Source organism: Ipomoea triloba, chromosome 15, assembly GCF_003576645.1.
Source record: "Ipomoea triloba cultivar NCNSP0323 chromosome 15, ASM357664v1".
Taxonomy (NCBI): domain Eukaryota; kingdom Viridiplantae; phylum Streptophyta; class Magnoliopsida; order Solanales; family Convolvulaceae; genus Ipomoea; species Ipomoea triloba.
Genome location: NC_044930.1, coordinates 21,713,063 through 21,785,151, shown reverse-complemented (window position 1 = coordinate 21,785,151; position 72,089 = coordinate 21,713,063). Strand labels below are relative to the sequence as shown.

General features: G+C 35.3%; 3 protein-coding genes and 1 long non-coding RNA gene across 4 annotated transcripts in view; 3 read left to right on the top strand and 1 right to left on the bottom strand.

Annotated features, from left to right (window-relative positions):
• Positions 1 to 3,077, bottom strand: part of LOC116005875 (putative late blight resistance protein homolog R1A-3) — a 3,666-nt gene extending 589 nt beyond the window's left edge. Inside the window, exons 1-4 of the mRNA XM_031246110.1 lie at positions 539 to 3,077; positions 372 to 439; positions 154 to 239; positions 1 to 67 (exon numbers count right to left, since the gene is read on the bottom strand). The exon at positions 1 to 67 is cut by the window's left edge and continues 589 nt beyond it. Coding sequence (XP_031101970.1) covers positions 1 to 67; positions 154 to 239; positions 372 to 439; positions 539 to 3,077 — 2,760 coding nt within the window. The remainder of the gene's footprint in view (positions 68 to 153; positions 240 to 371; positions 440 to 538) is intronic.
• Positions 3,078 to 19,339: 16,262 nt separating this feature from the next.
• LOC116005873 (TMV resistance protein N-like) lies at positions 19,340 to 31,110 on the top strand. Its single transcript, XM_031246109.1, has 12 exons — positions 19,340 to 19,857; positions 20,340 to 21,396; positions 21,523 to 21,780; positions 21,865 to 22,077; positions 22,352 to 22,522; positions 22,742 to 22,954; positions 23,199 to 23,411; positions 23,637 to 23,849; positions 24,084 to 24,296; positions 24,867 to 25,523; positions 25,739 to 25,951; positions 30,833 to 31,110. Exons 1-12 carry the CDS (start codon positions 19,340 to 19,342, stop codon positions 31,085 to 31,087), a joined length of 4,194 nt encoding a protein of 1,397 aa, XP_031101969.1. The 3' UTR covers positions 31,088 to 31,110.
• Positions 31,111 to 31,893: 783 nt separating this feature from the next.
• LOC116007438 lies at positions 31,894 to 33,592 on the top strand. Its single transcript, XR_004095254.1, has 2 exons — positions 31,894 to 32,099; positions 33,144 to 33,592. It is a non-coding gene; the product is annotated as an uncharacterized LOC116007438 (long non-coding RNA).
• A 17,820-nt stretch (positions 33,593 to 51,412) lies between these two features.
• Positions 51,413 to 54,723, top strand: LOC116007058 (vesicle-associated membrane protein 711-like). The gene is made up of 4 exons (XM_031247637.1): positions 51,413 to 51,862; positions 52,812 to 53,002; positions 53,352 to 53,515; positions 54,261 to 54,723. The coding sequence occupies exons 1-4, from the start codon at positions 51,646 to 51,648 to the stop codon at positions 54,352 to 54,354; spliced, it is 666 nt and encodes a 221-aa protein (XP_031103497.1). The 5' UTR covers positions 51,413 to 51,645; the 3' UTR covers positions 54,355 to 54,723.
• Positions 54,724 to 72,089: the final 17,366 nt, after the last annotated feature.

The following is a 72,089-nucleotide window of genomic DNA, read 5'->3' as shown; positions in this document are numbered from 1 at the left end:
GCACCCAACGTTAAAGTTTAATCTGATTTCGAACCAGCTAACTTTTTCAAGTTTCGCAACCTCACATCTGTACAAAATATAATTATATTAATCATCTCAGATAGAGCTAGCTAGGAACAATCCAATTCTTAAATTTTACCCATAAGTACATACCCAAATTCAGAGTCCCTTGTCCAAATCCAATACCTAGTATCATCACCCCATCCGATCCTTAGCCTCCTTGCTTCAAACCAAAGGCTCTGCACAAAACAAAATGGTTATAATTAATGTTGTTTACATGTGATCCAGATCTAATGAGGAAATTAATTTTTCACTATTACATACATTGATTCAAGGGGTACACAAGCTATGGAAGAGCCAACGAAACTTACAGTTAAACCATGGCGAACACATTCACCTTCATAGGTTTGTTCATTAGAATCTTCTTCTTCTTCTTCTTCTATAGCATGGTCCTCGTTTAGTATTTAATCATAAAAATCAATTTTCGTATGATAGAACATGTAGTAATTGAAGTTAAAAAATTAGTTGAGAGACAAACCTAGTCGAGTATTAGAGTCAATTATATCTAACATATCATTTCCGTAGTCAAGTTGCTCTTCTTTAATCATCTGAGCAGAACCCACAAGGGAAGCGTAGCAATACTCCAACTTAATTAACCGGAGTGTGATGGCACCTTCAATCCACTCTGGCATCTCTTTCAACTCAAAGCAATTTCTTAAGAGTAAGCGTTCGAGTTTTGGGAAAGGAGTGTCAACATCTGCTTTCCATTCCTTCAAATTTGTAATAGAAATGAGCAAAACTTTTAACTGTGGGAAGCCACCTTCTTCATTTAGTTCCCATTCTTGTCCCACGCAGGCAAAGTTTCTGAGTTTAAGTACCTCCAGATTGGGTAGCTTACTAATGCAATTCATGTGCTCCCATGGTATAAGAGTTCTCACAAATGTCAACTTCTTAAGAGTTTGTGGGTAAATAGTGGCCTGTGGACGCATGTGTAAAGGATGGTAAGAGCCCTGAACTTTTAGCTTCTCAAGATGACTTAAACAACACAGATTATTTAAGCCGTCCTGTGGCGAGGCGGCTTCGTCTCCTGCAATTATTCCCAACTCTTTAACATTCGGGATTCTCAGAAACACTTCCCTTGTACACTCTGAGGTAGACAACCAATAAAGTGTTTGCAAATCTTCTTGAATCACTTTTGGACGATCAATAGAAATCTGATGGTAGATTTCAAGATGTCTTAGCTGTGGCAAGTCCCAAATTCCAGGAGGCAGCCTAAGGGCACCGTTGTCATCTTCTGTGACAAGTAGGGTCTGTAGATTCCAATTCTTCCACAAAGGTATACAGTTTAGAACCTTACATGAGGCTATTGCTAGGTACCTTAGGAAAATAAGATCTGTAATATCTGCAGGCATACCTTTGTTGAACTTAATCTTGCTCAAGTCTAACACTCTTAACTTCTTAAAAGAGTCGGCCTTCAAATACCATTCACGATCACAGCTTACAGCCATATTAAAACATAAAATGGAACGACATTCCCCGGAGGCAATGACCAAATGAAAAGCTGGAATTGCTACATCAAGACTTAACCAACGGCTATCATCCAATTCAATTTCGCGATGATGGCTACTACCCGTATTTTCAAGATACAAAAGGTTCTCAAATTTACCTTTTTTTCTGCACAACTCATGTAACAGATCATGCATCTTACAAGTCTTGATATTTCCATCAGAGCTTCTCCTATGAACCATAATTAGACATCTATCAATAAGATCTTGCAAATAATCTCTACCTATTTCTTCTAGCCTCTTGCTATGACTCACGGTTCCTACAAATCCCTCTGCAATCCATAACCTAATAAGCTTTTTAATTGGAATCTCACAATCTTCATGAAAAACTCCCAAATACAAAAAACAACCCTTCAAATCGCTAGGCAAACTGTTGTAACTCAAATTGAGTATTCTTGAAAATTGTTCAGAGAGATTTAAAGTCAGCAATGAATTTATTTTACTTTCAACATTTTCCCATTCATCTACTGACTTGATAGTAGAGAGAAGCCCTGCTAACACCACAATTGTAAGTGGTAAACCCACACATTTCTGAACAATGTTCCTCCCTATCGTTTCAAATTCATTCTTCAGAAATTCTTTAGCCAAAAACTTCTGGTAAAATAAATCCCAACCTTCACATGAATTTAAGAAACGCATGTCATAAGAATACTCACCAGAATTTGCATACTGGACTATCTCTCTAACCCGAGTAGTCAACAATATTCGGCTACCATTATTGTCATCTGGAAAGCATCCCTGGATATCGTCCCAAGCTTCGGTAGTCCATATGTCGTCGACAACAATAAGGTACCTCTGGCCCAATAAACATTTGCGCAGTAGGTCTACTGGATCATCACCTCCTATTTTCTTCTTGCTCGTTACCAAGATGCAACGAATGAGGTCAGTAAGAGCTTGTAGTTTGTTATGCTCTTGGGACAAGGTTGTCCAAGCACAAATATCGAAATGAGAATTGCCCGGCGGATAGTCATTAAAAATTCTTTTAGCAAAAGTTGTCTTGCCGATGCCACCCATGCCAACTATGGCCATTACTTGGCGTTGTTTAAGTGACTTATCAATGAGCTGAGACTTCACCTTAATCAGTTCTTCTGAGTGTCCTACCATTGCATTATTATCCTCCACATTTGAGGTTGGTTGAGAGGGAGCTCCAAGTGTGAGATTGTTGACAAGGTGGTGTTTAGTGTTCCTTGTAGTCTGCATCAGCTCTTCAATGTCCTCAACAACACGCTGCAAAGCCTTATCCAGATCCTGATAATGATGAACATTCAATAGCTCTGCTTCAATGTCATCTTCAGCCTTCACACTCACTTTTCTAATTTTTTCTGTCAGCTCTTTCATCTCAGAGCGGTTGTTGCCTTTCTTCTCGTATTCCTCAAGAAAAGCTAGCAAATGCCCAAATTTTTCAACAAGAGACTTAATCTGCTCTTTGTTTGTAAGAATAACGCGTGGTTGGGGGTGTAGGAACTGGAGCTCTAACGTTCTCATAAGAGATGTTACAGCAAGAAAAGCCATATCTTGATAGCTGTTTGGTCTGATGAAATGCACTTGTGTTACGCTCAACTTCTATATATATATATAGCCTACGAGTTGAAATTTTGTCATAGTTAAAAGCTAAGTTCCTCCTTCCTCGAATGGACGTGACTGATGAGTGATGACCCATCAATAAGTTCGAATTTAATTCAGCAATTTATGATTCCCTGATAATGTCAGAAGCTTGTTTCCACCTAACTCAAGCAAGTGATGGTTCACAATAAATAGTTGCATGTGGTGGCATAATGCACTTGTACTTTTTTTTTTAATGCACTTGTACTTTATCGTTGAACTTTTGTATACAGCCAAAACTACTAGGTAGACTTTATATCAGCTCGAGTGATGGTTCCGTTCGTCATAAAATTTGCTGTAAAAATTAAGGGTTCATATCAGTTATTGTGAGTCTTTCAATAGAGGCAAATTTTACTGTGGTGCTGTGTGGAACATGGTCTAAAATGACGTCGTTTCTTTTAATGAACATCTATTCAGTATAATTAGTTATATTTGTATAACATATTCAGTTTCATTTTATATACATTGTAGTTTCATTTTATTTCAACTACAGTTTTATTTGACATTATGCATACAGTTGTCTTATTACGATGAGACCAATTATTGAATTTCATTTTATAAACAATGTAGTCTTATTATAACATCACTAAATTATAATTTTAATTCAAGTACGATTTTATTGGACAATATACACTTAAATATGTGAAACTGTTATTCAGTTTCATTTTCTATATACTGTAGTTTTATTACAAAGCAACTAAAGTATCATTTTGATATAACTACAATTTCATTTGATAATATATATCTACTATACTAATAAGAGCCAAAGAGAGTTAGGCCTAAAATGGGTAGAAAAAATGGCGGTCAAATTATTTAATTAAATGGATGGTTCAGATGAATTATTTAATCAAATAGATGGTTAAGATAATTCAGATTAATATTATTAATACATATTACCTAATTTAACCTTACTTTTATGATTATCCGTTAAGTTTTCCTTTAAATATTCTCTTCTCCATTAATATTCCGTTAACTTTTAACTTACCCATTAATTTCTATAAGAAAGGTCTTAGGTTCGAACCCTATTTCAATCAAATTTGACATAATTAAGTTTCTCACTCTATTTTACTCTTATTAAATTAAATAAATTAGTAGTTGAAAAGTATCATTTTCAACGTGTGGTATGGATGCGGTGAAGTGTGTATGGTGATGAGTGAAGGATGTCGTCCTCTAGGAAGGCATAAGGGAATTGGCAAGCAAGCGAATTAAGCACAAGGGCTAAAAGTGTTCGAAAGCTAGTCCGAAGCATTTGTATGAGTGAATCATGCTAAGAACAAAACAATTAATGCAAAAGAATAGGAAACAATTAAAGGGAAAGGGGATTCGAATCAACTTATCAAGCATGCTCACCCTCGATTTCCTATGGTCCTAGGACTTGACAACGCTCATTAGACACGATCGAGACAAGCTCACTAGTGCCAATGCCACTCTCGTGGACAATGGCCTCTCTCCCATGCCTTAGCCTTATTCTCATAATAACTAGGCTAGAAGAGACAATTCATCAAACACTTGGTGTGCCTCTTGCCTTCCAATCTCCCTTTTCTCAAAGGTGAGAAGGAAACGTGGATGGTAAGGGCTAGGTATACTCCCTACTCTCGTAAGTGAGTATTCCTATCCTAATCCTATATTACAAACCGGATCGTAGTTGCATAGAGTCAAGACAAACATCCCAATCCACAATCAATCATCAAACAAGCATTATCTAATCCTAGGTTTAAGAAATTAGAGCTCAAGGGAGATCATGCAAGACTAATTGATTCAAATCCTCAAAAGATCTAGCTACTCATAGTGAAAATTGAAATAAAAAAGCAATTGAATTAACAAAGCAATAGAATCAAATCAACAATTAAGAATTGAAATGCAAGAATAGAAAATGAAATTTAGCTTGCAATTGAAGTAGAAATCTTGAGTACTTTGTTCAATACAATCTTGAAATGTGAATTCCTCGCTGAATCTAGCTATGGAACATGATTTTGGAGTGCAATTGAGCTATGGAATGGAGAGAATTTGAGAGCTAAAACCTAGAGAGAGAAATATTCTAAAGTGGAGTGATGATCTATGATTAGAAGTGTAAAAGTCCCCTGGAAAATGGTTCCCTCATCCTTTTAAACAAGTGAATAACCGCTAAAATCCCGCGATGGACGCCATCTTGGACGCGCGTCCAATGGCGCGTCCAAGGCGTGCTCCTTTTCTGCTTTGAAAACTTCAGAGGGCCATTTTCTAGACGCCACCTTGGACGCGCGTCCAAGGGCGCGTCCAAGGCAGGCTTCTGCTCTTGTGTGCAAACTTCAGAGGGCCGATTTTTGGACGCAGGCCTGGACGCGCGTCCAAAGCAGACCTGCGTGCTGTCTTCAAAACTTCAGAGAGGTAATTATTGGACGCCGGCCTGGACGCGCGTCCATGGGCGCGTCCAAGGTTGGCCTCTGTTCTACTGTGGAAACTTCAGAGAGGGAAATCTTGGACGCCAGCCTGGACACGCGTCCATGGGCGCGTCCAAGGCTGGCGTCTGTTCTGTTTTCAAATCTTCAGAGGGTGAAAATCTGGATGCCAACCTGGACGCGCGTCCAACCCGTGTCCAAGGCCTATTTCGCCCTCCAACTTCGCCTTGTGAATTCTTCTCCAAAATATCGCCATTTCCTGTCTTTAAGCACTTCTTTTTACCTACAAAACGATTGGCAAAGTGTGGAACGGGGTCCGAAGACAACATAGAGCATTCTAATGCAATTTAGGACCAAATCAATCATAAAAGCCATGAATTGTGCACTAGATGATCCAAGAATAATTATGTGTCTACAATACCTTTATTTGAAAAAATTATTCATTATCAAAAAATTAAATTAAATAAGAGAAATAATTTCATTAGTTATATTGTCTTTATTTTCTCTCATGCAAAGATTCTTTAAATTCAAATTTATCAATTGATATTCATTACATTGTCCATTATCTTATTTTTACAATATCTTGTAACTAAATATCAAAGTTATAGTACAAAATAATGTTATATATTTATTTACCAAGTATTTTATTAATACTATGAAAACAAATTTAAATAATTTGAAGCTAATTATATTAACTACTTGGGGATTGATTGACAAAGAGAGTACTCAAATAACCCAACAAATTGAAGCGGAATCACTCTATTTTACTCTTATTGAATTAAATAAATTAGTAGTTACACCGAAAAATGATACCTATGTATTTCTTTAATACCATGAAAAAAATAAAAAAGAATAGTTTGAAACCAATCATATTAACTACTTGGGGGATTTGTTGACAATGAAAGTACTCAAATAACCCATTACCCAGCGGGATTAGCTTGAACCACATCCCAATCAAATTTGGCATAATTAAGTTCCTCACTCTATTTTACTTTTATTAAATTAAATAAATTAGTAGCTACACCAAAATGATACATATGTATTTCTTTAACATAGAATTATGTGTCTATAATGCCTTTTTTTTTTAAAAAAAATTATTCATTATCAATAAATTAAATTAAATAAGATAAATAATTTCATTAGTTATATTGTCTTTACTTCTCTCCAAATGCAAAGATTATATTCTTTACATTCAAATTCATCAATTGATATTCATTACATTGTCCATTATCTTCTTTTTACACTATCTTGTAATTAAATGTCAAAGTTATAATACAAAATAATGTTATATATTTATTTATCAAGTATTTTATTAATACCATGAAAAAAATAATTTGAAGCTAATTATATTAACTACTTGGGGATTGATTGACAAAGAGAGTACTCGAATAACCCATCAAATTGAAGCGGAATCACTCTATTTTACTCTTATTGAATTAAATAAATTAGTAGTTACACCGAAAAATGATACCTATGTATTTCTTTAATACCATGAAAAAAATAAAAAAGAATAGTTTGAAACCAATCATATTAACTACTTGGGGGATTTGTTGACAATGAAAGTACTCAAATAACCCATTACCCAGCAAATTGAAGCGAGAGACTACCTTTTAATATCTTTGGAATACATAATATTTTAAATTTTCAAATTTTTATTAATTTATTTAATCTTTTTTTCTTAAACTGGGGATTTTTTTTATCTACAATAACTCATTCAACAATAATGGTTGAACCAAATGAACCCCAAGTAGAACAACTAAAGGAAAGTCCATAGCTCCTATATCATAATCTTATTGCATGACATTGTCATCTATGCTACCAACAATAACCGAATTGCAAATAACACACTACCAACAAATAGGAAGAGAACAAATAGTAAAGATGAAGACAATGACAATGTTACTCAAAAGAGAATTAAGAACACTTAGAAAAATTCAAATAAAAAGTAGTATTTATTTAGACTATCATTTTTAGACCAAATATTTAGACTATCGATTTTATAAGGTTGCAAACATTTATTTAGTAATAATTATAATGAATTTTCTATATTATCTTGGATTCATATACTTTGAGTTAGATATTTAAATAAAAAATATTCGACATTCAATTACCCATGTATAAACTTCTCCTATATAATATTACATTGATATACTTTCAAATATTTATTTAAATATAAACATTGGGCATTAACACATTCGCGCAATGCACGTATAAAACTAGTATACTCAATATGTGAGAAATGTTATATATTTAGTTTCTTTTTATACATATTGTAGTTTCATTTCAACAAAACTAAAGTATCATTTCAATTCAACTACAGTTTTATTTGATAATATACACTCAATATGTGAGGCATACTATTTAGTTTCATTTTATACATACTGCAGTTTCATTTCAACACAACTAAAGCATCATTTCAATTTAATTACAGTTTCATTTGATAATATAAACACAATATGCGGGATAAATTATTCAGTTTCATTTTAGATACACTATAGTTTCATTTTATTCTGAACACACCAAAAATATGAGATCTATTAAAACTTAACAGTTGTCATTTCTTTACTTAAAGAAACTACGCCATTTTGATGTGAGCCAATGTAGTAAATTGAGTGGAAATTTTCGAAACAATTTGCGAGAGCTAGATCCTAGATGAAATCTGAGCTGATTTGGCTATAGCATTTTCTTGAGAATATTCCTAATGGCTATATATATATATATATATATATATATATATATATATATATAATCATTGATTTGGAATCATTAAGCATTGTTGATTGCCACTTTTGTAATTTATGTTTAAATTAACATTTGGAATCAATATGCTGAAATCGAATGAAATCAACAAACATATATGGACAGTACATTATACATTTATTGATTGGCGTGAAAGATATATGATCTGTTTGGTCTATATTTATTGTATCATGTATATGATTTGTGTTATATGATTTCACATTATCAATCATGTATTATATGTTATAAGAGAATGACATATAAATTAAGGCTTATTCACATAAATATCTTTGTGGAATCAAAATCAATTGAAACCAACAAATATATACACGTACTGTTTGATTATATATAAGTTGATTTGGTTGGTTTCTGGAATCGAATATTACGTATCTGTACTCCTATTGCTGGATTATTTGTATGAATGTTGGAATCAACTACTGCAATGGAATCAAACTTGGAGTCATGAACGACTATGGTGGCGTAGCTGGGTTCCCACGGTGGAGGGCATACGGTGGAGCTTCTCCGATTTCTAGCCGACTCCGTGGGGGGTATGAAGAGGAAAAGACGAAATGATGGATTATTTTGTTTGGCCAATTAATTTGAGCCTATTTGGGTTATTTAAAGTATTATGGACTTGCTTTAAATTCTAAGCTCATTTAATTTGGGTTTAAAAATCTAAGAGATTATATATAAATTTGGGCCCCTACGAACGCTACGGTTTGTTTAAAGTATTTGGACTAGCTTTAAATTCTAGGCTCATATGTATATATAAAGGATCAACTATATATGACTGGAGATTTGATCCACTCTTAATTTATATGTTATAATAGAACGACATATAAATTTAAGGTTTATTCACATAAATGATTTATTAGCATAAGGCGAGTGTGTTAGTCGTCAAAGCGGCTCACTCATGGTAATAGCTAAATAATAATTTATGTTTATGTTTACAACATAAATTAAGGTTTATTAACATAAATGAATTATTTAGCATAAGTCAAGTGTGTTAGTCACCAAAGTGGCCCACTCAAGGTAATAAACTAATAGCTAAATAATTATTTATGTTTACAAATGTTTATCGTACACATGGTAGTTTGCATAATTGAATGACACTAAGGATTGATAAACATTTGTGATCATTAACACATGGTTCTAACGGTTACCCAAAGGTGGATCAGACATGTGATTAATGACAATTCGGAGATTATGATTCTTGTTTTGTTAATATGTAGTGCATGTCCAAAGGTGGCCTATGTATTAAATTTAAACTTGATGAATAATCTCATTCAAGTATGTGTGAATGATGCATGTCGGTAAATTGCCATTGTATTTAAATTTGACCTAAAGGCGGATTTAAATACAAACTTAAGGTCTATATATCATAGTCTGAATAAAGGTTTGTTAACTCAAAGTAATTGATATGTGAGATAAAAGGTTGCAGTGAACAGTATCGTATCACGCTATAATGGTGACAGTTCTGATGTTAGTGATAATGGCAGCAAGTCTAAAAGTAAAAGAAGGGCAAGCATCCTATGAAGGTGCAAGATGTGTTGAGAAAGTGCATAAATGCTATTTCTGTAACAAACCTGTCACAAGAAGGCTGAATGCCGGAAGATGATAGCTTGGATGGAAAGGAGAAGTATACATTCAGTTTCAGTATGCTTTGAATCCAATCTTATTGAGGTTCCTTCTAATATTTGGTGTTTAGAAATTGGTGCTACAACACATGTTTCTAACATTATGCAAGGTTTTCTGATGTTTCAACCTCAAAGAGAAAATGAAAAGTTTCTTTTCATGTGAACAAGATGAAAGCTAGGATTGAAGGTATTAGAACTTACAGAATTAAGCTAGGTACAGGCTTTTGCCTTGATCTTGAGAATTGTCTGTATGTTCTAGAGTGTTCTAGAAATCTTTCTTCAGCATCTAGGTTAGGGCTGCAAACGAGCCGAGCCGAGCCGAGCTCGAGCTTGGGGTGGCTCGAGCTCGAGCTCGATTTTGAGCTCGATATCGAGCTCGAAATCAGGCTCGAGCTCGAAATTAGGCTTGAATTTTCAAAATCGAAATTATGCTTGAACTTCACCTGTTTCAAACTTAGTTTCAATTCATCATACACTCAATAATAAATAGTTAAATACTTTTTTATCCATAAATAAATAATAAAAATTTTAAAACATTCAAAAGTCTAAACTTCATTGTTTAAAGGCTTAAAAGCACTTAAAATAAGTTCACAACTCCACTTTAATATCAACTACAATTCAATAACAGGCTTAAACACTCAAAATAAGGAAGTTCACAACTCCACTTCAATATCAACTACAAGTCAATAACAGGCTTAAAGCACTCAAAATAAGTAAGTTCATAGATCCACTTCAATATCAATTCCAAAGCAACAACAGTACTCATCCTTGATTCCAAGAAAGATCTGTTCAATTTGTATATGCTAAATGTTTTTTTTTAAACAACAAAGAATAACTTACTTTCAAGAGTTGGATACCGGAAGAAAAATTTCTTGATATGATTTCTCTCTCTGAAAAAAAAAAAGACGAAGATAAAAAGTTTGTAATTAACCAAATGCTTTAAAAAGATAATCATATCATCATCATTTAATATAAAAGTGAACTTACTTTATTTTTGGTAACTCCTTGTATATGTCGAAGCCAATCGCCACCACAAACTAAAGTTTGTACTGTGTCCGGCACCAATGATGCACGATAAGAATCAATAACCCTTGTCCCAGCACTTAAGGTTGCTTCTGAAGCCACAGAGGTAACATGTATGGCTAAAATATCTGCTGCCATTCTTGACAATATTGGATATTGCATTCTATTCATCTTCCACCAGTCTAAACAAGAAAAATCACTAGGAATCTCATTTTTTTTAAGACGCCCTTTTTCTACATAGTCTACTAACTCTGATCTTGTAGGCTCTGAAGTCTCAACTTCTTCACAATATGCATCGAAATCATCCCAATAATATTGTCTTGTTTGCTTGATTGATTATTGGTATTGTCTTATGGGTGTGTTTGATCTTTGGAGAGCGTGTCATTGTTCACATTATCTAGGAAGAATGTTAATCATATGCCAAAAATAAAAAATTTTTATCTTTGAATATCCATGGGAAGTACCCCTTCTTTACCAAGCAATTGCTTAGACCAAATGAGTTTTAAATTCTTGTATGCTTGCATGATATTCACCTCTTATTTTGCTTAGACCTTAGTCAATGATCTCTCGAAGTGGGAGTGTGCACCTCTAAATTTTAGAAAGATAAGTGAAAGTGAAGCCCGGTATTGAACTAATCTTGGTAGGGCATGGGGCAAAAGGTGAACCTATAAGTGAGCTTAGAATCAAAAATCCCTTAATCCCAAGAAAAAGGCATGAGGGGTTGTATGGAGAAATGTAGAAAAGGCGAAAGGCCAATCCTAGAGATAAAAACTGAGGAAAGCCATCTCGCTGGGTTGTGTTCAACCATAGTCTTCAAAAAGCAGAAGCATATCTGGAGTCGGTTGTTCACATAAAATGCTCTTAGGAGATGAGAAAATAGAGAGGAGGTGAGCTGCTTCGCTAGGATTCAGGCACCCATTGCACTGTCTTCGAAAAAGCATGGGGCTCCATGTGAAGTCGGGTCGCCCGATGGCGTTATCCTAGAAAGTGAGAAGAAAGAGTGACCGCCCAAGCCATTGGCGGTGAGCGGTCCAAGTCCCTACCCTCACTTATTTTACACGTTGGGCTTTGGCGTCTGGTTGAAAAGTATTGGTTAAGGTGTGCACATCGTTCCCACTAGGGGGCTCGGCTTAAAGGCCTTTGTAAAATCTAAGGTGAATCTAACTTGGATTGCATGCTTGGTTGTATGAAGGGTGTGTGCGTTGAATTGTCCAAATGAGACCATAGGGGTTTTGCTTCGTTTGTATATTCTTAGAGTGTATGGTATGTGGTTGCCATTCTTTGTAAATAATGTGGGGGATTTCACCCACTCCGTTGGCTACACCCTAGAGTTGATAGACCGGTTGAGTAACACAGCTATTTTTGGCACTTAAATGATTACCGTTTGATTGTGAGTTGCTTGAGGACAAGCAAGATTAAAGTGTGGAAACTTTGATAAGTGTCAAAAGTAGCCGTGTTGAAGGGTAATTTAGGAGTGAAATATGTTATATTAGATGTCCGTTAGGCCTAAAAACTTGTTAGAATAGGACAATTTCATCGCATATAGGTCTAGGGACTAATTGTGTGTGTTTTAATATAATTTGCACGAAACTAAATTTTCGCAGGGCATTCCGGCGACATCTCAGTAAAACAGGCGTAACTGAAGCTAGGAATGTTCGAATGAGGCGAGGCAAGTTGCTATGGAACCGCATCGTCGAGGACTACAACTTGGAAGAAGACAACAGAAGCAAATTTTGGGTCCACATAGCCAACACGCGTGGATGCATGCTTGGACAGGTACTGGAAAGTGTCCACGCCGCCTCCACTCGTGTGGAGGCCGTGTGGACGAGACACAGCGCGGAAATGTTTTTAGGGCGAAATTTCGGAGGCTATTTAAGGAGGCTTGGTAGGATTTTTCAAGGAGAACTTCTAGAAATCATTTTCCCATTCTTAGATTAGGTTTAGAGTATGTAGGAATTTTAAAAAGAAGATTGAAGGAGATTACTTTCCCCAAATTGGTACATTCCTTTTACTTTGCTTGCATTTAATCTTCAATTTCATTTGGTTGAATCCTTTCTTTCTTTGATTTCATTTGCATTTTATATTGTTATTGTTGTTGAATATTGATCTTATGATGTTTGTAAAGCCCATGAGTGGCTAGATTTTAGGATAGGGCTAGGATTTTAGGAGCTTTGCACTCATGATTTGATATTCCCAAATGTGATTTGATTTACCTTTGATTTTGTTGAATTGTGTGTATGATTGTGTTGATCTTGTTGGATCGAGGTACCCGATCTCTCGAGAGTCTAAGATCACCCATTTGGCGAGATATCGCAAATGGGTGAGAGCTAGATGCTCACATCTCCCGCCCTCTATCCGAGAGGATGAGGCCTGGAGGGAACTCGTAGGCAATGTGTTTGATAAAATTTCCCAACCGACTGAGGATTGGGAGCTCGAGTGTAACGTCACTCGGGATTGTATAACGAGTCCCTTTAGCGAGATTAATAGGCATTTCCATCCCTACCATAGCCCGAGAGTGCAAGTTCTGATATATCCTAACCCCATCCGCTTTTCTTTAGTTATGTTTTGATAATGTTTAGTACCTTTTCCACCCTATGCATTGCTATCCTTTTGTTCTTAGCTAGTTCTTGTAACTCTTACATCTCAACATCCTAAATGCCAACGCTAATTCACTCCAATTTTTCATCCTAGAGAGACACGACACTCGGGGACTTTTCCTCGTTTTACCACCTACATCCACCACCACTAAAACTTACACCTTCAGACGTCGTAAGTGATATTATTATTATTTTTTAAATTACAACATACGACGTCTGTTTGTGCAAAAAACTGACGTCGTAAATAATATATTTTATTTTGTTTTATTTTATCGACTTATTATGTCGGTTACTAAAAAATCGACGTTAATTGGGTGACATAGTATCCGTTTTTTGTAGTAGTAGTGATCATAGGGTTCACAAACACATTTCACCCAAAAATTCCAAAGTTGATTTAGCCAATCATAGCTAGTATTGAATTTAAAGCAGAAATGTTAAAGAGTTTACAAAAACAAAGAAAGTAAAGGAAAAGAGGGAGAGATTCTCCCAAATGTTTCCTTCCAAGCTTTTCCTTCTTCTTCCCAAAGCTCTTGTAGCTCCTTGAGGTGACTATCTACTCCCAAAGTTGGTGGATCCCTCCTTGACTTCTTGAAGAGAAAACACCCTTCCACTCACTCCTTTTTGTCTCCAAAAAACGTAGCTTACACCTAGGGTTTTGGGAAAATGAACCATTTATAGTGGGACAAAATAGGGTAAAATAGGGAATTCTGTACAGCACAGGATTCTCGACGCGATGAGACAGGGGCTCGATGCGTCGAGCCTTGAATTTCTGAAAAACATCGTGTACTAGAAATTCTTGACGCGTCGAGCATAGGGCTCGCGCGTCGAGCCTTGATCTTGGCTCAAACGTTGCTCACTGGAATATTTCGACGCGTTGAGCCTTCAAAATCAGCATCCTTCATCCATTTGGGCTCCACACATGTCTTCAAATATTCCCTTGCTTTTAGATTTGATCTACAATGATTTCAAAACACTAACAAACACCATAAAAGCACTCAATTCAAGATTGAAACCATATCTACATGAGAAAACAAGGAAATATGCATTGAAGATGGCAATTTAATGCACTTAGGCTTAAAAGTAGATCCAAATTAAATCAGTTAGAAAAATATGCACAAATGAGATTATATCAATTGGATGAGGAGTTTTTTAGCTGACCAGACTGTGATGATTGACCTGGCTTTGAGTCTGCAATGTTAGATGTTGTGCCAACACTTTGTGAGAATTTTTTTTTATTTCTTCCAGTCTGTCATTGTCTTCGTCAACCAAATCTTTTTAGAATCTTTTTGAATTTTTTTGTAAGTAGAGCAAGGGTTTCTTCATCTACACCTTTAGTGTCTGAGTCAGTATCTGCGTCAGCAATGAAAGCAACTAACTTACCCTTCGGAGAAGCACCAGGGTTGTCCTCCGCCAGTACTTGTAACTCATAGGTATGTATCCCATAAGTCCTCCAATCGTTTTGTTTTCCCATCCTGCATTTTCCTGGATAGCAATCACCTTCATTAGAAATCTTTTAGGCAAAGAACGAAGGACTTTCTTACAACTCGAGGCTGAGTGAAGGGTTCACCAAGAGCAAATGTCCAGTTCATCAAATCTTGAACATGACTATGAAGATCAATAATCATCTCTTCCTCACTCATCTTCAGACCTTCAAATTAACATCATCAGTCCCTTCAAATTTGGTTTGAAGTATTTGCCAGGCTCTCTTTGCTTCACTAATTCCAACGACAAGAGTGAATACAAACCCATGTAGAGAGCCAACAATCGAGTTTAGAGCCTTGTTATTGTAATCTATCACAAATGACTCACACAACAGTTTGTGCACCAAAATAAATTAGAAACACACGAAAGTACAGAAAAACGACTCCTTTTCAGATCAAGTGACTATGTAGACTTAAAAGCTTTGATACTAATTGAAATATCTGTATTCGTGTTATATATTTTGTCTAGATTATATTTCAGTATAATTCTATTTGAGAAACTATCTTATCACTGGATTAATGTATGACTGCATCACTAGTAAGTGAACCAGTAATAAGACTAGATGCGAAATTTAAAACAATCAGAAGTAAACGACACAAAATATTGTTTACCCAGTTCGGTACAATAGTATCTACATATGGGGGCCCACTATCAGTGAGTTCAATCCACTATCTCAACCAGTCAATCATACAGATGGTAAAGAGATTGCAATCTCAACCCAATGTGTGCCTCACACGGTAGCAACCCAACCTGACGAAGCTTATAGAAGATTGTTGAGGCGGAGATCAAAGCAATCAGATGTCCAAAGATTCCTTAGTTTGGAGATCCACGCTGTCACTGTCCATCCCACTGACTCACTCACACTGCACCACAGTTGTATGGAATATGGTCCACAATTCAGCACAATGAAGTTTGTCTTCTTAATAAGGCAACTTAGCTCTAAACATGATGGTAACGATTCAAAGAATAAACTGTCAGTAGCACATGGAAGAGGAAACCTCTCAAGTGTAGAATACTCTCTCATGTGTAAAGTCTCAAGGTTGCAAACTCCTTCAAATAAATAATGGATCTCCAAATCTTAAATTGCAAGCAATCCTTTAGGGTTACCATTTAGAAGAACATCACTTGTCATACCTCATCTTAGGAAATTCTGACTTCTTAAACACAGATTTTTATATCATGAATATGGAAATCAGCTCCGCCGGTTCTGAAAGTAAGTCGGTGAAGATAGTCAACACGTTTCCAAATCTTCAATAGTGTAAGCTCTGGTCCATTAGTGACTTCTTAAGTAGTAGTAACCTACACTTATCTAGTTTGCCACAATATAGCCAGTAATACAAAAAGTGTTTACAAACATAAACACTAACAAACTTCCCTTTAGTTTTCTAAAATGACCACTTTACAATTAAATGTGATAAATTTTCAATAATGAAGCAAATCAAATCAATTTTGAACTCATTGAATATGTACAAAGTGTGTGCATTTTTTTAAATTTAACTTTTAAATTTGAATTTGAACAAATTGGTTCTTTGATGATTGAATATGTTTTATTTTTAATCCTTTGCAAGTCTACAACGACTAAAAATAGTACATTTTAAGACAATTAGATTGTCTTTGGTTTGCACATGAGAATCGAAATCATAATGAGAATCAAATACTTGGTAATGATAATGAGTTTTGGTAAAAGTATTTTGCATGTTTGGTAGTATGGTGGAATTAGAATGATTACCAATATTGATATTTGGTTATGCATGACCCTATAATGAGAATAAAATGTTTAAAAATATAAAATCAAAAAATCAAGGCAATTAATCCTAATATAACGACATCCAAAGCACTAATATGAAAAAAGAATCAAAACAAAAATTCAAGGGATATAGTGAGGAGGCAACAGATCAGAAGGTGACAAATGAGGACTTGAGGAGGGATAAAGATGTAATGATACTTGTTTTCAATTAGGGAATGTGGTTTTTAATTGAAGAGGTAATCAAATTTCATAGTTGTGTTTTAAAAAGTTGTCAACCAAACAATAACTATACTTCTGGTGTGTAAACACATGAACCAAACACACCCATGGTGTGATACATTTTCAATAGTTTGATATTAAATTTTGTAAATTTAAACTCAATGGAGAAAAAAAAAACAAATAGGCGAGGGATTAAACCTAGAATTGACTATATATCAATATAATATATACTTCAATAAATAAATTATTCCAAATGAGTTATTCTATTTTTGATTGTTTGATTATAATATCATTTTCACATTTTATATAATATTTGTCTTTGATTTTGTTTTTTTCCTTTTTAGTCCTAAATTTTAAATAACGTTCCATTATTGGCCCAAAATATCCAAAATGCCCTCTTATGCAATTTTCACAAAGTGAAGATATTTCAAATATTTTAAGTTAAATTAAAGAGTTAATACAATTTGGGGTCCTCCGAGTATAATGATTTTGTTACGTTTAGTCCTTAATTTTTAAATTTACTACCCGTACGTGGTCCTTCTAATTTGAAATTGTTACCATCCGTGATCCAAGTTAACCACCCATGAATTTTCAACTATCAAATTTTGACCACTCATAGTCCTTTCAAGAGAATCGCGGCTGGTTAAATTTTGAAAGTTGAAGGACCAAAAGTGGTTAACTCAGACCACGGATAGTAACAATTTGAAGTCGATAGACCACGGGTGGTAAATTTAAAAGTTTAGGACTAAGTGTAACAAAACCACTATATATACTCACAGGACTGCATATTGCATTAATTCTTAATTAGAATTTAAACATTACTAAAAGTCAAATGAAGACTCAACGTGTCTAAAATCAAATTCAATAATGTCCAAATGTGAAATAAACTTTATTTTGGATTCAAATTCTACATATTAACCATCATCAAAATATCTTCGCAAAAGATAAAGACTTATGTTCTAAAAATTAAAAATATAAACATTGTAATGTTCTAACCGTTCTTTTCTCATGTAGGTCTATATGATCGATGCTAAACACTTTTTGAATGAACCAATTGCTACGATTACACTGTCTTGTAGAGTGCTATCTGATTTTCATGGAGCTTTTATTACCCAAATTTTAATATAATGTAGCATTTATTCCAAACATTTCATCCCATGAATGAGGCCTGCCTCTATCATCATTGTACATTATTAATCAGTATATGTTGTTGTTGTTGTGTTCACAAGTGGCTACAAGCTGCTTTATTTTCTTAGTTAAGGTATTTCATTTCATCAAATCAAAATGGACTAATTTACACCTTAAAGTTAGACCAAGTTCTCATTTGGTCCTAGTTGTATGGGAGTGGCTTGGATTAAAATGAGAACAATCCCTTCCAATAAAAAGTAAGAATTGTTGTCAATCATCCATCAAGGTTTAATAGCGATTGATGGTTTTAATAAACGAAACATTGTGTCAAATTTATAATTATTACATATTTTTAAGTTTGTAATATTTATAAAACTAATTCTATCATTTTTCTTTATTGTTCAGCAATCTTCAACCATTGATCTACCTAAATCAATAGATGATATCAAGCTTTACTTTTTTAAATAGGAATCTCTTCTCACATGAACCCTCCCCTATGTGTGTGTATAGGCATGCTCAAGTGTGAACCAATGCACATGAGAAATTGAGAACCAATTCTATCTGTTGATTTGGGAAGATCCATGGTTCTTACTTCTTAAACAAGAAAAAAAAAACGCAATGAGAATGTAGGCTTTAATTTAAAGCCCGCACTTTTAACAAATGATGAATTGATTCCTAAAATATATTCATGAGGTTGGAAATAATTAAAAAGAGTTCAAAAAAAGTTTAGAAAAACATTTGCTCTACATTAAAAGATAATGTGAGTATAAACTAACTTTTATTTAGTGGTAGGCGTTTTAGGGGAAGTTTGCTAATATAAAAGATGCATTTGGGATTTCAATGGTTTGGAACAAAAACGTAGTTTTTGAGGTTTCGACCGCCGAAAATGGTGAATTTTAGCGGCCAATAAAAGCATAGACTTATACGTATGCGTAACATTTTTTTCTTTTTGACATTCCACACATGTAAAATTAAAGGTACAAACCTTGACCTATTATACAATAGCCATTATTATGATTTGGACAATTTTCAAAGTGGGCAAGATATGGACCCAATGCGATGACTTTTTGTTTTCATTAATAATGCACATGATCAGATTAAATTTCCAGTGTGAAGGGGTTGACTCAGCTGAGACTTGGTGTTTAATTGTGTGCTGATTTCAATTCATATATTTAATCCCCATTCCAATTAGTTTGCTGTATGGTCGATCGAGTTCCAAAATATGGCTTCTGCCTCTTCTCATACCCATTCACAATCATCATCAACTCAAAAGTTGACTTATGATGTTTTCTTGAGCTTTCGAGGTGAAGATACTCGCAAGAATTTCGTGGATCACCTTTACGATCGCTTGAATCAGAAAGGACTCCTCACCTTCAAAGATGACGAGCGGCTGGAGAAAGGACAGCATATTTCTCCCACTCTGCTACAAGCTATTCAACAATCAAGATTTGCTGTGGTAGTCTTCTCCAAAAATTACGCATCATCAACCTGGTGTCTAGACGAGCTTGCAAAAATCATGGAATGCAAAAAAAATCTCAGCCAGGTTGTGGTGCCAATTTTCTACGACATAGACCCTTCACATGTGCGCAAACAAACTGCAAGTTTTGAAGAAGCATTTGCCAAACATGAAGGGAATTTCAAAGATGATGAGGGCAAGGCGAAGGTTGAAAGGTGGAGGAAAGCTTTGACAGAGGCAGGTAGTATTGCAGGGCACGATTTGCAGGGTGATGAGTATAACGGGTTTGCTTTCAACATCCTGCTACCTTCTTTTCTTTTTCATTTTTATTGTTTTTTTATCTTATTAAATATTACAGAGTATTATTAATTATAAATATAAATTATTGTAGGTAATATATAGGCCCTATTTGGTAAATGGATGTTTGCAGTTAGCTAATTAGGTTAGAAGGTATAATTAATTGATAATATTAGCTTATTGTAAAAAAATATTTGGTAAATTAGCTGTTAGCTGATAGCTGTTTGATATAATTTCTTTTCTCAAAATGCTAATTGAAAAAGTTGTTTTGAGTAACCTTTTGAAATTTAGTATTTTAGAATTACAAAAAGGTTATTAACCAAACATTTATATTGATTATTTAACTAATTCACATAACTAATAATGGTCAAATAGGTCAAAATTAGCTAATATGCTAATTATTTATCAAACAGGGTCATAAAGTTTCTTGAAAAACTACCAACTACTAGTTAATTCCATGTCTTCTCAGGTATGAATTAAAGTGTATTAAAGCAGTCATTTCTGACATATCGAAAATGCCTCCATCTCCAAGTGTCCAAAAAGGTTTAGTGGGATTAGAGTCACGGCTGGAAGAAATAAGAATGAAGTTGAAAGTATGGGATGAAGATGTTAAGTTGGTATTAGGCCTTTGGGGTATGGGTGGTATTGGGAAAACAACCATTGCAAGAGCTGTTTTTGATCAATTTTTTAGTGAATTTGATGGTTCATGTTTTCTTGCTAATGTTAGAAAATATGGGCTGGAAGCCTTGCAAAAGAAACTCCTATTAAAAGTTCTGAACGAAAATTCATTTGATAAAGATGATGTGGATGAAGGAATTCAGATGATAAAGAAAAGGCTCAAATGCAAGAAAGTATTGATAGTTCTTGATGATGTAGATCATCGGAGTCAATTAGATATATTGGTTGGAGATGGTGAATGGCTTTGCAATGGTAGTAGAGTAATCATAACTACCAGAGACAAGCATTTATTCACTCAATTTAGAGTTGTTGTTGAACCTTATGAAGTAAAGAAATTGGAGAAAGAAAAATCTATAGAGCTATTTAGTTGGCATGCTTTTAAGAAAGAATCTCCCGAGAATGGCTTTGAAGATCTGTCTAAATCTTTTGTAGCTCAAGCTAGTGGTCTTCCATTAGCCCTTCAAGTTTGGGGTTCTTCTCTATGTGGACAAACAGATCGAAAAGTGTGGGAAAGAACACTAGAGAAGATTAAAGACATCCCAGATAGGGAAGTTATTGAAAAGTTTAGAATAAGTTATGATGGACTGGATGGGGAGTGCAAAAAGGTATTTTTGGATATAGTATACTTCTTTCGGGACGAACGTCGGGATGTTGTAGAAGAAGTACTTAATACTTGTAAATTACATCCTGTTACAAACATATCTGTGCTTATTGATAGATGTCTACTATTTGAATCATTCAAATCTGGTGAGCCCTATATTGATATGCATGATTTGATACATGAGATGGGGTTGAATATTGAAAGAGAAAAAAGGAACAGAAGATGGCGGCTTGACGACCTTGATGATGTAAGATACATTTATTGTGCCTTAATATCTTCGTAATAAACTAACATCAAGTGTTTTATTATTTTAAATAATGTTATTTTGCATTGAATTAAGATGATTAATGTAAATATTATTTTCTTGTTTTAGGAGCCTAAGGTGGTGGAAGGTCTTTTGCTTTCATTCTACTGTGATGAGAATATTAGCCCTTGTATTGACTCTTTCAAACAGATGACAAAATTGAAGATGCTAAGTGTTAAATATCGAGAACGTTATCACTGTAGCTCAGAATCTCATCTAAAAAGTATTGAAGCTTTAAAAGAGATAGGCATTATGAATTATCTACCTAGGGGTTTGGTGTTGCTTAAATTCCCATATTTTCCATGGTCAAAGCCGTTTTGCTCAATGGTATTTGATACTTACCTAACTCTGCACTTTATGTCAATCTTTTTTTTTTCGTTAACCTTTCTTTATTCTTAATTTCTCTTGCAGGAAATGACAAAACTTACCTATCTGGATCTTAGCTCATCCAACTCTTTGTTAGAAACCCCAAACTTTGCTATGATGCCAAATTTGGTGAATTTAAATCTTTCAGGCTGTGAGAAATTAAAAACAATCCATCCATTTGTTGGAAACCTTACAAAACTTGTTAAATTAAATTTAAGTGGATGCAAAAATCTTGCAAAGCTTTCCGGCTTCAATCAAGTAAGTTTCATGTCTCAAGTTTCTCAATGTTGACAATTGCACTAAGTTAGAGAATATTCAAGAAAAAAACGAAAGAATACCAAATCTAGAGAAGGTGGATTCATTATATGTTGGGATTATAGAATTTCTCTCACCCGGAAAAAAAAATGTGGCAATATATTTTAGCTATTTTTTAGAAGTTTTTTTTATTTTAAATTCAAATCAATTTGACTATTTTCATTCTTCTCATGCAGAAAATGAGAAACATTACCTGTTTGGATGTCACATCTTGTAGCTCTTTGTTAGAACTCCAAATTTTGCTATGATGCCGAATTTGGAGTATTTATACCTTTCAAAGTGTGAGAAATTGAAAGAGATCCACCCATCGATAGGAAATCTTATGCAATTGGAAATCTTGAATTTATCAGGATGTTATAACCTTGAGAAGCTTCCCAACTTTAACCAGGTATCATATCTCTAGAATCTCAAGCCTCAAAATTGCATAAAATTACAAAATATTTCAGAAAACCTATTAGATCAGAGTTGGATATATTATATTTTGGGATTGCAGTACGTACTTCCCTCATCGATCCATGCAACAACTGGGCAATGTTTTAGTTACTTTTTAAAAGTTTTTAATTGAAGAATTCAAATTAATTTGACAATTCTCATTTTTCTCATGCAGGAAATGAAGAATATTACCCTTTTGGATCTTAGACTTTGCAGCTCTTTGTTAGAAACTTTGAATTTTGCAATGATGCCGAATTTGAAGTATTTATACCTTTCATATTGTGGGAAATTGAAAGAGATCCACCCATCTATTGAAAATCTTACCAAACTTGATATCTTGAAATTGGATGGATGTAGTAACCTTGAGAAGCTTCCCAACTTTAACAAGGTTGTATCATATCTCCAAAATCTCGAGCTTCAAAATTGCATAAAATAACAAAACATTGCAGAAATCAAGTCAAGTACACCACATCTAGTGGAGTTGGATTTATTATTTTATTATATGTTGGGATTATAGAACTTCCCTAGCTCATTGACTCAACAACTTGGAAATATGTGCGAGTTATTATTTAAAAGTTTGTTAATTGAAGAGAGTTCAGTTCAATTTAACTATTCTCACTCTTCTCATGCAGGAAATGAAAAAAATTACCCGTTTGAATCTTAGATTTTGCAGCTCTTTGTTCGAAACTCCAAATTTTGCTATGGTGCCGAACTTGAAGTATTTATACCTTTCAAAGTGTGTGAAATTGAAAGAGATTCACCCATCAGTTGGAAATTTTACAGAACTTGTTGAATTTGATTTGTATGGATGTAGTAACATTGAGAAGCTTCCTAGCTTTAACCAGGTATCATATCTCTAAACCTCAGGTTTCAAAATTGCATAACATTATAAAACATTTCAAAAATCAAAGCAAGTACACCACAACTAATTGAGTTGGATTCATTATATATTGGATTATAGAACTTCGCCAATAGACACAATAACTCGGCAATAGGTGTTAGCTATTTTTTAAAAGCTTTTTAATTTAAGAGTTCAGATGATTTTGATAATTCTCATTCTTCTCATGCAGGAAATGAAGTATATTACGTGTTTGGAACTTAGGTTTTGCAGGTCTTTGTTAGAAACTCCAAATTTTGCTATGATGCCAAATTTGAAGTATTTATACCTTTCAAAGTGTGAGAAATTGAAAGAGATCCACCCATCAATAACAAATCTTACAGAACTTGTTGAATTTGATTTGAATGGATGTAGTAATCTTGAGAAGCTTCCTAGCTTTAACCAGGTATCATATCTCCAAAGTCTTGAGCTTCAAAATTGCATAAAATTTTAGAACATTACACAAATCAAGGCAAGTACACCACATCTAGTGGAGTTGAATTTATTATATATATTGGGATTATAAAACTTCCCCAATCAGCACAAAAAACTTGGCAATATGTGTTAGCTAGTTTATAGAAGGTTTTTTTTTTATTTAATAGTTCAGATCAATCTGACTATTCACATTCTTCTCATGCAGGAAATGAAGAACATTACCTGTTTGGAACTTAGGTGTTGCAGCTCTTTGTTAGAAACTCCAAATTTTGCTATGATGCCAAATTTGAAGTATTTATACCTTTCAAAGTGTGAGAAATTGAAAGAGATTCACCCATCTGTTGGAAATCTTACACAACTTGTTAAATTTGATTTGAATGGATGCTGTAACATTGAGAAGCTTCCCAGCTTTAACGAGGTATCATATCTACAGAATCTCAAGCTTCAAAATTGCATAAAATTATAAAACATTTCATAAATTAAGGCATGTACACAATTGAATGCCTAAGCTGATAGTTGAGCTGCACATTTACGTTTATATATTATATGCTCAACACGTAGACCATAGTCTTTTGTTCGGGTGGTGTGGAGATTCGCACATTTACGTTTATATATTATATGCTCAACATGTCCCCTCACGTGTGCGGGCCGATTGACTTTGATGGGCTCCAAGCAACACGTGGACCACAGTCTTTTTTTGGGTGGCGCGGAGATTCGAACCCATGACCTTTTACATGGCTCTGATACCAAATTGAATCATGTGCTCCATCCAACTAAAAGCCTAAGCTGATAGTTGAACTGCACATTTATGTTTATATATTATATGCTCAACATACACCACATCTAGTGGAGTTGGATTCATTATATATTGGGAATATAGAACTTCATGAATCAGCACAACAACTCCGCAATAGATTTTAGCTATTTTTGAAAATTTTTTAATTTCAGAATTTAGATCAATTTGACTATTCTTATTTTTATCATGCAGGAAATGAAGAACATGACCTATTTGGAACTTAAGTGTTGCAAGTCTTTGCTAGAAACTCCAAATTTTGCTATGATTCGAAATTTGAAGTATTTATACCTTTCAAAGTGTGAAAATTTAAAAGAGATCCATCCATCAGTTAAAAATCTTACGAGACTTGTTGAATTTGATCTGAATGGATGTAGTAACCTTGAGAAGCTTCCTAACTTTAACCAAGTATCATATCTCCAGAATGTCAAGTTTCAAAATTGCATAAAATTTCAAAATATTTCAGAAATCAAGGCAAGTACATACACTAAATATATTAGAGTTGGATATATTATATGTTGGGATTGTAGTACTTCCCTCATCGACGCAACAACTCGGCAATATGTGTTAGTTACTTATAAAAAGCTTTTTAATTTAAGAGTTCATATGATTTTGACTATTCTCATTCTTCTCATGCAGGAAATGAAGAACATTACGTGTTTGAAACTTAGGTGTTGCAGGTCTTTGTTAGAAACTCCAAATTTTGTTATGATGCCGAATTTGAAATGTTTATATCTTTCAAAATGTGAGAAATTGAAAGAGATCCACCCATCAGTTGGAAATCTTACGAAACTTGTTGAATTTTATTTGGATGGATGTAGTAACCTTGAAAAGCTTCCCAGCTTTAACCAGGTATCATATCTTTAGAATCTCAAGCGTCGAAATTGCATAAATTTACCAAACACTTCATAAATCAAGAAGCACCACATTTAGCGGAGATAGATTCATTTTATGTTCTGTATAGAATTTCCCTCATTGACTCAATGATATGTGTTAATTATTTTTTAAAAGAGTTTTTTAATTGAAGTGTTTATATGAATTTGACTATTCACATTCTTCTCATGCAGGAAATGAAGAACATTACGTGTTTGGAACTTAGTTCATGCAGGTCTTTGTTAGAAACTCCAAATTTTGATATGATGCCAAATTTGAAGTATCTAAACCTTTCAGAGTGTGAAAAATTGATAGAGATCCACCCATCTATTGGAAATCTTATGGAACTTGTTGTATTAGATTTGAAAAGATGTTATAAAGTTGAGAAGCTTCCAAACTTTAACCAGGTATCATATCTCTAAAATCTCAAGCTTCAAAATTGCTTTAAATTAGAAAATATATTAGAAATGAAGGCAAGTACACCACATCTAGTAGAGTTAGATTGATTATATGCTATAATTATAGAACTTCTTGCATCTACGCAACAACTTAATTGACAATATATGTTAGTTATTTTCTAAAAGTTTTTCAATTGAAGAGTTTAGATGATGAGGATTGAATAATCTGGAGTATATTATTAACCGTAGAAGTTCAGAACACAAATATAAAGCATAGAAGAAGAGTCCTAGTATACTACAAATACTAGACTCCCTAACACTCCCCCTCAAGCACAAGGTTGAGGAAGCACATTGAGCTTGGACCTAAGAAAAGCAAACCGCACCCCTACAAGAGGCTTGGTGAAGATATCAGACAGCTAGTCCTTAGTAGAAATAAAATGCACGAGCACTTCCTTCTTCGCCACCATATCCCGAACAAAGTGGTAATCAATTTCCACGTGCTTTGTGCGAGCATGAAAGACAGGATTAGCGCACAAATATGTAGCCCCCAAGTTGTCACACCAAAGTTTAGGAGGAGAAACCGGAGGCAAACCGAGCTCCTTGAGCAAAGACACCAACTACGTGACTTCAGCTGACACATCAGCTAAAGCCTTGTACTCCGTTTCTGTTGAAGAATGCACAACAGTCCGCTGTTTGCGACAAACCCATGAGACCAAGTTCCTGCCATAAAATACCGCAAAACCACTCGTCGACTTACGATCGTTTGGATTACCAGCCCAGTCAAAGTTTGAAAAACCGTGAATATCAGCAGAAGAAGATTGATTAATGTGCAAACCATAGTGCAAGGTACCCTTGACGTACCGGAGAACACGTTTAAGCATGCCCCAGTGTGCCACGGCGGGGGCGTGCATGAACTAACAAAGCTTATTAACGGTAAATGACAGATCAGGATGGGTCACCGTGAGATACTTCAAAGCACCCACGAGGCTACGATACTGAGTCGGATCAGCATAAGGAGTCATGTCCTCGGCAGGAGTTGTGTGAACCAAAGAGACCGGAGTAGCTAAAGGTTTGCAGTTAACCATACCGGCCCGCTTCAGAATATCACCCATATACCGTCGCTGCTGAGATAAAAGTAAGCCAGTCTCGGCTGGAATAGTCTCAATGCCAAGAAAGAAAGAGGGCGAGCCCATATCACGCACCTTAAATTCAGTCGCTATTTGCACAACAAGCCCCGAGACACGAGCTGAGTCAGAACCCATGACCAGGATGTCGTCGACATAGACTAATAAATACAGCTGCACGCTATCACGAGAATAAATGAACAACGACACGTCAATCTTGGACGAGCGAAACCCCACAGAAGTCAAACACGTGTGAAGACAAGTAAACCACGCCCGTGGAGCCTGCTTGAGCCCGTAGAGCGACCTTTGTGACAGGCACACATGTGTTGGATTAGCCTTGTCTTCATAGCCCGAGGACTGCCGCATGTAAACAATCTCAGCAAGAGTCCCATTAAGGAACGCATTGTGAATATCAAGCTGGCGAACCGCCCAACCACGGGAAGTAGCCAAGGACAACAAGAGCCGCACCGTAGTCGGCTTCACCACCGGGTTAAATGTCTCAAAAAAGTCCTACCCGGCAACCTAGTTAATCCCCTTGGAAACTAGGCGAGCCTTATATCGCTCGACTGAGCCGTCGGCCTTCCGTTTGGTGCGAAAGACCCATTTGCAGCCGACTACATTCATGCCCGATGCGACTGGTACCAACCGCCAAGTATTATTATGAAGGAGGGCGTTGAACTCAAGATCCATGGCTTCACCCCATTCCGAAGACAATGCAGCCTGCGAAAAACAAGTCGGCTCGGAACAGGTAACTTGTGACACCAAAGCTCGAGGCGATCGCGACTGACTACGCAAAACCATAGAGTGCGAGTGCGCTCGGCTAATACTGCGGCGAGTCCTCGCACCCCGAGGACGCCCTCTAGGCCTAGCAGCCCGGACTGGAGCATCATCCGCAACAAACTCACCAGCTGGAGCAGCGACAGTAGAAACAGCAGGTGAAGAGATGGGGTGACCGGTCGAGGGCGGAGCAACACCTGGTGAAAGACTTGAAGCACCCAACGGCATGGTTAAAGGCGCAGCAGGCTGTACAGCAGTAAGAGAGCCAACGGGAACACAGTTTCATCAAAACGCACATGGCGACAGACGAAAATTTTGTTAGTCGTTAAATTCAAACAACGATAGTCATGATAGGAGTCCGGGTAACCAAGCAATACACACGGCGCAGACCGAAACTGAAGCTTGTTTTTAGTGTATGGATGCAATAATGGGAAACATAAACACCCAAATACTCGCAAAAAAAATGAAGGAGGTGACGGATGAAGTCGATAATGGGGACTATCATTATCTAACATACAAGTGGGCATTTTGTTAATTAAGTATACCGAGGCCTCAAACGCGTAATCCCAATAACGAGAGGGAACGGATGCCTGAGCCATCAAAGATAGCCAAGTCTCAACAACATGCCGGTGCCTACGCTCCACCCGACCATTCTATTCGTGGGTTTAGGCACACGACTGTTTGTGCAAAATACCAAGGGAAGCAAGAGTTCGATTTTACGGGAAAATAACCGTTCAACTAGAAGACGAAAACGATTAAACACAGCATACAAATCAGTCTTAGCATAAAGAGGATAAAACCAAACAAACTGAGTGTAATCGTCAACGAACAAAACAAAGTACTTATAACCATTCGATGAAAGCAAAGGCGCAGGGCCCCAAATGTCCGTGTAAACCAGTTCCAAAACATGAGAACTATTATTTGACACACGTGGTAAGGGAAACAGAGAGGATTTCCCCAACTGACACGTCGAACAGAGTGTAGACAAATCACTAATACTAGAATCAAAAATAGAACACGACTTTAAAACTTGACGCATGACTCTAAGATGCGGGTGCCCAAGCCGATTATGCCACCCCGAATGAGACACACGAGCTGCAGCAAACGCAGTGGGAATAGACCGAACCGGCCATGAGTAGAGACCCCCCGAAGTGCGCCCTTTATAAAAGACCGCCTTGGTTGTAAGGTCCTTCACATAGAAACAACGAGGGTGGAATTCAAAAAACACATTATTATCACTAGAGAATTTTTGAACCGATAATAATGAAGCAGAAAGGCCAGGAACATCAGATAATCTAAATGATCTAGACATAGTGGCTAACGAAGCAGAACCAACGCGAACAATAGGCATACCTGTGTCGTTGCCTACACGGAGTGTATCCGAACCAACATAATCAGATGAAGTCGACAGCACAGAGGAGTCCGGCGTTGCATGGTTGGTGGCTCCTGTATCAGGAAACCACTGGTGCGGACCAGCAGACACAGAGTCATCAACGGAATACGCCATGTGCGCCTGAGGTCCGGGCGTCTCTGCATAGTGTCGGTAACAGGACAGTGCCGTGTGCCTAGCCGCATTGCAGATTTGACACCGAACTCAAGAGTCACGCGACCGGCCACGGCCATGCCTACGTCCGCGACGACCGCGACCGGACCCGTCGACACAACGTCGTCTGCACAGATGAAGTCCTGCGAGATTAAGAAATCAGAAAACTCAGCAAGGGTTACCGGTTATCCTTTCGTGAGAGTTGCAACAAGCGGGCGGTACTCCGGCCGCAGTCCTCGGAAGATATAAAGATTCTGATCATCCAATCCAACCGGACGACCAGCCAACGCGAGGTCTTCAATCAGAATTTGAGCGTGTCCTAAGTAGTCAGCAATCGACGAATCACCTTGGTGGAGGTCTTGCAGTTGTCCGAGAAGACGTAGTGTAAGCGCCTAGGTTGATGAACCAAGACTGCCCTCAAAGGTCAGCTAGAGCAGCCGGGACGTCGAGCGACCAATCGCCAGATGCATGACCTCCTCAGACATAGAGGAGATCAGCATCGAGAGGATGGCTTGGTCCTGTTGAAGCCAAGCATTCCGGGCAGTAATAACGGTTGACACAACCTCCGGAGCAGCAGCAGATTCTGACGGCGACGCCACAACAGGGACCACTGGACAAATAGAGGAACCATCAACGAACCCGAGCAGTTCCTGTCCTCGAAGAAACGATAGGAGTTGAGTTGGCCAAAATAGAAAATTCCGGGACGTGAGTTTAATCGACACAAAGTGATGTGCCGATGTAAGGGTGTTGCTAGCCACTATGGGAATAGACGAAATGGAGTCGGAAATAGTCCGCTCGGAGGAATCTCCGGCAGAGCTGTCCTGCAAAGCCGATACTGGAGCCGCCATAACAAAAAAAAAAAACCTAAGTCTATTGATACAAGATGAGGATTGAATAATCTGGAGTATATTATTAACCGTAGAAGTTCAGAACACAAATATAAAGCATAGAAGAAGAGTCCTAGTATACTACAAATACTAGATTCCCTAACATAGATCAGTGTGACTATTCTCGTCCTTCTCATGCAGGAAATGAAGAACATTACCCGTTTGTTTCTTAGCGTTTTATTAGAAACTCTAAATTTTGCTATGATGCCAAATTTGAATTATTTATACCTTTCAAAGTATGAGAAATTGAAAGAGATCTCCTCATCCATTGGAAATCTTAAGGAACTTGTTGAATTTAATTTGTATAGATGTAGTAACCTTGAGAAACTTCCCAGCTTTAAACGATTATCATATCTCCAAAACCTCAACTTCAAAATTAAACATTTAGAAATTAAGACAAGCACACCACATCTAATCGAGTTATTTGTTATATGTTGGGATTTTAGTACTTCTTTCATTGGCACAACTACTTTGCAATATATATGGGTTATTTATTTTTTAAAAGTTTTAAAATTTAAGATTACGGATCAATTTGACTATTCGCATTATTCTCATGCAGAAAATGAAGAACATTACCTATTTGGAACTTGGATCTTGCAGCTCTTTGTTAGAAACCCCAAATTTTACTATGATGCCGAATTTGAAATATTTAGACCTTTCAAAGTGTCTGAAACTGAAAGAGATCCACCCATCAGTTAGAAATCTTACGAAACTTAAAATTAATTTGGATGGATGTAGTACCTTGAAAAAACTTCGCAGGTTTAAGAGTTCACATAAATTTAAGTATTCTTATTATTCTCATGCAAAAAATTAAGAACATTACATGTTTAGAACTTAGATTTTGTATCTCTTTGTTAGAAACTCAAAATATGTCTATTATGCCTAAATTGAAGGGTTTAAACCTTTCAGAGTGTTAGTGAATGAAAGAAATTCACCCATATGTTGGAGATCTTATGGATTATGTTGGATTTTTTGGATTGATATAGTAAGAAAAGCTTAATTCACTACTTCAATCAAGGTCCATCTATCTAGAATCTCATAATTCAAAATTGCGTATAATTATATTCTGTAGTGCCTTTATGATATTAAGGCAACTAGGCAAGTGCAATACATCTAGCGGAGTTGATTTATATTCTGTGTTAGGATTATATAACTTCCCTCATAAACGCAACAAAATCAACAATATATGTTAGTTATTTTTTATTGAAGTTCTTCAAATTAATAGTTTAGATCAATTTGACTATTCTCACTCCTCTCGTGCGGGAGATAAAGAACATTACCTATTTAGGAACTTAGATCTTGTATTCTTGTAACCCATACCATATATATATATATATATATGTGTGTACATATATATATGTGTGTACATATATATATGTACGTACATATATATATATGTACATACATATACATATATATATATGTACATACATATACATATATATATATATATATATATATGGTAGACTTCATATGAGACAATATAGCTAGATGAGAAATAAGGCTTAATCCTGGCCATTGAAAAACATGTATGAATGGTTGAGATTTGATTTTAAGATTTCAATGTTTCACCTTTAAAATAGGCTGATTAATATTAATAATAAGCTTTTGAAGGGCAGTTTGGTCTTGCGGCTAATACAAAATCTTGGCATATCCCAACTTTCACTCTTCCATTCCCGTAGATGTCGTGCGAAGGATTCTGGAACCGCAGCGAAGAAGAAACACCAACGACAGCCGACTGCACCGCTACCGTCACAGAGCTATGGCTAGTTCGAGGCGATGCGGAAAACGACGACAAGGAACAAGGAATCAGTCAGAAAACAGAGGTATGTTGCTGAAAAATATAAAAATAATCTAGAGTGTGTTTGTCGGCGGGTACACCGCGACCCAGATTAGGGTTCATGTGATTGCGTTTCGGAATCTGTAGAGGATTTATCTGAAGGGGTTTCCGATCGGGAGTAATGCGGTGTGTGCATTATGAAACCCATTATTGGTTACGATTTTACAGGCGTACGGTAAGGATTGGGAAATTTGTTGGGTACAAAGAAATTGAGCGGGACAATGTGGGGTGGGTAGAGTTAATGTGATAGTGGCTGGGAATCGGGTGGATTATTTCTCCACCATAGTTTCTTCCATTTTTAAAAGAAATTTGACAGTGATGGAGGAAATTAAATATGAGAAATTGGGAATTGGGGAAAATAAGGTGCAGTAAATGGAATCTGCAGAAAGCTTGAGTCTAAAAAGCTCTTGTGCAAAAAGAAGATCCAACTTCTCCGGTCTCATTTAATTTCTCAGTTTTCTTATTGTTCAATTCTATTATCTTTGGTTTCCTATCTCTATGGTCTAGGCAAAACTTTCCAGTAGAGTGTCTAAGAATACAGTGCTTTAATTTGTGCTTATAAATGCATGTTTATTCCTTCCTCCATAGTATCTCTGGCAAAAGAGGAACCCACAAGTATTGCACACGAATTTTTGAAAAAATGCACACGGTTCACACATCCATAACACATGTAAGTGCACAGTGTAATTCTAAAAGGTGCACACGGGTTACTTTGTAGTTGCACACTCAAATATAGTGGTATGCACATGCTGTTCCACTGTTATGCACAAGTGCTTACCTAAGAATGCATATGGGCGTAGCCAAAAATGTTTTACTTTCCGGCGATGGCACAGACACAGTAAAAGGAACCAGTGTATGTGCACACATTATGCATTTAAAGCCAGTGGTGATTTTCATTGTGGGTTTATGAAGTTAGTTGGTTTTGATATTTTTGTGATAGGTAATCTAGCAAATTATTGTCTTTCTCATCGTTTTTTGCGTGAAGGAAGATTCACCATAGTCTAACATTTTTTTTTTTACTTACGTGTAGGTATCTTCGTGTTCCATAGCAACCTCACGACCAGCTAGATCGTGCCTCACCAACTGAGTTTTAACACTTTTGTGTGCACGGTAATAGGGGGATGAGACCAACATCTAACAATTTCAAAAACTTTAAGGGATTATGTTACCTGTTTTTTCTAAACCCAATAAGGAGTTTACTTTGTATAAGTCTTTCCTATCAGATGATGTGTGCCCTTCATTTTGTATATTGTGTGCACATTAGCAAAGTCCAGCATTTTATGTCATTATGAATATGTGTGCACTCGTTACCACTGGTGTGTGCATGGTACCACGTACGTGTGCATTTCATGGTGTCAAAATTGGACGATATGACATTTTTTGCTCTTAAGTACCACGTTGTGTGCACATAATAACACCTTTTTTTTTTTGCTTGGGCTATTTATTTATGGATTATTATTGGAACAATGTATTTTTGCACAAGTATTTTTGTAACACACTTATTTCTGTTGTTAACAAGCAGAATTCCCATGAAATGATACCTGTTAACCTTGTGTGCAATCCAAATAAGTATGTAAGGCACGTGGACCATATCTGGGGTGCACACACCAACAATCGTTACAGGACTCTAGAGTACACTGACATGCATATCGTAACATAAGTATGTGCACACACATTACCACAATGGGTTGCACACATCGGGACTTTCAGAGCACATTAGTGAACACTGACATGCACACCGTAATTCTAGTACATGCACACGCAAAGGCTGACAAGTAGATTAAAATATTCATATTAAACAAACTGGTATAATCCAAGTCTCATTACAAAATACAAAGTCCTAAAAACATGCACGACTACAAAAATAACATTACGCCATCAGCAAGCAATTACAGCTAACATGATGCACATAATTAATTATTGAGATTAAACCCAAAGAGTTAACCCAATTGCTTATCAATTTGTTAACTCGATAATGGGATAAAAAGTTATGCGCCGTGCACATCTAATGTGTCCAGATGGCACATGGTGTAATTCTTTTTGTGATCAGACCCACATGGTTTTCATCGCATGGGTGCACACTAACATGCACACACCGCTTAAAGTAGGTGCACACATTGTACCAATCATCTATATCATAAGACCAGTCATCTATATCGCAATATATGGGTGTAAAAAACTTCAAGCACAGATCAAGAACTAACCAATATTTAATACTTCAGAATATACAAATAATCCAACTCTCATCAAAATATACAAAGTCTTAAAAAAACCACAAGTAAAAAAGTGACACTACGCCTTTAGCGGGCAATTACTGCTATCATGTCTCTCATATTTATGACAAGTCTTGCACTCTCGTGTTGACTTTGACGCTTTATCTGCAGCAACTTCTTTTGACGACTTGAACTGCTTCCTAGAACCCTTATTCTTAGTAAGGGTTGAGGGTGGACAATAATACACGATTTACCAACAGACGTACCAAGATTGGTATTGGCATTGACAAAAGAGAGTTCGAGGTCCTTCAAAATCCGGGACAACTCCATAACACGATCTGCGCAATCTCCTACAAACACAACCAGTTAACAATAATGATACAAAAATCTCAAACACAGAGCAGCGATGTGAACTTTAATTAAAAACTATGTGCACATTAATAAAAAAAAAGAATTGAAACTAAGTCGTAGAAAAGCGGATAAGAATGCAATGAAATATGGTAAATAGAAGTATGCAATGGCCTCAAAATAACACAACAAATGACTCCACAACCCAGAATACCCTATAAACAATATACCAAAAAACCCCCCAAAACTAACGGACACCATGAATATAGAACACACATGCACACAGCCGAAAACAGATATGCACAGAGTGACGTGAAAAAAAATACTACAAAAATTAGAGAAAAATACTATAAGCATCGGACGAACGGTAACATTTACAACCAAAACATTCAAATCAACAACGGAACTCCCACCCTAAAAAGCAAAGAAAACAAACACGGACACTACAAACCCATGCACACACCAAAGAACCAAAAACATAATCAAACAAAAGGGAAAAAAGCTAAAAAATTAAAGAATGCATACCTTCATTAATACAATCCATCCTTGATGAAAGAAGATGAAGAACCAACGGCGTCTCTAGACCATAGAGAAAACACGCAAGTCCTAGAAGAACAATAGAAGAAAATGCAATCCTACCTAAATTAAAACACCTAAAATCAAGTATAATAAAGCAATAAAATTCTGGAGAAAAATAAAACACATGCAAAATTACTTTAAACACCGCAATAATTAATAATAACCATATAAAAGAAAAAGCAATGAAAAAATCTCAGCCATTAAACACCCCAAGATGGACGCCCAGATTTAGTTATTATTTCTCACCTAAATATGATGCTCATATGATTACAATTCTATGGTAGACTTCATACGAGACAAGCCATCTAGATGAGAAATAGGACATAATCTTGACCATATGATTTAATAAATTAAGGGTTGAGATTTAATTGAAAGTGTTTAAGTTGATTCCTTTAAAATAGGCATACTCTTTTAATAAAAAAGCAATCTAAGGGCAAAGATGTAATAGTGTGTCCACAGTTAGTTCTACGACTTAGGAATCCCCTAATTTAGCTCTGCCTCCTAATTTAGTGTGTCCAGGCGTTTCATCTACAGCGATGAAAATAATCAAACGGCCCTGTGCGAGCGTAACTCCGGTGAGGCATGGCTAGATCGAAAAGGAGAAACAATCGACGACGTGGGACGAGGTCATGAACAGAAAGCAGAGGTATGGGTTTTTTTTCAGAATTATTTTTTGTTGTATTTGAAGAGTGAAAAACGCAATGAAGGCTAGTGTTCTGGCGAGGGAGGAATTGCACACCCGGTATATGTGTCCGGAGGTTGAGGGTGGTTTGTTAGGGATTTTAGTCGGCGGGGGTGGTGTTCGAACGAGGTTAGGGTTAAATTGCATATATATGGCAGTTTGGGTATAACAGAGAAGCGGTGTGTTGAATTTAGGGTGGGTGGCCGACTTTGGGGGGGGGGTGGTGGTGGTTATAGATGGGTAGATAGCGAGCAGTAGGAAGCTTTGAATTTTTTTTAAAATGGCTATATAGAACGAACGTGAGAGATTGTTTCTGATTGGAGTCATAGTGGTTACTTATGTGCATAAAGGAACAAATCCGTGGGAGCAAAAACATGAACAAATTTAAACTTCTGAAAAGGGTGGAACTTTGTTTTCCATGACAGTTTAAATGGTTTTGTCGACTTTGGGTGCCACATGTAGATTACAAAACCTTTCAAAATGTCATGGCAGTGATGGGTGGTAGTCCGCTGGTCCCGGGTGTTAAATGTCAGGAAAAAGCCATGCTTGAAAAGATATGTATTGTGAATGTGTGTGCATTCATTAATAACGATTGAAATGTTTGTTTATGTGAATTGTTATTTGCATTTGTGTTGAAATTAATGTTAATAATGATTGGAAGGTTTGTTTATTTGGTTAGTGTGCATGGTGATTGGAATCTCTTATAAGATGTAAAAATGTAGCACAAATCACAGGAGCCTTTATGGTACTGGATTCTGTCTTCAGTGCACACATACACTAGGTAGAATGCACACGACCTAATATGACATTTGGTTTCTTTATGGCGTGTACACACCATGAAAGTAAGATGCATACTGGTACAATACTGTATGCACAATAACTATTTTAAAAAATGAATTCACAGGTAGACCAGCCCTCCTTCGTATTTTATCTAGCATGGCTGCACACACCAATTTGCTATGATGCACATGGGTTTTGTTTAGCGTGTATAATATGTATCCCAACTGATGTGTAGGTTATGTTCTTGATACTCCAAAGTGGCTACTACTACATAATCAGAATGGACATGGCAAAGATGAAGATTGAGATCACTGATAACTCATAGACACACATGCACACCAAAAGACAAGAAGTATAGAACCATCCTAGAGGACTTGGTAAGCAAAAAACAATATATTGTACTCGTCACTATCAACTTTTCCAACTTTGTTACTAAGTTGAACGGTTTTGTATTTCCATTAATGTGAGTAGAAGGACCTTCCAACATCAAGCGTGCAGTTGAACTCCAAAATGCTTTATTCCGTAGTTATCTGACATAAATGAACTGTCAAAGAGGTGTTGTTGTGACCATGGTGAACACTGTTTCTTCCTGCTGCCGCATGAACTATTTTTTTTTTTAACTTGAGGAAGACATTTTATGTTGCACACTTTTTGCTTAGGCTACTTATTTATGAATTATTTTGGGAAAAAATGTGTTTTTGCGCAAGCATTTTTGTAACACACTCTTATTTTCTGTGGTTAACAAGTAGAATTCCCATGAAATGATATTCCGTTAACCTTGCATGCACCCCAAATAAGTATATAATTAAGGTACGCATCATATCTGGGGTGCACACACCAACAATCGTTGCAGGACTCTATAGTGCATTGACATGCACACTGTAACACAAGTACATGCACAGACATTACCATAATGGGGTGCACACATCGAGACTTTCACAGCACATTAGTGAACACTGACATGCACACCCTAATTCTAGTACGTACACATGCAAAGGCTGACAACCAGATTAAAATATTTAAATTAAACAAACTGATATAATCCAAGTCTCATCACAGAATACAAAGTCCCTAAAATATGCAAAACTAAAAAAAGTAACACTACGCCTTCAGCGGGAAATTACAACTTTTAATTATCCATATTAAACCTACAGAGTTAACCCAATTGTTGATCAACGCGTTACCAGATAATGGGATAAAAATTTACACGTTATGCACCTCTAATGTGTCCAGACGGCACACGGTGTAATTCTTTAGTGCACACACTCACGTGTAATTCTTTAGTGCACACAACCACGTGGTTTTCAGCACATGGGTGCATACTGACATGCACACACCGCTTAAAGTAGGTGGACACACATGACCAATCATCTATATCGCAACTGCGTACAGTATTATGTGGGTATAAAAAAACTTTAAGCACAGACTAAGAGCCAATATTTAATACTTCAAATTAAACCCATACAGATAATCCAACTCTCTTCAAAAAACACAAGGTCTTAAAAAAATCACAAGTAAAAAAGTGACACTACGCCTTTAGCGGGTAATTACGACTATCATGACCCTCATATTTGTGACAAGTCTTGTATTCTCGTGTTGACTTTAACGCTTTCTTTGCAGCAACCTCTTTTGATGATTTGAACCGCTTTCCAGAACCAACGGACGTACCAAAACTAGTATTGGCATTGGTAAAAGAGAGTTTGAGGTCCTTCAAAACCTGGGACAACTCCATAACACGATCCGCGCTATCTCCTGCAAACACGACCAATCAACAATAATGATACAAAAATCCCAAACACAGAGCAGTTGTGTGCACTTTAATTAAAACTATGTGCACATCAATGAAAAAAACATAATTGAAACTAAGTGGTGGAAAAACGGACAAAAATATAGGAAAATCTGGTAAATAGAAGTATGCAATCTCAAAATGACACAACAAATGACTCTACAACCCAGAATACCCTACAACAATATATAAAAAGCCCAAAACTAACATATAGCATAAATATAGAACACACATGCACACAGCCGAATACAGATATGCACACAGTGAAGTGACACAATTAAATGCTTACTATGAAAATGAGCAGTTGTGTGCACTATAGTCAACTACTATGTGCACATAAAAAACCCATAATAAAAATAATGCTGAAGAAAAACACACAAGAATGGTAGAAAATCTAGTAAAAAGAAGTACACAACCTTGAAATGCCACACTAAATGATTCCACAAACCAAATTACCCCACAAACAGTATACTAAAGAAAAATTACAAAACTAACAAACACCATGATGAGAGAACACACATGCACACAACCTAAAACAGATATGCACACAGTGACGTGAAAAAAACATTATATTACTAAAAAAACGAGAGAGAACAACAATGTAAGCACCAGACGAACAACAAAATTAACCACCAAAACATTCAAATCAACAACCACACTCCCACCCTAAAAAATGAATAAAACAAACACTGACACTACAAACCCATGCTCACACCAATAAAACAAAAGCACAATCAAACAACAAGAAAAGAAAAGCTAAAAATTTAAGGAATACATACCTTCATTAACGCTGACCATGCTTGAGGAAAGAGGATGAAGAATCGGCGTTTCTAGATCACAGAGGAAACACGCAAGTCTTTGAAGAAAAGAAGAAAATGCAATCCTACCCAAATTAAAACACCTAAAATCAAGCATAATAAAGTAATAGAATTCCGGACAAATAAAACACATGTAAAATTACATTAAACACCCCAATAATTAATAATAACCATATAAAGGAAAAAGCAAGGAAAAAATCTCAGCCATCAAACACCCCAAGATGGACGCCCAGAATTAATTCTTATTTCTCACTTAAATATGTTGTCTCATATGATTGTAATTCTATATATATATATATATATATATATATATATAGAAAATTAATCAAATGCGGCCTTGCTATTAGGTGCGGTCATGTGGCCTAACGTGCGTCATTGGATTGTAATTGGGGTTTTATGGTAATTGTAAGTGGGAAGGTAATGTTAGAGTAAAGAATGCACCAACAAACGTATTATTAAAACACACCATTCAACGTACTAAAATGCACCAGTTCTTAGATTAAAACACACCACTTAACAACCACACACCAAATGCAACTACTCTCGTAAAATTCACCACCATGTGTATTAAAACACACCATTCTACGTTATAAAATGCACCGCTGGACAAATTAAAACACACCATTCCCACCATACCGAAATACACCACTCAATTTAAATGCACCAACAAAATTAAAACACACCATTCAACGTACGAAAATACACCAGTTCTCAAATTAAAACACACCACTTAACCACCACACACCAAATGCAAATACTCTCGTAAATTCACCACCATGTGTATTAAAACACACCATTCTACATTATAAAATGCACCGCTGGACAAATTAAAACACACCATTCCCCACCATACAAAAATACTCAAATTCAAATGCACCAACAAAATTAAAACACACCATTACACGTTATAAAATGCACCAGTTCTCAGATTAAAACACACCACTTAACCACCACACACCAAATACACATGTTATTGCGAATTTCACCAATATTATCTCAAATATGAACCAGATTAATGTTGATAATGCACAGACTATTGCGAATTACTCCATTCTCGTTCCGCTGTTGGAGTCGACATATGCGTTTTGTTCGGAACGGATCGCTCGTTGCTGGTGATGGAGTCCCTTCTACGCTCGTCAGGTGTTTGTTGCTCAGTGCTCGTCGACTTCAAGACTGATCTCCGTCGTCGTCTAATCTGGTTTTGAAATTGTAGTGAATTGTCAACATTATCCTTCTCGTTCGCGTAGCTAAAGATGAAGTGCCTGTATTGTTTGGATTAATATGAAGCCTTAGATTATGGGATCTAATGGTGTAGATCAGGCCACACAGCCGCACGTGGAAGACAGGCCGCATCTGATGGGGCCTCTATATATATATATATATATATATATATATATATATATATATATATTGTGCTGCGAATTTGAATAAGATCTGTGTACCATATGCATAAGATTTGTGGCTACGAATTTGCATAAGATTTGTGTGTTGTATGCGTGGTAGAATTAGTCATATTCAACATAACTAGTCTTTAACACAAAGAATAAAATAAAACAAAATTGAATTGACAACATTAAAACTCAAATTAATACAGAATATTTATAGTAAGTAATTCATGTTCCCGGGCAAATTATTAAACTAGCAGTGCATCATCTTGAAATTTGCAGCAATCGGTTCATACAACATCAGTTTTCAAAGGACTATCATACAGTAAATTGATTAACAATAAATAATACTCATAAATTAATTTCCTTATTTAAACATACTTATCTAATGGTACTTATGATTGCAGCAAACCAAGAAAAGGAAAAAGAAGTAAAAGAATTGCCTATGCCAAAATGTTGTAGAATGAATTCATTGTTGCTAACAAAGGAATTAAGTTGTCGTGCTTACTGCTGCGCCAAACGATTTTCTGAAGCCGCTGACCAGAATTGAAGTTGCCAACCCAGAAATTTCCACGCCACCACTGGAACTCGTTGTACATGTGAACGCCAGCCAGAAATTGAAATTGCCAAAACAAAATTGACGCGGCAAGGAAGAAGCTGCTGCTACGCCAGAAGAAATCAGTTCGGCGCAACAAATTAATTCACTCAGGAGAACTTAGTGAAGAGATTGAACTCGGCGCAACGAATTACTATGGCTTCACTCACTCCGTTGTAGCATACCGGACAACTATAGAATAACATTATTTAAAAACATATGTAGTAGTAGTAATAATAATACATTTTTTGTATAGAGGTATTTATGTCTTTTAAACACATATTCCATTTCTATTTCTTAAACCAATCAAACACCTGAAATAACATTCCTACTCTATTCCTTCAGCGAACTAAACAATAGAATACAATTCATATTCTATTCATTGCCTATTTCATTCCCTATGAAATACTATTCTTATTCTCTTAAAATTCATTCCGTGAATCAAACATGTTGTTAAAGTTTATTAATTTGAGATGATCTAAGCTAAAGGGGGTTGGATAATGAAATTGATGTTTTCACCTTTATCTAAAATGGCGTTTGACAAAAAAATCCATCATGACATATATACATAAAGTGTCCTTAAATCAATGTTGAGTGACTAAATTAGTCGATTTTAAAATTGATGATCAAAAGTGCCACTATGTCAAAAGCTATATCTAACCGTCATTATACCGTAGACTGCGGTCACTGATACTACAGTTTATCTCAAAAGATACTGCCTTTACATTTGTTTTTATATTATCGAATGAAACTGTAGTTATATCGAAATGTAACTGTAGTTGTGTTGAAATGTAACTGCAGTGTATATGAACTGATACTGAATAACAGTTTCACATTGCGTTTTATATTATCGAATGAAACTGTAGTTATATCGAAATGTAACTGTAGTTGTGTTCAAATATAACTGTAGTGTATATGAACTGATACTGAATAACATTTCACATTTGTGTTTTTATATTATCGAATGAAACTGTAGTTATATCGAAATGTAACTGCAGTTGTATTGAAATGTAACTGCAGTGTATATGAACTGAACGTGAGTGGCGCGGAACGGATGTCGTTTCATCTTCTGTCTGTTTTCATTAATCAAAACGATGTCGTTTTGATGCGCGGTCCACAATCCATTGTGGACCGCGGTCCACGATATAATTTTAGCGACTACAAAATCTTATTTTCTTATATATACTTGTGTAATAGTCAACTCCACGTTTCAATGACTTGATGCTAGACTCGACCTTCTAAGCTGTCGTTCAAAAGATAAAAATTGTATTAACTCATTTTATAAATACATTTAACATTATCCATTTATATATATATATATATATATATATATATATATGGTAGGGTTCCAGTGAGACCACTTGCTTAGGTAAGATCATGAGATCACATCTTGTGCATCCATGTAATACTTTTCAATGGTCTAGATTGATTGACACACACACTTTGTTCGCACACATTTAATCACCGTTCGCACACACTTCAACTTGGAATCTTAATCAATCTACACCATTAAAAAATTTTGAGATCAAATCTTGTACATCAATCACCGTTCGCACACATTTAATCACCGTTTGCACACATTTAATCATCGTCCGCACATCTTAATCACCATTCGCATACATTTTATTACCGTTCGCACACACTTCAACTTAGCATCTTAAATCAATCTAGACCATTAAATTATTAAATGGATGCACAAGATCTTATCTCACGATCTTACCTAAACAAGTGATCTCATATGATCCTAAGTATATATATATATATATATATATATATATATATATATATATATATATATATATATATATATATACACACAAGAGTAATATACTCCTGTTGATGTGGCCGGTTTTAATTTGTATAGAAAAAAATAGAGTATTGTCTTTATTTCTTCTTTTTTTTTTTTCACTCAATAAAATTTAAATGTCTGAAGAGAATTATATGTTGATTTGAGATTACATTTATCATTTTTCAATAATATAATAAGTATGGACGACCTTGGTGTATGGTAGTTGGTGTGATGGACCATCTGGAGTGGGATTCGTGATCTATATATGATGCTCCTTATTTTTACTCTCTTAAATTATGATGTGGAGCACGGTCCAAAATGACGTCGTTTTAATATTAAAATAATAATTTTTACTTCGCACGCGTGTTAGAATAATAAACATTCTGGAGTAGTATAATGTATTTTATGAATTAGAATAATGTATTTTATGCGTTAAAATAATGTATTTTATATGTGTTAGAATAATAAAATTTCTAAGGTAAGATAATGTACTTTATTAGTTACAATAATTTATTTTATGAGTTAGAATAATGTAATAATGTACTTTGTTTTAGAATAATGAAATTGAGTAATATAATTTTATATGTTAGAATAATGTATTTATGTGTAAAAATAATATATTTTATGAGTTAGAGTAATATACTCTATATATTTTTGGATCGTGGTCAACAAGTCTAGGCAATAATGATTCCGCAAATATAAAGTGAAATATAAGAAAGGCAACCACTCTTGAAGTCTTGAATTTAAAACATTATCTAGTTATAGCTATACTAGATCTTGTCAACCACATGTAATGACATGCATTAATTAGCAATGCCATATATCACTCAACCTACAATTAAAATACACGTAACCTCTAGATTTATTATACTAGCATTTAAAGATAGGCAGATAGCCATAATATATATTTGGATAATATGGTAGAGCCGTAGGCATTAGGCAATTTTTCATTTGTTGAATATTTGTTGGGAAAAATGGTATAGATGAGTGTTTTTACAAATGTACTCCTTTTTGTCTATCTAAAAGTTATAAGATAAAGGTAAACCATAGGGATATGCCTTTTTTTTTTTTTTTTTTTGGTGAACGGGAGGAGCCCCAGGCTCCGGGAGGTTAGCGACGCCTGCTAGAGGCAACGCCCGATAAATCACGTCGAAGAAGATCATTTAACCCTTCCGAAGGGTGATCCAACACGGTCGTACCCCAAGACAAACTTTGCCTCATATTGGCTAAGAAGTCGGGACACTAATTGCCTTTAGGAAAGATGTGCACAATCTTGGAGGTACGTACGAAACTGGCCCATGAGAGTCTTGCAGTCTGTAACTAAGGTATTAAAGTCAGACGAGGTTCCGTCTTCTCTGCACATAACATTGACCATGGCTTTAAAGTCCGTTTCGATCAGCTATAATTTTGGAGAATAGGGATCTGCTTATTAGTAAGCCTTTGAATTGACTTGCACTATACGAGACGGCAAATTACGGTCCACACAGCTGTGTAGGCCACGGTTCAAAACGACGTTATTGAATTTTATGAGTTAGAATAATGCATTTTATGAGCTAGAATAATGCACTTTATGTGTTAGAATAATGCACTTTATGTGTTATAATGAAACTTCTGGGTAAGATAATGTCTTTAATTTTATGAGTTAGAATAATGTACATTATGAGGGTTGCTATTCCTACCACCTATGGTGCAAATAACACTGAAATTCACAAAAGCTTGCAAATTTCAATAACTTTATAGGTGGTATAAATAGCAATAAGGTATAAATATGGCTATTTACACCACCATTGTCAACTGTATTAATTACACAAAGAAAAAAGGTGTTGAAATTATTATTTAAAAAAAAGGTGTTGGAATTATAGTTTTTAAAAAAAAAGGTATTGGTATTCCATATTATTTAAACAAAATTAAATTGAATAACAATTTAAAATTTTAAAAACTATATATATATATATATATATATATATATATATATATATATATATATATATATATATATATAAAACAGAGCAAGGGGTTGCTCCGTTTTTGTTTTGTTTTTTTTTTGTTTTTTTTTTGTTTTTTGCTTTGTTTTTTTTTTTTTTGTTTTTTTTTAAATTTTTAAATAGATATTTAATTTAATTTAATTTAATTTAATAATATTTCTAATTTCAATACCTTTTATATTATAATAAGGTAAAATAATGCATACAAAAAATTTGAGTTATAAAGAATATCATGAAAGTTTATTAAACATTAGATACTACAAAAAATAATTAAAAATTATTATACACAAAATTATTATACTATCACAATTTGAAATAATAAAAATAAATATTTTAAATATTTAATTACAAAATATTATAGAAAAAATTATTATTCTATCACAATTAAAAATATAAATAAATAAATAAATAATAAATATTTTAAATAGAAAACATAATGTTGACCAACTTTAATGAAGGTGGTGTAAATAGCAAATTCTATTTACACAATTACACCACCTATAAAGCTATCAAACCTATTAAATGGTGGTGTAAATAGAATTTTAGGTGGTACAAATAGAATCACCCTTATAAAAATGTATATGCAGCGGGTCGCGTGTAAAAGAATTTGCGTGAGATGACGTCTTTTTTGGACCGTGGACTGACGCAATAACTGTTGATACAAGACATGTTTTCACTTAGAATGGTGTTAAATGGTTTCTCATATGTATAGAGATGCAAATCAGCGTGTGAATTCAATGGTGAGTATTTAGGCAACCATTCTTCCCTTCCTCTTTACGGCCTAAAACCCTTAATTACTTTTTGTTGATCTTATTAGCACACAAAATTTAAAAAGTATGATGCATACTATGAGGGAGTTATATAAATATAAAAATATATGGTTATGTTTGTAAATATCTTTTTCTTGAATATTACTAATAAATATTACTTGGTAACTAATTTCTTAATTACATGTAATATACTATAATGTATATACACTGGCCCTGTTTGATAATATAGTTAGTTTATCAATTAATTTTGATTTAATTATTTGATCATTGTTAGTTGTTTGACTTGGTTAAACACCAATTTAAGTGTTTGATTAATTAGCTTTTTGTAATAGCATATTGCTCCAAAATGTTAAAATTTTAAAAAATTGTTTTGCTTTTTTGATTAGTTTTTTGAGAAAATCATTTTATATGCAATCAACTATCAACTAACAGCTAATTTAAACAGCCCACTATTAAAAAAAAGAAAAAAAAAAAAAAGAGGTCAGGTTTGATTCAGCTATAGAAATCCGTGCTCCTTTTAACCATTTTAAATAGATCTATTTCTTTTTTAAGATAAAAAAAAATCAATGATCTAATTTTGTTATTTTATCTTTTAAAAAAATAAAATAAAATAATTAGATCATTGAGATGAGCAAGAAAACGCATCAATTTAATCGAGGAAACACATTATACAACTTTTTCTAATTATGAAAATTGTTAGTGAAACATTTCAAAAATGTTTTCAATACAAAATTTGTCGAAAACACAAATATATACTGTTTCTTAAAACTTTTAGCATATCCTAACATAAAGCTACATTGAGCTAACATTTAGATGTATATGTACTTAGCAATATAAGGTTGTTATTATCCCATCACTACTCTATCATCTTCAAAAATTTCACATCACCAAATTTATAATTCCTTTGCTATTTTTTTTACATCCCTGCAATACTCTCCTACTTTTAAAAATAGTTACATTCCACTTTCGCGTTACATAAAAGAAAATAAATAAAAAAATAAAAAACAAAAAAAATAAAAATTGCAAAAGGTTGCCGCAGCAACAACAACGTTTTGTCAAGTTTAGCAAACTTGCTGCAATAGAAAGTTTGCTAACCATGTCATCATAAAAAAAATTTTGATTTTCAATATGCTACATCATCTAGCAAGAGAAAGATTAGATGGGATAAGGACAGCCTAATATACACACTGTTAAAATACAAAACAAATATTAATAAGTGTAAATATAATTGTGAGATTAGTCCAACGACCAATTAGATCAGCTGGCCTAATAGTGAATGAGCAGGTATTAGAATTATTAGGACTCTACATAATAGAGTCATACTATAAGTCTCAGTCCTAGTTTACTTATGATTCTCAGTCCTAATTTACTTATGATTCTCAGTCCTAGTTTACTTATGATTCTCTTGTATATATACTCTTGTATTCCTACAGTTATATTTTGTGAACTCTAATACAAACATAATTGTTCTCATCAGAATATTAGATGGATAAGTTGATTGCACTTTTGTACGATCATAATTCATATGCAAACTAAACAAACGATACAAACAAACGACTCTCGCTCCTTCCTTTAATTTGTTGTTTTCACATGAATGGACACTTCCTCTTGTCTTTATATTACGGAGTACTTATTAAGTAGTTAACTTTTTTTTTTTCTCAATAATGTATAGTTTATTATGACTAATTAACAAATCAATAACTTTTACAATATAAAAAAATTATATTATTATACCTTTAATTTTATAGAGGAATGCAGGCACAAGATGAGTTGTTAATGGGAGGTTCACATTATACATTTATCGTGAGAGAAAAAAAAAAGTAATGAATTTTTTTTTTTGAGAAGCAATTCAAAAAAATCTTGAAGTTTGAATTTCTAATCATACTTCTGTTCTGATTAAGTGCATCTTAGTATTAAGTAAAAACTGAGCGGTGATATTTTTTATTTTTTATTTTGGTAAATAATCATCATTTTATTAACAAATATGTCAAAATATCTTTTTCTTTTCTTTTTAATAATGGTATGTGGACATTATACCTTTTACGGCATTGTAAAATTTTTCAAATATAAAATATAGAACAATTAATAATAATAATTGAAATTCAACATATAACTTACGATAGTTTTTGGATGCCCAGTCTAGCAGTCGTTATACCGTGGACTATGGTCATGGTTGATACTGCAATTGTGTTGAACTGATACTTCAGTTGTATTGAAAGGGAACTGTAGTTGCGCGAAACAGAGGCCGTTCCATCCGTTTGAAACTGTAATTGTGTTGAACTGATACTGCAGTTGTGTTGAACGGATGAACAGCGTCTGTTCCGCGCAACTGTAGTTTCCTTACTTTCAACACAATTGCAGTATCAGTCATGATCATAGTCCACAATGCATTGTGGACCCTGCTCCACAGTATAATTTGCGACAGTATAGAGATTAGAACTATGGCTTCAAATAAAAATGAGTTAATTCTATTTTTTGTCCTAGAGTTGACAGTCCATTTTTAGTCATTTTTTATCAAAACATTCACATTTGGTCCTAGTATTATTGTGGCATGACCATTTTTTGTCCTCTATCAACAAAATAGTTTTAACACCGTTAAATATAAAGGCGTTTCGATCTTCAATTATAGGTTTTTCCAAAAAAATAAACATAAAAGTATAGTGGGGTTAACTCACTTTGTATAATAATGATCAAAATGTCTTTGTATTTAATGACATTTTAACGATTTTGTTGAGGAGGACCTAAAATGATCATGCCACAATAATATTATGACCAAATGTGGATGTTCTGATAAAAAAGGACTAAAAGTTGACTGTAACCTATAAATCTAGGACTAAAAATAGAATTAACTCAATAAAAATCATAAAATGCTATAAGTTTAACTGTCTATTTACATTCTATCATATGTATAAAAACAAAAAAAAAAAAAAAATTTATTATGACTAATTAACAAATCAATAACTTTTACAATATAAAAAAATTATTATTATACAGTCCTGTTTACTTATGATTTAGTAGTTACTTATGATTCTCTTGTTATATACTCTTGTATTCCTACAGTTATATTGTGAACTCTAATACAAACATAATTGTTCTCATCAGAATATTAGATGGATAAGTTGATTGCACTTTTGTACGATCATAATTCATATGCAAACTAAACAAACGATACAAACAAACGACTCTCGCTCCTTCCTTTAATTTGTTGTTTTCACATGAATGGACACTTCCTCTTGTCTTTATATTACGGAGTACTTATTAAGTAGTTAACTTTTTTTTTCTCAATAATGTATAGTTTATTATGACTAATTAACAAATCAATAACTTTTACAATATAAAAAAATTATATATATACCTTTAATTTTATAGAGGAATGCAGGCACAAGATGAGTTGTTAATGGGAGGTTCACATTATACATTTATCGTGAGAGAAAAAAAAAAGTAATGAATTTTTTTTTTTGAGAAGCAATTCAAAAAAATCTTGAAGTTTGAATTTCTAATCATACTTCTGTTCTGATTAAGTGCATCTTAGTATTAAGTAAAAACTGAGCGGTGATATTTTTTATTTTTTATTTTGGTAAATAATCATCATTTTATTAACAAATATGTCAAAATATCTTTTTCTTTTCTTTTTAATAATGGTATGTGGACATTATACCTTTTACGGCATTGTAAAATTTTTCAAATATAAAATATAGAACAATTAATAATAATAATTGAAATTCAACATATAACTTACGATAGTTTTTGGATGCCCAGTCTAGCAGTCGTTATACCGTGGACTATGGTCATGGTTGATACTGCAATTGTGTTGAACTGATACTTCAGTTGTATTGAAAGGGAACTGTAGTTGCGCGAAACAGAGGCCGTTCCATCCGTTTGAAACTGTAATTGTGTTGAACTGATACTGCAGTTGTGTTGAACGGATGAACAGCGTCTGTTCCGCGCAACTGTAGTTTCCTTACTTTCAACACAATTGCAGTATCAGTCATGATCATAGTCCACAATGCATTGTGGACCCTGCTCCACAGTATAATTTGCGACAGTATAGAGATTAGAACTATGGCTTCAAATAAAAATGAGTTAATTCTATTTTTTGTCCTAGAGTTGACAGTCCATTTTTAGTCATTTTTTATCAAAACATTCACATTTGGTCCTAGTATTATTGTGGCATGACCATTTTTTGTCCTCTATCAACAAAATAGTTTTAACACCGTTAAATATAAAGGCGTTTCGATCTTCAATTATAGGTTTTTCCAAAAAAATAAACATAAAAGTATAGTGGGGTTAACTCACTTTGTATAATAATGATCAAAATGTCTTTGTATTTAATGACATTTTAACGATTTTGTTGAGGAGGACCTAAAATGATCATGCCACAATAATATTATGACCAAATGTGGATGTTCTGATAAAAAAGGACTAAAAGTTGACTGTAACCTATAAATCTAGGACTAAAAATAGAATTAACTCAATAAAAATCATAAAATGCTATAAGTTTAACTGTCTATTTACATTCTATCATATGTAAAAAAAAAAAAAAAAAAAAAAAACAAAAAAAAAACAAAAAAAAAAACAAAAAATTCATCACATAAAATTATTAGATCTACCTCTTGACCTACAAAGCTACTTGAAATCAAAAGTGTTAATTATCAACTTGACAAAACTTGTTTATTTGTATGAGTTCTTAGTCTAATAAACACATATTTGAAAATTTTCACATTTAATTTCACTATTATAATGATGTTTATATTAATTGAGACTAACTTGGTTTTTTTTTTTTTGAAAGCAGACTAACTTGGTTAATTTTATAAAATCAAAAAATAAAAGGAAAAAAATTAATAAGTTAGAACTAGATGTTAAAATATAATTTTTTTCATATAAGACAATTTACACCATGGATTAGGATCTATATTGCATTGTAATCTAAATTAACATTCAAATTATGTGTCTATAGATAACATTCTATGCGATTGTAGTATCAGTAAATAAATTGAATAAACATAATATGCCAATTACATGCATATAATAAGTTAATTACAGGTTGGAATCTGATTGTGCCAGTGCCGTAGCAGCTCTATCCCATAGAAGTAAGGACCTTTCACATGTAAGATATACTCTCAAACATTGTGTTAGCATCATTTCTAATTTTGAGCACTTTTTTTGTTATTGTATGATTAAGAGATCATCAAATCTAATTGTTAATGCGTTAGCTAGGGTAGTAGGCTCTCTGTTAGAGTGTATCCAAACACTTCTGATTTTCTCAGACCAATATATGCTAAGTTCTTGGTTTTCAAAAAAAAATGTTAAGTATAACGTTTATAAACACAATTTATTAACTAAAACATATTAAATCAAACCTATGACCTCTTACTTGAGAGAGTCATAGTTATGCGACCACAAGGTCACAAGGTCTGTGGCAAAACATATAATATGTTAATACTTACCTATTTGAATTAGTGTGACAGAGCAAGATTAAACCTTCGTTATAACAATTGGAAATGTGACGATAAACCAACCCGCGTTCAGCTTTCCTTGTTCATTTCAAAACTCAAGACAGTAATTCTTCATCTTCTTCTCTGTAAATTTCACCATTTCAACTCACCTGTAAGCTGTAAATCCCGTTAATTTCTATAATAAACTACATATACATGCTATACACGTTATCTTACGTGTGTGTATATATATATAATATATATATATTCTCAAATCTTCAACTATAGGGCGACGGACATCAATATAATATAGTACGGAGTATATACATACATATATATCTGATTTAGAGAGCAGGGGGTGGGGGATATGGCGATCCTTTATGCGTTGGTTGGGCGGGGATCAGTGGTGTTAGCAGAGCACAGCGCGGCGTCGACGAACGCCAGTGCGATTGCGAAGCAGATACTGGACAATATCCCCGGGAACGACGACACAAACGTGTCTTACTCTCAGGATCGCTACATTTTCCATGTCAAACGCACCGATGGACTCACCGTCCTCTGTATGGCCGACGACGTCGCCGGAAGTAAGTTGAACCGTAAATTTAAGTAAAATAAGAAGTTGCTTGAATTCTCAGCTTTTGATCCTGTAGATTTAAAATTTCTTTTACTTAAACCTTCACTGGAACTCTAAAAGGGAAAAGCCACTCGTGGATTTGATTTTGCGTTTTACTGCAATTTTGTGTCAGCACTAGGCTTAAAAATGGAAAATTGTAAACAAAAATTGTCTCTAACTTTTATAATTTTAATTTCTTTTAGTGAATTTGACTGGAGTTTTGAAGGAAAGACGGATTTTTTTTATTTGACTTTGAGTTTCGTTGCAATTTTTCATTTGAATTGCTTTGAGGGCCTAGATCTTTCGTATAAATTATGCCTTAAATATAGAGTAGTAATACTGAAATTGAGAACTACATTAGCCCAAAACGAAAAAGAATTGCCATTGAGTAACTATTGAGTTTGAATTGCTATTTTCATTTGTATGAATGAATAAAAATAAAACCGAAGCACGAGTCTGTTGATCCTTTTGTTTGATAAATTTGAAAATGGTCCTGGCTATTATTCAATTGTTCTTTGGTTAACTAGGGAAAGTAATATGCAATACTATTAAGAGTTCCACATTGAAAATATTAGAGAGGACATATAAGTTTATAAGAGCATGAGTTAGACTAGTTAATTAATTGGATTTAATTTTTTTAGTATGGTTTGACTGATGTGCATTATAGCCCAATTAAATGACCATGGTATCAGACCTTGTAACGTAGGAAGGATACACATTGAAATAAGCTTAAGTGGCTTCAAGATGATGTTCTGAAAAATCACCTTTTTGGCTATTCTTAGTACTATTTTGACTGCTGTATCACTGCTTTTAAGTTTCTGCATATTTGGATTTGCAAACATCTACTAGTTGTTCTACTTTCAAGGCATGTGCTTGTCATCTTTTGTGTATATAGTTCATGGTGGCTCACTGCTTTGCAGGGAGAATTCCCTTTGCTTTCCTTGAGGACATTCATCAAAGATTTGTTAAAACCTATGGAAGAGCAGTTCTCTCTGCACAAGCTTATGCCATGAATAATGAATTCTCAAGAGTCCTCAACCAACAAATGGAATATTACTCAAATGATCCAAATGCAGACAGAATAAACAGGATTAAAGGCGAAATGAGTCAGGTAAATCCTGATATATCTGAAATACCTACATGATACAATACTGCATTAAAAAGTCTCCTTTCTTATTTAGTAACTCTAGGCTTTTAAAAACAAAAAATAATTTGGTAACTCTTGCTTTATTCTACACATTCATGTGTGTGAGCTACCTCCATTCTGAATGTATATAATGCTTGAATGCAATCCAGTTTTATGTGCGTCATTATTTTTGTAAATAAGTCACTTGGTTCTAAAGTTCTGTTTATCTGACCTAAACTGTATTATTTTTTTTATGTTCTCCTAGACATTCTTTTCTTTAATTATTTATGGGACATTATCATAGAAGTTTGAAGATGTCTATGTACTGTGACAGGTGCGCAATGTCATGATTGAGAACATTGATAAAGTTTTAGAGAGAGGGGATCGTTTGGAGTTGCTGGTTGATAAAACTGAAACTATGCAAGGAAATACCTTTCGCTTTAGGAAGCAGGCTCGGCAGTTTAGAAGCACTGTATGGTGGAGAAACGTGAAGCTTATGTATGCCACTTAAACTAACAATTACTTTTAATTTTTTCCTGTTTTCTATGCATAAAGATGGATTCTTTGAATTTTCCTACATTTTCATCTAAGCTCTTGGACTTAGCTTCTGTCACTTCTATTCTCACCGCTTTGTTCGAATGCAATCCATTTTTTCCCATAGCATTGTAATGGGAAATGTTAATGTTAGGCTAATCAGGTTGGTCTGCACATGATTTTCTTTAAATGCCATATCTGCCCTGCCCTTTGGCTGCATGTTTTGTTGTAAGCCATGGTTATCTTCTGATCCTATTCGGAAATGGTCTTTGAATCAAGTTATTATGTTGTGAACTTCTTCTAGTCAATAAGTCAATTGAATGTTGTATTTGATTTCTCTGTTTATGGCCTTGATATTCTTATTCACACCTTGGTGGCATAGTCACACGCTTGTCTGGCTGACAAATTTTTGATAAACACGTCACATCATACTGATGCAAATTTTCGTATTTTCTGTCAGTGATTTCATTTTTGTTCTCTATCTTTTACATATGGGTATTCTCTTTAGCTGTATATGTGTTCCGGTACTAAACCTCGTGCTGCAGAAGTCAGTTATTCAGAATATGGGCATTTATCACGTTATAGTTCAATCTAGTGATTACTGTTCATTTGTTTGATTTAAGGTTTGTCATTCGTATACTGACCACCTCAGATCCTTGCAAGCATAATCTACCTCAATGAACATTAAACCGTGTGAATTTTTTTGCAGAGTTGCAGTGATAGTCATCCTGTTGGTGATAGCTTATGCGGTTTTGGCCTTCATTTGTCATGGTATTACTCTTCCATCATGCCGGGGGAAGTGAGAATCGTGGTTCAGAGTATGGTCCTAAGTTGTCATCTCGACATGTGATTCTTTGCACCGTTTCCTCAGGTAAAGTGCAAATTTGTTTCTTCTTCTTTTTCTTCTTTGAGGGCAGCATGGCAGAGCCAATTCTATAAACTTCCATGCTTGTATGTTTTAAAGTTTTATGAAAAAAAAATGAAAAATACTACCACATGACTGTGATTTGATGAGATTATATGTTGTTAATACCCTATATATGAGGTGTAAGTTGCTTGTGATCATTCCAGTTTTCCAGTATTGTCAAGCTCTGTTGAGGAACATAGTAACTCTGACTCCAGTAAGAGTTTATGATGTAAATGCTTAGCTATATTTCTGGATTTTATCTTTATTGCTTTCATTATTTGGTTAGCAGTTAAGTTCATCCATCTTAGAACTAAATGCTCAGAAATATTATTAATTCACATCCAAATACTCCGTATCTAATAGTCAAATATGTTACTGGTGAATGCTTGATTGCATGATTAGGTAGATACCAAATGTGTAGCTAACTCCTAGACTATATATATTATTTTAATATAACTTACTCTTTTTTTCTTCTTTTTTTTTTTTTTTGTTTTTGTTGAGGAAAATATAACTTACTTTATTATATTGTTGTATCCGTTCATCTCTGTTGAAGTACAAAGAGTCATCGCCCCCACTGAGACTCGATCTCATGACTTCTCATATGGGAGGGTTACTACATGTCATCTGAGCACAAGGTGCTTGACTCTACACTATATTTTTAGTTGAGATGAAATAGATATTTTATTTTGTTTTTCTTTTTTTTTTTTTGAAATTGTATCTTTCTTATTTATTATAAAAAAAGGAGGTCCGGTTGAAATACATAGTTCCATATATTATAGTGTTTTGGTCAATTTAGTCTATGTACATTACAAAGTGGTACAATTAAAGACAATAGTTAACGGTGTTAATATTATTGTTAACTTAGCTTATGTGGCGTTGATATAATTACTGTCACATCATGATATTTATATTCGAACTCATATATTACTTTATAAATATTTAAAATTAATTATTTTTACCACCAATATATTAAATTAATAAGTCCAAAATAAATAATTACAACCATGCTCCCAATGAGATTTGAACACTTGATGTCAACATGCTTATAATTATTTATTTTCGACATATTAATGTAATATATTGGTGGTAGAATTAATTTATTAAAAATATTTTTAATATAATATATGAGTTGGAATATAAATATCATGATGCGACAATGATGACATCAGTGCCGCGTAAGTTAACGATATTATTAACACCGTTAACTATTATCATTAATTGCACAACTTTTTACAGTATAGGGACTAAATTAAACAAAATAAAGATACAATGATTAAATTAAACAAAATAAAGATACAATGACTAAATTGAACAAAACACTATATTATAGAGGATATATAATATTATTGGCAAAAGTAAAACTCATAACTTTTATATAGAAAAGTTATTTTATATCCACTCCTTCATCCTTTTTTGGGCATCCATGAGTAGTTATTGGGTAGATTTTCATGGTGTTCAAAAAATAGAATTTATTGATAAATTCACATTCATTGGTAATTCAGTATTATTTATGTAATGTGATAGAAATGTGCATATATTTAAAATAAAGATGTATTTATAAATATTTTTCTTAAATATGTATAAATATTCATTCTATTAATTTCGTAATTAAAATTAATATACTAAACTATTTATAAATAGTTAAAAAGAATTAATACCTCCAATGGTCTTCCGAGTATTAGCGATATACCAGTAGTGGTCCCTCGTCTTTAAAACGACCAGGATTCGTCCTCTATCTTTTTCAAAATAATCACCCGTGATCCTCTCGTAGAAACGGTGTTAAACTGACGTTAAAAATGAGGGAAAACTGGTCATTTCCATGTATTTGATGTTTAAGCTCAAATTTTCCAGTTGGGCGTCATTTCATGTATTTGATGCTTGGCCCAAGACTATATTTTTAGTTGAGATGAAATAAATAATTTTTTTTTTGAAATTGTATCTTTCTTATTTATTATAAAGAAAAAAAAAGGTCTGGTCAAAATACATAGTTCCATATATTATAGTGTTTTGTTCAATTTAGTCTCTGTACATTACAAAGTTGTACAATTAAGGACAATAGTTAACGGTGTTAATATTATTGTTAACTTAGCTTATGTGGCGCTGATATCATTACTGTCACATCATGATATTAAAATTCCAACTCATATATTACTTTATAACTATTTAAAATTAATTATTTTTACCCCCAATATATTAAATTAATAAGTCCAAAATAAATAATTACAACCATGCTCCCAATGAGATTTAATTTGAACACTTGATGTCAACATGCTTATAATTATTTATTTTGGAAATAATAATGTAATATATTGGTGGTAGAATTAATTAATTAAAAATATTTTTAATATAATATATGAGTTGGAATATAAATATCATGATGCGACAATGATGACATCAGCGATGCGCAAGTTAACGGTATTATTAACACCGTTAACTATTATCATTAATTGCACAACTTTTTACAGTATAGGGACTAAATTAAACAAAATAAAGATACAATGACTAAATTAAACAAAATAAAGATACAAGGACTAAATTGAACAAAACACTATAGTATACTAGTATAGAGGATGCATAATTTTATTGGCAAAAGTTAAATTCATAACTTTTAGATAAAAAAGTTATTTTATATCCACTCGTTCATCCTTTTTGGGGCCTCCGTGAGTAGGATGAGAACTGAATATTGTATTGATTCAATTGAACAATTACAATGATGAGGAATAGGAGATATATATACTAGGGGAGTCTCAGGTAGAGTAGGATAGCTAGTCCTAACGTGACTCAAACTCAAAGAGTCCTAATACTCCCCCTCAAGCGCAAGGTAAACTACTAACCTGAAGCTTGTCCCTAAGAAAAGAAAATCTAGGACTGGGCAAAGCTTTTGTAAAGATATCAGCTAATTGATCTTTTGTGGAAATAAAGTTAACCTGAATATCTCCATTGGCAACCCTATCTCTAACAAAGTGGTAGTCAATCTCCACGTGCTTAGTTCTTGCATGAAAAATTGGATTCGCACACATATAAGTAGCACCAAGATTGTCACACCATAATTTGGGAGTAAGGATGCCATCAATTTTGATCTCACGCAGCAAGGACATGATCCATATGACCTCAGCACAAACATCAACCAAGGCTTTATACTCAGCTTCCGTGGATGATCTTGCAACTGTCTTCTGTTTCTTGCACACCCAAGAGATAAGATTGGTGCCAAGAAACACTGCATACCCACTAGTAGATTTACGGTCCTCAGGACAACCAGCCCAGTCAGAATCAGAGAAAGCATGAAGCTCTCTAGAATTTGACTGAGTTACACGCAAGCCGAATGAGAGGGTGCCTTTGACATACCTGAGCACTCGTTTTAGCTGCTCCCAGTGAGACAATGTTGGAGCATGCATATGTTGACACAATTGATTGACCGCAAAGGATAAGTCTGGCCGTGTAATTGTGAGATACTGGAGAGCACCAGCCAAACTCCTGTATTTCGTTGGATCTTCATATGAATCTGAATTAAGCAATGGAGTTTTCGATGTAGAAATAGGAGTGGCGAGAGGTTTACAATCAGTCATTCCAGCCCGTTTCAAGATGTCTGACATGTACCGCTGCTGAGAAAGAATAACACCATTGCTAGTTTTGACTAGCTCAATTCCAAGAAAGAAACCAGGTTCACCAAGATCTCTAATTTTGAAAGCATTAGACAGTTTAGAGAGTAAATCAGACATTAGTAGCTCATCAGTCCCCATTACCAAAATGTCATCAACATATACTAAAAGATACACACATGCAGAACCACGAGAGTAATAGAATAATGACACATCAGTCTTTGAAGCTATAAACCCAACAGAGAGTAAAAAAGTATGCAGCCGATTAAACCAAGCTCGTGGAGCTTGCTTTAAGCCATATAAGGAACGCCTCAACAGACAAACGTGATCAGGCAATTGAGCATCAGCATACCCGGGTGGTTGACGCATATAAACAGTCTCAGCCAAATCACCATTCAAAAATGCATTGTGTACGTCAAGCTGCCTAACCACCCAACCTGAGGAAATAGCCAAACTCAAAAGCAATCTGACTGTAGTGGGTTTCACAACCGGACTAAAGGTGTCAAAAAAGTCCTGACCAAGAACTTGATTAAACCCTTTCGCCACAAGTCTCGCCTTATGCCTCTCTATTGAACCATCAGCTTTACGTTTAGTACGAAAAACCCACTTACACCCAATCACATTCATACCTGGGCGAGGAGGAACTAGAACCCAAGTCTGATTGTGCAAAAGTGCATTGAACTCCAGATCCATTGCTTCTCGCCATTCAGAAAATTTAACTGCCTGAGTGTAGCAAGTGGGCTCGGTAGGACAGGCCTGAGTAGAGAGAGCCAAAAGTGGAGCCACAGACCGACTCCTCGTAGCCATTGCATGGGAGCGAACAGTCGGACGTGTGGACTTGCCACGGGGTCGTCCTCTTTGACGAGTAGGAGCAGCAGTGGTGGTGACAGGAGAATCAGCCTGAGCAGAATCAGCAAGAGAAGATGGCAATACCTGTAAAACCGATTCAGCCCACGGCTTCTGCACAGAGGGAGGAGATGGCACAGCAACCCTACTAACAAAGGGAAACACATTCTCGTCAAAGTGTACATGTCTGCAGATATAAATCTTATTAGTCGTTAAGTCCATGCATCTGTACCCCCTAAAAGACTCAGGATAACCTAAGAAGACACAAGGAGATGACCGATACGACATTTTGTGACGATTATAAGGACGCAAGTGAGGATAACAAAGACAACCAAACACACGAAGAAAAGAGTATGAGGGAGAAGATTTATGTAACAATAAATGAGGACTGGAATTATGCAAAACACTAGATGGCATTCTATTAATCAAGTAAACAGCAGTTTCAAAAGCAAAGTCCTAAAAACGAGATGGAACAGACGCACGAGCCATAAGAGTAAGACTAGTTTCGACAATATGCCTGTGCTTCCTCTCAACACGACCATTCTGTTCATGAGTGTAGGCACAGGATTGTCTATGATTAATCCCTAACTGAAGAAGAACAGTATGTAACTTTTTGTATTCAGCTCCTAAGTCCGACTGAATAGCCTTAATTTTGCGATTAAATGACCGTTCAACTAAGGCACGAAACTTGTCAAAAATGGCATACAAGTCAGACTTCAATTTCATAGGATAATACCACGTGTAACGAGAATGGTCATCAACAAAAAGAACAAAATAACGATAACCAGAAGAAGACAAAACAGGAGCTGGTCCCTAAATATCAGTATAAATCAAATCAAGAATATTCGAACTAACAGAGTCTACACGTGGCAAAGGGAAACGAGTAGACTTGCCCAATTGACACGCAGAACACAAAGAAGAAGGACAACGATTATTGCGACTAGAACCACTAACAGAACAAAAAGGAAGAATACGATCTAAGACTCGTTGATGAGGATGTCCCAAACGATCATGCCATACGGAAGAGGAAGCACGGGACGAGATAAACGCACGGGGATTGTTTTTCGGAATGGGCAACGTGTAGAGACCACCGCAACTATTGCCGCGAAGAAGAATTGCCTTGGTTGCTATATCCTTCACAACAAAAAATGATGGATGAAACTCAAAAAAGACTTTATTATCTTTTGCAAAGCGTTGCACAGATAAAAGAGAGGAAGACAAACCAGGAACATGTAAAATATCAGACATCCTAAATACTTTAGACGGGGTAGAAAAAGAAGCATGACCAATATGACTAATAAGCAAACCTGTACCATCACCAACTCGAAGAGCATCACCACCAGTGTACTCTTCAGATGTAGAGAGCGCAGCAATATCAGGGGTCGCGTGATTTGTCGCCCCAGTGTCTGGAATCCAAAGATGCGAGTCAGACACAAGATTCGGCACATCCTCAGCATATGTTAAATGAGCTTGGAGTCCACGGCCAATTAAAGAAAAACAGGCTGGTGCAAGATGGCCATAATTGCCACATAATTGGCATTGAGGCTGCCAATTACCACCACGTCGCCCACGTGACCTGCCACCGCCATGCGAGCCACGTCCACGCTGCACACCACCGCCCTGCTGCTGCTGCTGGTCGGCGAAAACAGCACCGCCACGTGACTGATTCCCACCGCGGCGATTCGATCCGCCACGCCAAGACCGCAACCGACCTCCACTACCACGCTGGCCAACAAAAGCCGCAGCTGCAGGGGCTGGAACACTGCCATAGCTATCACCGGTAGCGAACTCATGCGAGCCAAGGAGATCGGCGAGTTCGGGAAGACGCACCGGCTGACCTCGAACATTCAAAGAGGCTACGATAGAGTGATATTCTGGACGTAAACCTCTGAAAATATACATATTCTGATCCTCCAAAGGAACCGCACTGCCAGCAAGAGCTAGATCTTCCACCATAACTTGCGCACGAGCAATGTAGTCGACGGCGGAGGCATCACCTTGGCGTATTGTTTGCAGTTGTCCAAGAATATGCATAATTCGAGCTTGACTGGAAGAAGCGAGAGCCTGCTCAAGCGCCAACCAGAGATCATGCGACGTAGTGCAACCAATTGCGAGGTACATAACTTCCGACGAAAGTGAAGAGATTAACATGCTAAGGACCGCCTGATCTTGGCGCACCCATGGAGCATGCAGCGGGTTGGGTAGAGCAGCAGCAGCGGAGGAGCCTTCAGAAACGGGAAGAAAACGATTAGGGCAAGAGTTCGTGCCATCAACGAAACCCATGAGGTCGTGCCCACGAAGAAACGGAATAACCTGCGTCCTCCAAAACAAGAAATTCTTGTTCGTTAGCTTAATGCTAACATAGTGATGCGCAGCAGACAGAGAAGCGGCTGCGGAAGAAACAGCAGAAGAAATAGCTGCATCAGAAACGGTCCGTTCGGAAGAATTAACAGAGCCGTCAGCCATTGGAAAATAAACCTAGGCTAGCTGATACCAGATGAGAACTGAATATTGTATTGATTCAATTGAACAATTACAATGATGAGGAATATGAGATATATATACTAGGGGAGTCTCAGGTAGAGTAGGATAGCTAGTCCTAACGTGACTCAAACTCAGAGAGTCCTAATAAGTAGTTATTGGGTAGATTTTATGGTGTTCAAAAAATAGAATTTATTGATAAACTCACATTCATTGGTAATTATTATTTATGTAATGTGATAGAAATGTGTAAATATTTAAAATAAAGATGTATTTATAAATATTTTTCTTAAATATGTATAAATATTAATTCTATTAATTTCATAATTAAAATTAATATACTAAACTAGGGAAAATGACATATTTAGTCTCTGAGTTATAGGGATAGTGCCGACTCAGTCCCTGAGTTATGGCCGTATACGAGTTTAGTTCCTCAGTTATTCGCGAAATGGCGAGTTTAGTCCCTGACCATTAAATTTGACGAAAAAATTAAAAAATATTTAAAATTTGAGGGGTAAAATAGGAAATTCACATTTTATTCTTCTTCTTATATCAAAACCACTTTTACAACATTATTTTTCACTTCTTAGCCTAATTATTTTCAAGATTCTTCAATTTTAAAAGCATTTCAGTAACTTTCAAATGACTTGCTAGGAACCTGGCTCTCGTATAACACATTTAAGACTTAGCACGAACAAAGAAACACATGATCATTGTATTTAGGTGTATGAAACACACTATCTTAATAAGTTTTGATTTTTTTACTAAGCAACAAATGTAATCAAATTAAAACTTTTGAGATACAAAATGATGTCAAATTTTTCAGGTTGCTTTTTTGAGAAATTCACCAAAACCAACACGACGAAACCAACATTGGCCTACCTGATACGAAAAGCTTCGTACTTTCCTATGAACTTGAGAAAACATGGTGACTACACGACGAAACACGCGAACAGATCAGCTAGTGAGAGATCCGCGAGAAGCTCTTAATCTCCCCCGTTCTCGCGGACCATCCAACCAATCGGTTCCTCTACGGGATGCCGGCTAAGAGAATCCCTAGAGGGAGGAGAGAACCCACTCGGACATACGTTCACTGGATACTGGTGTCCCTCGGACCCAGCTGGTCGAACTTCACCCCGAGATAATAGAAGCCGCTGAACACCTCCTTAGATTCCTAAACTTAGGACAAACGACGAGAGGCGAGTCCCAACCAGACCCCTCTCATGAAAACCATGAACCTCGGACAGCTCAGGGGGCCTCGCAAGAGGGTAATCTCAGACCATGATCGTTTGGGAACACAAAACCTACAACCCACCGCCGAACGACCTAGACAAGGAAAAATCATGGCGGGAAACCCACGACAAGGGTTAGGCTCAAGATCGAGAAATAGTTGAGCATGCCAGGATGCTAAGGGACATCAAGAAAAGGATCGAAGGGGGAAAAGACCAGTCAACCGTTCTATCCCTATTATCTACCAGTCCGTTCACGTTAGAGATATAAGAATATTAGGCACCTAGGGACTTTAAATTCCCAGCAATGCCGACGTACGACGGAACGACAGACCCTAGTGATCACCTAACTAGTTTTCAAGCAAAGATGATAGTAATAAGAGTAGGGGACCCGATGTACTATCGAGCCTTTATTTTTCTCTCGACACTGGGAGGAGTCGCACAACGATGGTTCTTATCATTGCCACCACGATCTATTGACTGCTTTAAAACCTTAGGTGAACGATTCATAACATACTTCGCGAGAAGCATAAAAACCAAAAAGAACTTCATGACCTTGACCGCCATACGACAAGGAAAAGCGGAGATCCTGAAAGAATTCTTGAGAAGATGGCAAAAGGACGTACAAAAGGTGGAGGATCTGGATGACCGAACAGCTTTAACACTCTTCACAGAGGCCCTAAGATCATGGGGCCTATTCGCCAACCTCTGAAGGGATACACCCGAGACATACGCCTAAGCTATCCAGCGAGCCAACAAATATGCAGAGACGAAAGAGGCCTTACGGCAAAAGCAAGAGCGGGAAGCAAAGCGACCCCGTGATGAGGCAGGAATGCATCCAACGGACGGACCATAAAAAAGAGAAAGCATACCAAGTACCCTCAGAAGACCGACCAGTCCCCGTATGAGATGCAACCACCCGCCCCGCGTCTGCAAGAGACCTGTCATCGCCACCTCTCTTGCAACCAGATGACCAACCACATCATGTCCGACCATCCGATAGGGAGCCTAAATATTGTCGTTATCACATGCGTTTGGGACACACCACCGAAGAATGCATCACTGTAACCTCTCGGTTTTTCCGACAAAGTTAGGGTTCGAAAAATATTTTTTAGGCTATAATATTTATGAGATGATCTCTCGGTACTTCAGAAGGATTTTTTTTATAAGTGAGGCTAATTATTAATAAAGCTGCGGTCTACGTACCGGTCACGAACCGTAAAATTTTTAAGGATGTATATACAGTTCGAATTTTCCTAGAAAATGGATTATTAAGTATGATACGATTAAGCCTGAACTTTCTATTTAGTTCAAGTGGAAATTTAAACGGACTGTAAGAGTAAATTTGTTACGGACCTTCGTACCTATATTTCGCGAGATACCGAAAAATTCCCAATTCTAGTGATTATCGACAGGATTATTTTTAGGATAATTTTGGTGTTAGGATTTTCCCGAATTAAGCTATAATCCTCCGAACTTTCATCTGATTTAAACCCAAACTGGCAAAAATCCTCCGAACTTTCATCTGATTTAAACCCAAACTGGCAAAATAACTCCGAACTTTCATCTGATTTAAACCCAAACTGGCAAAATAAATTAAGATCTTCAACTGATTTAAACCCAAACTGGCAAAATAAATTAAGATCTTCAAAGAGGCACCATAGGGAGTTGACATGTGGCACTCAAAATCCCCACTTGGATTGGATCATTAATGGCATGTCATATAGGTATGGGAATGTTGCACTTGTTACTTAATTCTCAAGCCAAACTCACATCATCTCTCTCTCATCTCTCCCATTCCCTCTCCCATTTTCGAAAATACAAAGGAAAGAAAGAAGAAGGAAAATCTTAGTCTTCTAACTTTGTGATCCAAGAACTCCCTAGCTATCTCTTCAACTCAAAGTGCTCTATTGTAGGTAAGAACTTTGGTTTGTTCGGTTAAATCCCTCCTAGAACTTAAGCTTAAACTTAAGGTTCATGAAAATATTGTTGTTATGGTGATTTTGTTTATGATCTTCGGTGAAAAGTTTGAAGGAGAAGATCACCATCATTCTACGGTTTAAAAAAAATCTTCTTGGGAGGTAAGGAATCCCTTAAGTAGGCTTAGTCACTTGAAGGTGATCAAATGCTAGTAAACTATGTGACTAGGAATTTTTTTATGAAAATTATGTGTTAAGTTTATGGATCTATAAGTTGGCTCACAAGTCTATACGTTGATTTTTGGTAAATTTTAATATGCATGTTCATAGTTATTTTATGCATATATATGTTGTGTTGGGTCCATATATGCTTATATTTGTGAAAATGGTGGAAAATCGGGTCGTTACAACCCCGATCTTGCGGCCCGAAGTGGGCAGAAACGGATGGACGCGACAGTGGACGTGTGTCCACCGCGCGCCCAGTGCGAAACTTGGTTCGGCGCCTTGGCCGAGAGGCTGGACGCGGGCACGGACGCGCGTCCGCTGCGCGTCCGTGGGCGTCCAGAATTCGGCGAGAAATGCCGAACCAGCGGACGCGGTCCGGACGCCTGCGTCCGCTGGTGCGGCCAACCGCGAGTCCGCGCGACGCGGACTCATTTTCGACTTATTTTTGACCAAACTTTTCCCCGATGTTTTTAATCCCGAGTGTTATGATGTTTGAAAGGCCTACGGGCAAAAGAGATCTATTTTTGAAAGAAATATCCGTTTTGGAAAAATTATGTACATCACTTTAGAAGAAAATATTGTTGTTGAGAAATAAGTAAAACTCTTGTAACTTGAGGAATTGTGTTGGGAAGCCTATGAGTAAATAAAAATGTTTATAAAACTTACGTCGAAAGAACGTATGCTATTTTGGTAAACAGGTTGTCAAAACCTTATTTTTGAGGAAAATACTACTTTTAAGGAGTGAGTACATTACGTGAGAAAAACGAGAAAATGACGATTGAAAAGCCTGCGGGCACTGAGAGTATTTTGAAAATCCTTCTTGGGCTGATGAGATAGCCGATTTCAACTAATGGACTCAAATGAGAAATATGTCCAAAAGAAATGATTTGAGAAAGAAAAACGGAAGGAAGAATCATGTTTTCAAACCCTTAGTTTCTAAAGCGAGTTGAGGAGGACCTTGATTGACCCACGGGTGGCTTTAAGTGCCATGGCCCAGTGGTCGTTGTGGATATTGTATGACCAGTTCATACTGCAGGGCGAAGTCTATTCGCTGGGTACTATATAACTCGTAGGATGAGGTATTCCTATGGGGGTGTGCACACTTAAGGTATAGTTACTCCAGAAGTCCGTGTAGGTGTTGTTTTTATGGACCTAGCTAGGCCAGCTAGGAATCATTTTAACGAACCTTACGTCCAGGGGATCAGTGTTAGACCGGGTGATGACCACTGAACCCGAGTTCGATGATCCAAGTGGTCAGAGTGGGAGTTATGAGAATGCTCCAAAGGCCTCACGCTTACTAAGAAGAAACTAAGGAAGTTTTAAAGATGAGAAAAGAGTTACTCTGTAACGACTTGAGAAGGAAATGATTCTATCCAAAATGTGACGAATTTTGAGCACGGAAATGTGCTGTTGAACCTCCTTTTGAGTTAAAATGAGGGAACTACTGGAAACGAAATATTTTACAAACTTGTCTGAAAAACAGAAAAATGTGTTTTAAGTGGTAATGATGCCGGTACCTTTATATGAGAAAAGTTTACGTGATGAGTTAGCTTTACGCCTTATATTATATTGTCTACTATTGATAACCTGATTGCAGGTAGAGCTATAACTCGTGGGTAAATTTTACAACTTACAAATTATTATATTTTCTAAACCTTTGTCTACTTTTGAGTGACAATGGATTTCCTTACTTAGCCGTCGTGCTAACTACACTTCGATGTGTTTACAGATGTTGTCTAGTATGGGCTCTTGAAGCCCGATGAGTTCTGAATAGGATGGAAGTCGAGGTTGAGGACTACCCTATCCTAGAATAGACACCCTAGAAGAATTATTTCCATACGTACATATTTGTATGTTGACATGGTTATTTGAGGTTGTAAGTTTAGCCTTAGCGTTTGGATATAGGAGAGATACCTAAGCGTGGCGGTAACACCCAGTTTTCTGCTGGTTAGACGCTTCCACAATGTATTGTATTATTAGGGATTTTGTAATAAATCCAAGTGGTGAAAATTGGGGTGTTACAATCACTTTGCGAAAAAGAAATCGAAGACATCATCCAAAGAGGACGACCAGCTGCTCGTCTCAACCAATGGCTACTGCAACCCGGGCACACAAGCAGGGACCCCATCCCTACTGATCGGGGAATAGAGCCCCTGCGGGAAGGTCCCAATAGACGAGACAATGAGTGTGAAGAACAAGAAGAGTGAAACTAGAAACACAAGCCCATAATCCACTAGAGACGATATAAAAGACCGATTAAGTGTGTCTAGAATTCAAGACGGCACAAGAGATTTTACTTATAGTTAGAAAATTAAATTCATATAGTCAGTTATCATGTACTTTCGACCATTATAGTACGATGATAAAATTATTAGTTTGAGTTATCAGTGAGCCACTCTCGCACCTTTCGTGGATCATTAGGTCTTCCCACTGCACGACTGGCGACTGAAGATCTTCAGGAATATAGTTCAAAAAATTTGCACCCTAACCCCTACAAGGTAATAATTAGGTTACGGTAGAACACACGGAGATGACGACCGAAAGTAAAAACCTGACAAATTAAAGTCAGGCGTTGAAGGGTATGGGGTACGATCGGGTGTTAGAGGTAAAATGTCCAGGGTAGAGTATAGGGATTATAGGAGAAGAGTCTAGTAAGTAAAATGGTGTAAGGAAGAGTCTAAGAATTCACGGGGTAGTTAGGAAAACGAGGCCTAGGAATAAGTCTAGATGTTCCATAATTTGCATTAGCTAGTGGAAGACACGTATACCTACTACACAGTGTGGAAGAAACATAATACTCACTAGGTAGTGGTAGACTCATATTCCCACCATGAGGTGGAAGATTCGTATTCCCGCCATGAGGCGGAAGACTCATATTCCCACCATGAGGTGGAAGACTCGTATCCCTACCATGATGTGGATCGGAAGACACGTATACCCACCATAGTGTGGAAGAAACGTATACTCACTAGGCAGTGGAAAGCATGTAACCCACTCGTATACCCACCATAGTGTGGAAGAAACGTATACCTACTAGGCAGTGAAAGACATGTATACCCACCACAGTGTAGAAAAAACGTATACCCACTAAGCAATGGAAGACTCGTATTCCCACGGTGCAAAATTGAGAACTCGAGAAGTTCTTAAATTTTTTTTAAAAAGAACAAAATTAAAATAATAATAGTAATAATAAAAAGAAATATAAATAAAAATAAATAAAAAATTCGATCGGTCTGACCGACTGATTTCAGTCCGCTATTGGCCGATTGCCTGCCCGGTAGTTGGCCAATGCCGATTGCCATAGTGCTCCAAAAAAAATAATATAAAAATAATATAAAAATAAAATAAACAAATAAAAAAAATAAACAAATAATATATATATATATATATATATATATATATATATATATATATATATTCAGGTGCGGCCGTTACTATATAGAGTCATGATCAAGTGTGATCTAGTCATTAGGTGTGGCCGTGTGGCCTATTTTCAGCCATTAGATCATATCAACTCATCAAATCAACGCACAATATATAAATGTTACAGAACACACCATTCTACGTACTAAAACGCAACAGAGGACCGATAAAACACACCATTCCACACAATATACCAAATGTGTCTATTCACTTAAAATTCATCAATATACTTAATAAAACACATCATTCTAGGTATTAAAATGTACCACAACCTGCCTCATGTCAGATTATAAGCATACACTATTTACACATATTAGAAAACATGTGCTAATTTTCAAAAAAAAAAGAAAAAAAACATGTGCTAAAATACGCACCATTATACGTATTAAAATGCACCACACTTATTAGAAACACGTGTTAAAATACACACCATTCAATGTATTAAAATGCACCAGAAGACGTATTAAAACACACCATTCCACAACACAGTTACACATCATTCTACATATGAAAATGCACCAACGGATAGATTAAAACACACCATTCCACAACATAGTTAATGCACCAACATACGTAATAAAACGCACCACAACGTGTATTCCAACGCACTACACTATGTACTAAAATGCACCATTTCAATTCACGTAATATAAATACTAAAATTACCATAATAACCCCACTTAAACATACGCGAATTTCAATAAGATTAATGAAATTGGACGGTGCAGATTAGGCCGCATGATCGCACCGGAGCTCGCCGACGCATTTGAACCAATATATATATATATATATATATATATATATATATATATATATATATAAAATACGGAGTAATAAATAATGAATTTTGTAGAAATTTCAAAATTTTATTTGCATGCCGACTTAGTCGAAGATGATTAAACAACATCCCTTAGCATACTTTTCAGAGACTTTGAATCCACGAAATCTCAAGAAAGTGGGGGACTGGATGATAGATAATACACTAGGACTACGCCACGTGGATCGGCCCAAGAGAGTAACTGAATCTAGAAAGCCCAAGAAGGAGACCAAGTATAGAGCTACTGAAGAGTCCGATAAGGATTGGACTTAGTATTTATAATATATGTAAGATTAGGGTTTATTATTTATAATGTAACAAGGATTCCCAATTAATGTTAGGCAGTCCATGATTCTTATTCCTTATAAGTCTCTAGGCCCAAAATATGTATAAATAGACCCTCCATACATGGAGGAAGGACAAACAATTCTGAGCAATACAATACCTATATTTTCTCCATATATTTTTCCTACATTTTTCTTATATTCTAATTATCTAAATGGTAGTGTTGGCCTGCTTTTGACTACCCAAAAGTACAGTCATAAAACCAACAATAATAATAATAATAATAATAATAATAATAATAATTATTATTATTATTATTATTATTATTATTAATATTATTATTGTTGTTACATACACACATGTATGTTTGTTTATATATGTCCTTAATTAATAAAATTTTTAATATAAATATGTATTTTTATTATAATATGGAGTAATAATAATAATAATTATTATTATTAAATTATTAATTGTTAATTATTATTATTATTATTATTATTATTGTTGTTGTTGTTGTTGTTGTTGTTGTTGTTGTTGTTATTCTATCTCTCTAACATACACATATACATGTATATAAATATATATATATATATATATATATATATATATATATATATATATATATATATATATAACATTCAGTATATCATAATAATAATAATAATAATAATCATCGTCATCGTCATCGTCATCATCATCATCATTATTATTATTATGATTTTGTATAAGGTATTTATGTCTTTAAAACCTATTACATTTCTATTCCTTTAACCAATCAAACAGTATAATACAATTCCTAAAGTGTATTCCTTCAATAAAATATAATTCATGTTCTATTCCTTACCTATTTTATTGCCTGTGAAATAACATTCTTATTCAATCTAAATTCATTCCGTGAACCAAACGTGTTGTAATTTCTTTCACAAGCAAAGTTAAGACTTTAGTTAAATCTTGCCACTTTGAGTTTTCACCTTGATCCTTAAAAAACTTATAATTTCAATGGATTATTTAAATTTCAAAAGAGAAAACAAAAATTATAAATTTAATTTTTTGCCAAAAGTATAAAATTTAATTAAATAATGAAAGAAGCTAAGTATTTAAGAAGTTGAAATAAATTAAAATGAAAGAGTACGTACGGGATAATAGAGTGTATATTGATGAGTAATGTTACTCACCTCTAAAAAATTTTCCCTCATTATTTTTCACATGGCATTCTTTGATTATACTAGTAAATTTACTTTTTATTGAAAGTTAGTTAGGCTTTTTGCGGTTCCGATCCCCCTCTCTATTTGATAGAAGAAAAAAAAAAGAAAAAAAAAAGGAAAAAAAGAAGGTTAGTGGGGACAACAAACTCATAGCACCCAATAACTATAAGTCATGTAGGGAATTTAGGAGTGAAAAAATTGGAAGGGATAAAATAAGAATTTTTCGTATATTGATAGTAGAGGTGAGTATCATGTCTGTACTTAGAAGTGAGTGTTATGTCCGTACGTTTAGATTCAATTCTCATTAGCAGAGAATATGGAAGATTTTTTTCTTTTTGAACACCCAAGTTTATCACTTTATTAGACTATATTCTGCATCACATTAACTTGTCCCAAGACCATGAAAAAGTTAAATTTCAAGTTACCAAAATAACAAATTCTCCAAACACCTATACATTTCTAGCACAAGATATCTTTACTATCACTAGCTAATTGAGCAAAGGTCCCCAATTAACATTAGTCTTATTTCGGACAATTCCAATCAAGTCTTCACTTAAAACATGCCTTATACTCTACATCTCTTTATTTGTTATGATGCATGCTTATTAGCTTATACGGAGTATATTATTACTCGCAAAAATAAATGTCCAACATTACCACCTAATATTAAAATTATAATTATATTTAAATAATTTAAGAAATAATTGATGGATATATTAGACCCGCCTCAAGCTTTTAAGCTCAAGAGATATGATGTGGACGGTAGGTGAAGCAGGCGGATCAAGGGCTAGTCTTGGGGTGAATCACTCAAGTCGGCTAGGTATGAGCTCAGAAGATGTACCCAAGAAATCTAAGGTAAACCTACTACTACCTAAGGATGTGGAGGTCGTGCAGTGTCACCTCATGGTCAAGGTCAGCCATGACTTAGGCTCAACCACCAAGAAAATCGTACCACTGCGAAAGTCCAGCACGCTTGACCACATATTTCTTTAGCTATTTGGTTGACATATCTTACTTAAAATCAATTGGTGATAAGTAGGTGGACATTAACCTTTTTAACCACATCTCTCTATGGTAAGTCCCAACGGCATGTCCCGGACGACGTCCAACAATCTCACTCCTACCACATGCCATTGATTCGAACTCGTGACCTCAGTTCTGATACTAATTGTTGGATCTATCAGCATTGCTCTATACTTACTTTCAAATGGGTCTCCCATCTAGTGATTTCTGTAAGTCAAATATTCTGAACCAGAGGATTGCCGGAAAAATGCTTGTCAGGCACAAGCATTGGACCCAATCCACGCCGCTTTGACCCAACTGCTCGCTATAGCAACCGTCATCCCCGCCGCGGCAGACGGCGACTCACGTCAACGGCCTGACTATCATAACCCCGACAGGGACTATTATGGACAGTGGATCCCAAAATAGTCCTTCATGGGATCGGATCTCAACTAGGGAAAAGCGACCTCGGGGAGACCGTCTACTGCAAACAAGAGACGGTCTCCAGGAGACCTTTTTCACCAAACATAAAAAAAAAAATCGAATTAAATTTAATACGTCGATACGTATAGTGAGTAATTGTATGATAATATGTACACC

Bases quoted from the DNA above. Each gene is read 5' to 3' on its own strand.
- LOC116005873 (XM_031246109.1), top strand. From the start codon at position 19,340: ATGGCTTCTGCCTCTTCTCATACCCATTCACAATCATCATCAACTCAA. The intron at 21,397-21,522 runs GTAAGATACATT...TTCTTGTTTTAG, and splicing joins GGCTTGACGACCTTGATGAT to GAGCCTAAGGTGGTGGAAGG. The intron at 22,523-22,741 runs GTATCATATCTC...TTTCTCATGCAG, and splicing joins AGCTTCCCAACTTTAACCAG to GAAATGAAGAATATTACCCT.
- LOC116007058 (XM_031247637.1), top strand. From the start codon at position 51,646: ATGGCGATCCTTTATGCGTTGGTTGGGCGGGGATCAGTGGTGTTAGCA. The intron at 53,003-53,351 runs GTAAATCCTGAT...GTACTGTGACAG, and splicing joins TTAAAGGCGAAATGAGTCAG to GTGCGCAATGTCATGATTGA. The intron at 53,516-54,260 runs GTATGCCACTTA...ATTTTTTTGCAG, and splicing joins TGGAGAAACGTGAAGCTTAT to AGTTGCAGTGATAGTCATCC.